The sequence below is a fragment of the Rhododendron vialii genome, chromosome 13a, assembly GCF_030253575.1.
Source record: "Rhododendron vialii isolate Sample 1 chromosome 13a, ASM3025357v1".
Lineage (NCBI taxonomy): Eukaryota > Viridiplantae > Streptophyta > Magnoliopsida > Ericales > Ericaceae > Rhododendron > Rhododendron vialii.
The window spans coordinates 21347670-21419598 of record NC_080569.1 but is presented as its reverse complement, the minus strand read 5'-3'; the positions used below and the strand labels follow the sequence as shown (position 1 = coordinate 21419598).

General features: G+C 38.5%; 6 protein-coding genes and 2 long non-coding RNA genes across 12 annotated transcripts; 3 read left to right on the top strand and 5 right to left on the bottom strand.

The window, feature by feature from the left end:
* Positions 1 to 5053: 5053 nt before the first annotated feature.
* On the bottom strand, positions 5054 to 6441 carry LOC131312903 (acyl-CoA--sterol O-acyltransferase 1-like). Its single transcript, XM_058340920.1, has one exon. The coding sequence runs from the start codon at positions 6380 to 6382 to the stop codon at positions 5255 to 5257; it is 1128 nt and encodes a 375-aa protein (XP_058196903.1). The 5' UTR covers positions 6383 to 6441; the 3' UTR covers positions 5054 to 5254.
* Positions 6442 to 13040: 6599 nt separating this feature from the next.
* On the top strand, positions 13041 to 14610 carry LOC131313984 (uncharacterized). Its single transcript, XM_058342479.1, has 2 exons — positions 13041 to 14188; positions 14485 to 14610. The coding sequence occupies exons 1-2, from the start codon at positions 13574 to 13576 to the stop codon at positions 14608 to 14610; spliced, it is 741 nt and encodes a 246-aa protein (XP_058198462.1). The 5' UTR covers positions 13041 to 13573.
* A 20941-nt stretch (positions 14611 to 35551) lies between these two features.
* Positions 35552 to 37727, top strand: LOC131312906 (fruit protein pKIWI501-like). Its single transcript, XM_058340923.1, has 2 exons — positions 35552 to 35614; positions 36817 to 37727. Exons 1-2 carry the CDS (start codon positions 35600 to 35602, stop codon positions 37300 to 37302), a joined length of 501 nt encoding a protein of 166 aa, XP_058196906.1. The 5' UTR covers positions 35552 to 35599; the 3' UTR covers positions 37303 to 37727.
* Positions 37728 to 39712: 1985 nt separating this feature from the next.
* LOC131312907 (fruit protein pKIWI501-like) lies at positions 39713 to 41974 on the top strand. Its single transcript, XM_058340924.1, has 2 exons — positions 39713 to 39827; positions 41188 to 41974. The coding sequence occupies exons 1-2, from the start codon at positions 39813 to 39815 to the stop codon at positions 41653 to 41655; spliced, it is 483 nt and encodes a 160-aa protein (XP_058196907.1). The 5' UTR covers positions 39713 to 39812; the 3' UTR covers positions 41656 to 41974.
* Positions 41975 to 43444: 1470 nt separating this feature from the next.
* On the bottom strand, positions 43445 to 52594 carry LOC131312900 (E3 ubiquitin-protein ligase UPL5-like). Its single transcript, XM_058340917.1, has 3 exons — positions 50627 to 52594; positions 45788 to 46377; positions 43445 to 43996 (listed from the first exon to the last, which is right to left on the bottom strand). The coding sequence occupies exons 1-3, from the start codon at positions 52413 to 52415 to the stop codon at positions 43733 to 43735; spliced, it is 2643 nt and encodes an 880-aa protein (XP_058196900.1). The 5' UTR covers positions 52416 to 52594; the 3' UTR covers positions 43445 to 43732.
* Positions 44636 to 45781, bottom strand: LOC131312901 (uncharacterized). The gene is made up of 2 exons (XR_009196011.1): positions 45344 to 45781; positions 44636 to 45301 (listed from the first exon to the last, which is right to left on the bottom strand). It is a non-coding gene; the product is annotated as an uncharacterized LOC131312901 (long non-coding RNA).
* A 6257-nt stretch (positions 52595 to 58851) lies between the features above and the next one.
* On the bottom strand, positions 58852 to 65063 carry LOC131312898 (F-box protein CPR1). 4 transcript variants are annotated; one of them, XM_058340915.1, is made up of 3 exons: positions 63854 to 65063; positions 62800 to 62880; positions 58852 to 59155 (listed from the first exon to the last, which is right to left on the bottom strand). In XM_058340915.1, the coding sequence occupies exons 1-2, from the start codon at positions 64978 to 64980 to the stop codon at positions 62841 to 62843; spliced, it is 1167 nt and encodes a 388-aa protein (XP_058196898.1). In that variant the 5' UTR covers positions 64981 to 65063; the 3' UTR covers positions 58852 to 59155; positions 62800 to 62840. The 4 variants fall into 4 exon arrangements, with proteins under 4 accessions (XP_058196898.1, XP_058196897.1, XP_058196896.1 ...); XM_058340914.1 differs by having other exon boundaries at positions 58852 to 59152; XM_058340913.1 differs by having other exon boundaries at positions 58852 to 59137.
* Positions 65064 to 67771: 2708 nt separating this feature from the next.
* LOC131312899 (uncharacterized) lies at positions 67772 to 69988 on the bottom strand. 2 transcript variants are annotated; one of them, XR_009196010.1, is made up of 3 exons: positions 69221 to 69988; positions 68379 to 68468; positions 67772 to 68000 (listed from the first exon to the last, which is right to left on the bottom strand). It is a non-coding gene; the product is annotated as an uncharacterized LOC131312899 (long non-coding RNA). The 2 variants fall into 2 exon arrangements; XR_009196009.1 differs by having other exon boundaries at positions 67772 to 68468.
* Between the last annotated feature and the right edge of the window lie 1941 nt (positions 69989 to 71929).

Below are 71929 nucleotides of genomic sequence, written 5' to 3'. Positions count from 1 at the left end.
GACTTGATATCATAAATCTCATCTAACTAAGTCCAAGCTTTCGGCCACTGAACCATCTCTCGATGGTAACTAGCCAATCATTCACACTTTCATACGGATATAGATGTCACAATATATAGCAGCTAATTAAAGTGTTCCGTTGAATTTATATTTGCTCGTGTTCGGTGATTTGTTTCTTAATATGGTTTTGTAATATTTTACATCTTCAACATTCAATATTTTTCACGACAAATTCTATATATATCAGCATGTTTTCCACAACAAATATCCAAGAATTTAAAAGCGAAATAATTTGGGTTCTTCGTCTGACAGTCAAACTATGTCCAACGTACTATGAAGACACAATGGAGCAAGGGTAAAAGTCTATGCCTACCCTTCCTTTTCACACCTCCTCAATCTCACCATTTAAAAGTATTTTGGAGGGTCCAGATGGACGAACGGTGAGATTGGGGGATCGGTGAAAATGAGCAGTAAAGGTAGCATTGCTGAGCTATATTCACCCATCAAAAATTTCACAGAGCGTACTACACAATTTAAGTAGAAAACGATGTGTGCCAAAAATATTGGCCCATGTATGTTTTTAGGAGAAAACAAACCTCTAGGTGTTCCAAAATAATTTCCTAGACATTCTCACCACATCCATTTTAATTATGAAGCACTTTTTCAATGTTATTTGAGGAATGTCTTTAGCACCGATCTAGGACAGTCAGGCAGAGTCTTTTCTTTTTTGTAGATAATTTAGGTGTTCTGATTGGATTACATCCACCCGTTTCTTTTCTATTACGCTCTTTTTGTGTTCTTCCCTTTTTAATACTCCTATTTCATTTTGATTCTCACCCTTTACCTTTAATTTCTACACCATTCATATTAAAGCTGGCCATTATCCATCTGCCGATGGAAGTAAAAGAACATGAAATCCAAAGACAACTGATCCCGACTTATTCAATGAAGCCTTTTAATTTGATACATGCTCGCATTCCTTAGGGGTAAATCCAGTCAATTCCCATATTTTTAGAAGATTAATTACCAAACTAATTTCCCAGACTTTTGTCTCGGGTTAGGGATATGATGCAATCATTATTTATTCCTATTAATCCTTGTAACAATTTCAGAGATTAATAAAAAAAATTTGCCTTTCAAAAAATAAATTCCCAAACTTTTGATGGTTTCCTTAATTTCTGTCATTTTTTGGTGTTTGCCGTTGGTTTTCTTTGTCTTCTATTATGGGGTTATTTAGGCTACTAAATGGTTTTCAAATTTATGGGACGGTGACACATTTGGCAAAGATTTTGGAGAAATGCTAAGTACAAAGAAAATGGGCAAAGAATTGACCCTGAAAGTGTACATGAACGGTTCAGATGCACTGCACACTGAATCTAAACCGTTCATGTACACTTTAAGGATCAATTCTTTGCCCATTTTCTTTATCCCTAGCACTCCTCAAGATTTTGGTCTCTTGCATGCTCTTTGCTGTTGCATTAAATTAAATGTAACCACACCGTTTGTGTGTTTCGTTTGTATTCACAGGTCGATACCCTGCCGAGCGGCACCCCTGCCGAGCGGGTGCCGAGCGGCCAATCCGGCCGTTCATCTCGGAATCAACGGCCCGAATCGAAACATCTTTTTCCTTTTCTTTTTCTTTTTTTTTAAATCCGTTCGGTACCTTTACATCCGGGCCATCCAAAACACTTTTGGACGGCCGAGATGCGCGGCACCGCTGCCAAGCACCTCTGCTTGGCAGCATCTCCCAATCCGATTTTTTATTGGGGAGAGAGGTACGTAGCTGGATGGGGACTGTATTTAAGACGTGTTGATATATGGGAGAGTCGGAGAGAGAGGGATAGTTGGATAGAGACCTGCTTTGACAAATTTCCTCACAGCTCTAGTGATATTCCAATGGGAGGACCATCAAGAAGGTGAAATCCAAGGCAAGGGTTTCACTAAAAAAATCTGAGTTACGAAGGTGGCTTCTCTTCGAGTAGTGCTATAGGTACCGACGGGGTCGGTACCGAAATAGTAGGGACGGCCGCGCCGGGCCGTCTCCGGCCACCGGACGGCCGATCCGAGCCTTCCAAAAATTTAAAAAAAAAAAAACGAGGGGGTCGCGAGAATCAACGGCATCCGAGGTGTGTAAGGTGCTTGATCCGAGCACCCTTTTTTCGTGTATATATGTATATCGCGGAATATACATATATACACGAAAAAAGGGTGCTCGGATCAAGCACCTTACACACCTCGGATGCCGTTGATTCCCGCGTAAGCCCCCTCGCTTTTTTTTTTTAAATTTTTGGGCGGCCGTCCCTACGATATCGGTACCGACCCGGTCGGTACCAATATCATTTCTGCCTTCTTGAATTGTTGTCTTCAGGAGTTTTCTTTTTTTTTTTTTTTTTTTGATTTTGATAGCCGTCCTGAGGAGTTTCGGTGCCTCATTTCCAAATGGGTGGAACCAGTATAGGGCCAGCGGGGTCACTTGACCTCACTAAGTTCTAAAATACCTATAGAGCAGGTATAGTTTTAAGGAATATTTTGTAATTTTGTCCCAAAAGATAATAATTTTGCCCAAAAAATCCCACAAAATTACATATGTTATAGATATTTGACCCACTGCAATTAAATTTTGGATCCGCCAATTCCAATGAGCTTATAAGAGACTCCAATGGTCAGGTTAGTTTCCGTATACAATATATGTTCCTTTCGTTATTACTTGGTTGTAGTTTTCTGTCAAACATGTTTTTCAGGGCCAGAAAGTCTACGGCCACCGAAGGCAAAATGCGATAGCTGGCCACCACGGACCATGAGGGCCCATTCTACTCTGCAAGGATGATGAGCTGTTTAATAATTAAAAAAAAAAAACCGAGTGGGCTGCGTGAAAAATCAGTTCGATCCGATATGCGTACGTGCTTCGATCAAGCTTTTCATCTTTGAAAAATCGGAAAACCAATCTTTCCATTTTTTCCGATTTTCCAAAGATTAGAAGTTTGATCCGAGCACCTACACATATCGGATCGAGCTGATTATTCGCGCAACCCACTTGGATTTTTTTTTAATTATTAAACGACGTGAGTTATCTGTGTGGGACCTGAAGTAGATCGCAAACGGCGTGCGGTGACCGGCCATCACATTTTTACTTCGGTGGCTGTAGTCTCTCTCTTTTCAGGGCCTCCTCTAACAAGGGAATTTTGACTTCGTCCTTGACTAATGCAATCTTTAATTCTTATGATATGTGATACTCCGTACCATTTTACTTCTCATCCTAAAAAATTGGAGAGTAAAACCCAAATTTGTAGTTCATAAGTTTCAAGTAATCGGTTACGTGGTTCTGCTTCCTACACGTACAATTCATTAATTAGGGCGACAAGAGGTACTCCGGAGTAGCTAGTAATTAAGGTATTTGCTGTGGAAAGCAGTTGTCACATCCATGGCTGGTTCATTGTTGGGTCTAGTAAAAAAGAAAACGAAAGAAGAATAAATAAATAAAAAATTACAGGTGTTCGGGTCAGCTTAATTACATGCACCTCGATAAATTTTGGAAGACAATAAACTTACTGTCCACTAACGGAGGCCTCACTAGAAGCCAGAGCTCTATATGACTTGACCCTAAAAGAATTGATAACACTTAAGAGATTTCAAACTTAAAATTTTAGAAAAGAGCTAATAAAATGAATGTACTGTTGTCATCAGGTAGATCATTAAACTCACCTATTTCTTTTGGCTGAAAATTAAAAGCACCTTATTTTTTGGTAATGCAAGGTATTCTGGATTAGCTTGTGCGCACTTCGGACTAATTCTTACAACCCCTTTTCACAGCCGTTTCACTCGCATACATGTGGGGGTGAGATAACCCAAAGAGTTGTTGGCAGGGAGAATCAAACTTGGCGGTCTGCGCGACGGTGGTGGCGTTTCGAATCCCGATCGTTTGTCCGGCAGGGTGGTGGTCGGGGCAATGGGGTTTACAGTTTTTGGGTGTTTAGGGTTTTTGTTGATCTCGGACCATCGTTTGGATCTCGGGTATTGTTGGAGATTAAAGTAATTTTAATTTTTTTTCTATCCTTGTCCGTTTAATCTGTGTACTATTGCAGAGATTAATTAAATTTGTTTGCCTATAAAAAAAGAAGAAGAATAAAACTTTAAACCTTAAAATAGAGCAAATACCTAAGGTTGACCACTTGGCCATCCATCCCCTTGGGGTCGCCTATTCTTTTTTGGTTGAACATAATTAATTTAAATTAAATGGAGCAATTAATTCAGTTTTTTTTTTTTTGGGTGAGAAAGTTGAATGGACCTAGTCAATGACTCAATATGGTACTTTAGCGTGGAGAAACACGAGTAAAGGTTATTGACAATCAAAAAGTCACTCAATTTGTTTTGCTGACGAGTTTGTTCATGTGTTTCAAAATTGCCAACTACGTACTTTCTTGCATAGACTCGTAGACTGCCTTTTTGTCTCAACTAATTTTTCTGAAATAAAAAATATGTTTATCACTTGAAATTTGGACATGAAATTTTATATAGAAACTTGAAATTAAATTCTGGTGAATTTCATATCCAGATTTGAACATGAAATTAAACTTTATAAAGAAACTCAAAATTAAAATTTGAACATGAAATTTTGTTCAGATGTGAGAGTATTGTTCGCTTTTCCCTCCATATTTGCCCTAGGTCCTGACTCTTAGTGAGAGTTTCCACCCACCCACTTTATATAAAGGTTTGTGAAATTAATTTGGAAAAATAATTCACTGAGAGTATTCTTGAAATCCATATATCAAAAAGTGGAAAAATAAAAATAAAAGTGTCAATTATTTATACTTTGTTGGAAACGTTTCTCTTATTTATACAATGAGTAGAACGATGTTTTGTAGTGATCAAAATTAGAGGTATGTCAAACCGAGCCAAATTGAGTTTTGAAGAATTTGAACTCGGATCGTCTAAATAGTTGAGCTAGAGTCAAGTCCAAATAATCGAGTTCCAATTCGGCTCATTCAATATCAAAGTGTTCTAGTTTTGTTCGTTTATTAAACGAGTCTCTATATACTAGTTGAGCCTTTATGAATGAGCCACGCGATTGTAAGTCACTATTGAACCAATGTGAGCTTGTTTTCTAAAACAAGCAAACAATTGAGCTAAAACTCGACTCATTTGCAAACGAACTGAGCCGAACATCAAACTCAATCCGGTGCGACACTAATCAAAATGGTCTCGCACGAATTAAATACATGCAATGTGACATGTGAACTACTTCCCCAAGCCATCATCATTTCTGAACTTTACGTACAGCCCCACCAACAATGTCCTTCACAAACGCAGCTACCAGCATGTACTCATCAAACGCTCTGACAAACCCTTTGCACCTCCGCAACTCCGGGAAGAACAGCCAAAAGCCGGTCACCACCACGAACCCAATCGTGAGCGGCCTCGATACAGCCGGAGGCAGCCGGCACCTGCCCTTCAATACCTTCTTCATCCCAATCTCCACAACCAAACACACCCCGTGGAGAATAAAAAACCCCGTGATCTTCCCCGTGGGCCGCCCCCGGCCCAAGTAGTAGAATATCAGCTCGTGCATTACGGCCGACACCATGAACGTGACGAACGTGGCCGGAAGCGGGGCCCACTTCCGGCCCAAGACCCGCGTCCAGACACGGAGGGCGGGACTGTATATGGTGGGGCGCAGGATGCTTGTGACCATGATGTTCCACCTCCGTCCCCAGAAGTCTTGGAGCGAGGTGGAGAGGTAGGGCTCGTCGAACTGTGGCTCGAGCTTGGAACCCACCGTGGCTCGAGCAAGGGCTGCCACCATGGCGAACATGATTTCCAGCATAAAGTATATGTGGAAGCAGTAAAGGACCAAAATGACCTTGGGATGAATGTGCTCGCTGTAGTTATAAATACGTACAAAGGCGGCTACGAGGAGAACCTTTATGGCGTAATTCCAAAGCGATTTGTGGCCATTTTGGGGATTTTGAGGAGATGGGTTTTGTTTGGTTTGGGATTTTGGAGGTGGGTTGTGTTGGATTTTGATGGGGAAACAACCGACGGCGAGGAATTGGGGGAGAGAGAGAGAGGGGTCAGAGAGAGGGCCTTTGTTGAAGGCGAGGAGGAGGATTTTGAAATTGGAAAGCCAGGCGATGAAGAAGGAGGTGGTGCCACAGAGATGCATAGAGTGGAGATTAAGAGGGAGGTATAAGAAGAGGCAAATAACAGGGAAGAATGTGAGGAGTCTAGGTAGGCCTTTTGGGACTAATTTACTTGTGAATTTGCAGTAGGATAGAGATGTAGCCACTGCAATCCATACTTTGATGAAGTTGCTGATCTCCCACTCTAAGCTGTAGTTTGGGTAGATCTCACCCAAGGTGTAGTTTTGAAAGTTCTCAGCTTCCATATCTCTCTCTCTCTTTCTCTCTCTCTCTCGCAATATAGATGGAGACTTTTGAGTTTGAATGGAGTAAAAATCCAACAGGAAGAAGTATACTCATAAAGTAGTAGTATTAATTACTTTTTAGGAGTGTGCCATTATATCGCTACATTTTTTGTATGAATCTAATACAAAATTAGTGTTTTCCATGCACCTAAAAAATACTCCTTTCGTCCCAATTCAAATGTCTCATACAGTTTTTCGTATATTTTCAAATGCCTAAAAAATATATTTCAACAAATTATTTTATGGTAAGATTACATGGAGACCCTCTCATCTATACGTACGAACACCCCCTCATGTATTACCGTTACCCAAGTTAATCCCTTCCGTTGGATTGCCGTTTGTTTCAATGGCACGTGCTAGTGCTTTTGGCCTTTTGAGACAAAAATACCCTTAAAACCCCATCATTCTTTAGAATTCTCAACAAAACTTCCAAAGACCGACCCTTCTCTCCGGCATGCATTCGCTGCGTTATCAACTCCTTTGGCACCATGATCGCCGACGAGATGATGTTACCCATGGCGCCGGCGGTAGGAGGGATCAACACGGATGGGTAATTTGGACAACGGTATTTTTGTCTCTCCGAACCGGATAACAGGCCTCCGCCGTGGCAAGGTCGACGTCTCCGAGGAGTGGACGGCGGCGAGGACGTCAGGGTGGCGGAACACCAACAAAGAAGATCCCGACCGTTCCCTTGACCACCGGATCTGTATCAAAAGGTATCAAACCCCCAACCAAAACCTCAACCAAATAAACCACATCATGAACCACTTCCAATCCGTCAAGCACAAGCGTAGCATTAACATACGACGAACCCCTAGCCCTAATCTCCCCACCATCCGACGTCATAAAACCCAACTCTCGGCCGCTATAGCCGATGGACACAACGAGGGACGAGTATCAGAGGGAGAAAAAGTCGCGGTTGAAGACTCATAGGGTTAGAGAGAGAGAGGCGAGGGGAGGGGAGGATTGGATGAAATTGACTCGGCAACCCTCCCAAATCATCAACGAGGTACCTCTTCCCCGAATCATCAGTCTCTTCCCCGTTTGCTAGGTATTGTAGCACTCGCCTCTCTCTCCCTCTCTCTCTCTCTCTCTGTATATGTGTGGAGTGTCAAAATTTGAAGGGTTTGTCTCAGATTTGTGATTGTATGGGTTTTGCGATTTTCCGGCGAGAATGTGCGAAGGCATGGGTTGAATTGGCAGTTTTTGTATGTGATTGTATGGATGTCAATTTGTGATTGTATGTCAATTTGTAAGGGTTTACCAAGATTAAAAAAAATTGTAAGGGTTTGATGTGCTTGGCTTGCACCAGTGGTTTTGATGGGTTCAATTTTTGGGTTTGGTTTTTTGAGTTGATTCTGGTTTGCAATTTTTTTATCTGTGAGTGTTATTATAACAAGGGTATATTTGTGTGAGTGTTATTATGACAAGGGTATCTTTGTCATTTCAGCCATTCCGTTAACAGAATTTGTGATTTTTTAGTTTCAAGTAGACGAGGAGGTGTCTGTGGGCATTTTTAAAGGTTAGGGGGTGTTCGTGTTCAAAACGTATAGATGAGGGGGTCTTTGTGTAATTTCACCTTATTATTTTTAATTTTTTTACACCAAATTAATGCTAAGTGCAAAGAAAATGTCAAGAGCATGCAACAACGCCAATAGTAGAGAACCGAGGGCATACTATTTGGAACATGTGGAAAGGAACTGATGGATCTGCTATTGGGTTTGAGGCTCGTTTAGGTTTTTGGTTGCTTTTAGGTCGGGTTTCTGTGGGTTTTAGGTGTTCGGTTGGCATCTTGCCTTTCTTTAAGTCTTGGGTAGCTTATTGTCAGTGTATCCTTTATCTTTTTAATCTTTATAATTCGTATAATGATTAATAAATTGTTTTGCTTGGCAAAAATAAAAACTTGTGGAAAGGGAGAGAATATGATTATGAAAGAAGGCGAGATGAAAATATAAGAAGTTAATGTATTCAAAATTTTGTTTTTTTGTTTTCCTATTTTATTCCCAATTTCTTTCCAAACTAAGCCACGGAGACCAAGAGAATTTATTGTAATTGTCCCCTCTTTTTTGTGGATGATGCTATGGTGTCTCAGGTCATTTTGGAGATATCGTAATTTTTGGTATAACAGAACCCTTACAAGCACAACAAAAATCATTACAAGCATAATAGAACCATAACAAGGCATAACCAAAAATCAATCAAGGCATAACCAAAAATCAACCAAGGCATAACCAATCAAGTTATGCCTTGTTATGGTTTTGGTTATGCTTGTAATGGTTTTGGTTATGCTCATAATAGTTTTGTTATGCCAAAAGTTACGGTGTCCTCAAAATGACCGGAGACACCGAAGTCATTCCTCTCTTCTTTTCCTTTCTTTTCCGGTAACTACTTCGGTGTCTCCCTTCGTTTTAGAGACACCATAACTTTTGGCACAACAAAACCATTATGAATATAACCAAAACTCATTACAAGCATAACAGAACCATAATAAGGCATAACTTGTTGGATAATGCTATGGTGTCCCCGGTCATTTTGGGAACACCGTAATTTTTGGTATAACTTTACCATTATGAGTATAACTAAAATCCATTACAAGCATAACAGAACCCAAATAAGGCATAACTAAAGAATATCCAAAAAACCAACCAAGGCATAACCAAACCCAACTAAGGCATAACAAACAAGTTATGTCTTACTGTGGTTTTGGTTATGCTTTGTTATGGTTCTGTTATACTTATAATGGATTTTGGTTATTCTCATAATGGTTTTGTTATGCCAAAAGTTACGGTGTCCCCAAAATGACCGGGGACACCGAAGTCATTCCCTAACTTGTTTGTTATGCATTGGTTGGGTTTGGTTATGCCTTAGTTGATTTTTTTGGATATTCCTTGATTATGTCTTGTTTGGATTTTGTTATGCTTGTAATGGATTTTGGCATAACAAAACCATTATGAGCATAATCAAAATCCATTACAAGTATAATAGAACCATAACAAGGCATAACTTGTTTGTTATGCCTTTGTTGAATTTGGTTATGTATTGGTTGATTTTTTGGATATTCCTTGGTTATGTCTTGTTTGAGTTCGGTTATGATTGCAATGAATTTTAATTATGCTCATAATGATTTTGTTATGCTAAAAGTTACAGTGTCTTTAATACGGAGGGAGACACCGAAGCGCTTCCCTTCTTTTCCCCTTAGAACCAAGCAAACCCTTAAATTCAATTTTCTGGTCTGAATACATTAATCCCAAGGGCACTACCATGTAGGATTCCAAGTCCTCTACCACAACAAATTGATGTGGATATATATCAAGATTAATCGTATGGATTCCACGTCAATATATAATATAGAATGACTGAACTTCATGTTGCGGCTCTGTAGGGGCACCTAAAAAAATCTTTCATTTTCTCGGTAACGCTTGCAGAGCAATTTAGTTTGACTTTTGTACGGCATAAATATTGTTTGTGTAACAAAGATTGCACAGCTGTACGTATCAAATTAACAAATTAAAGGGTGGGTCTAGAGAAATATATTGAGTAGAAATAAACTTGACACGGCCGGCGTATTGATTTATTTTTACCATTTATTTACCTTCTCATTGTTAGAAGACACATAATTTTAGCATTTGATAAACAAACATAACATTTTAACATGATATTAAAATCTTTCAATACAAATTATTAAACCAAATCAAATCGAATCGAGTATTGAGGTCTAATCAAATAGGAGAATGGATTTTATTAAGGAGAGTGTGAAAATCAGTTTCTTATAATTTATTAAAACGACTATTAAATTGTTAAGATTTACAATAGGAATAATGGCAACGGGGTCAAGCATCTATAACACATAATTTTTTATTCGCACATAATAAATCGGAAAAAATAAATACTATAGAACAATAACCAAAATGAGATATCTTTTTCTACTATATTACCAAAATGGATATCCATTCATTAGATATCATTTCATCTATAACTGACTCGTCGATTTTTCGCACAATAATGCTAGGGGTACAGCAAACCTTCAAATCAATTTTGTGTCCGTCTCGGATGCAACAAAGATCATCAGAGTAGCTCATTTTGTTCAAAATATTTTACTTAGGGCCCTGATAAAAAATCATCTTAATCCGATATCGATAAGGGCGTTTACGAATCATACAACTTTACTTCAAAATTTGGCCTGAATTTAAAGCCCTAACATAGTTATATATAAAAAATTTAGTCTTACATAAAAAATATACAAAAACTCAACAACAATACAAGAGCTTATGAGAAAAAAATTCACAAAAATAGTAAATAGAGTTCGTATAAAAGCAATCACAACCTAAAAAATTAGTGAAAACCTTCCTTTAGTGGGTTTAGTTCTCCATTGTTTAATTTTTTATTTATTTTGAGAGAGAGATTAACCGATAGGAGTGAGAGTCTAAGAGATACTAGTACATATGGAATAAATTGGTTAAGGGCAAATTTTGTAATTTTGTTGAGGTATTGGGGCAAGATATTCCATGGGGCAAATTTACAAGAGTACCCAAAAAGATGTACTACTCCCTCTAAAAAATTTGACTTGAGTGGGGTGAGTGAACCCCCCGTGCCTCCATTTGAGACCGCCCATGAATATTGCACAGATGAAGTAAATGGGAGATTTAGTAGAAGGTCCACTGTAAGGATTTCTTAAAGCCTCGGGTCCACACTGTAATTTTATAACATAAACAGTCCATACTGTAATTTTATAACATAACATAGTCAAAAATACCCCCGTTTTTACTCCGTAGAAAAGACGTTTCCAAAACCTATACGCTACTGTTACCCAACCTATACGCTACTGTTACCTTCCCAAACCGATCGATCGGAGAAGATGGGAATCCTTCGACTACGGACATCGGAGAAGCTCAACGGAGAAGACAAGACTACTCTGACTTCTCTATATCTGCCATTCTCTCTCTATTGTTCTTCAGAAATCGTGCTTCTTGAGAAATAGAGACAAGACGTATCAGGTAACAATTAGTTTACCTTTTGGCGGATTTGAAGCTGAAAAATTCATCAGAAATCGAGTTTGTTAAGAAATCGAGTTTTGTACAAAACATTTACATTACCTTTTGGCGGATTTGAGTCCCTTGCTTAGGGTTTTACTCAGCAACTGCTATTGTCAATAATGTAAGGGACAGAAGGCGATCAAGGAAGACGATCGAGGACGACGATCGACAAGACGATCAAGGAAAACAATCGAAATATATTTTCTAACCGCTGGTGGATTGCGATCCTGTCTTTGGAAGACCGCTGGTGGATTGCAAGCACAATGCCCCGGTTTAAAAGTACGTATTTCAAAACATATTTTCTGTAATTTTACCAAGTTGCATTGTTCTTTGAGTGCTTGTCATTCGCCAATTAGATTTGTGCAATGTCGTCATTTTCTGTAATTTTAGCAAATTGCATAATTCTTTGAGTATGTATTTCATTTTTGTAAGGATTTGTTACAGTATTGACATCTTTTCAAATTTTTTCTCTAATTTGAAAAAATGAGGAACGAGTGATTTTTGCAAGTACGTATTTCAAGGCTTGTGGTCAAGAACAAAATCTGGATTTAGGGAGGGATGTTCATAAGTCTATTGATGAGAGCCGTCCTGATTTAGGGAAGGATGTTCATAAGTCTATTGATGAGAGCCGTCCTGATTGGTGTGGGGAAGTGGATGATGCTCGGAAATTTTGAACTATGGACCAAGTTTTACACATCACAATTTCTGTCGTGTCCTCCATATGTGCCTAGAGCGTTCTCAAATCCAAGTAATTTGGCGTGTTTGACGTGTGTCAAGAGAGTGTCGTGTCCATATCCGACACGTGTTAATAATTGAACACTGTTAATTAAAGGAGAAAGTTATATTATAATATTAATTAACAGTGTTGAATGATCAGCCTGAATTGATAGCCATTTTTTTAGATGATCTGATCTTCTCATTTGCCAAAAGACTTCTGCAATGTCGTTAATTTTAGGGGGTTTGCATAAGACATGGCGAAGATCATAGGCTTGTGAGGGTTTGTAACAGTGTTAATTAAGTTTCATTCATAAAATGAGTTATATGCTATTTTGTTGTTCTATTTTCTCTGAACTCCAAATTGGAAAAGATTTTCTCTCCTTCATTCTCATCTATAAGAATAGGGATTTGCCTATGATCTCAGGTTCCTATCAAACTTAAGAATTTCCCATTCAGTCTGTAACTTGACCTAAGGACTCTTGTTATGATCTCGGGTTTTTGTGTAGTCATGGCAATTTTTTTTTTTACGTACTATCGTTCATCGCATGGATCCCATTGATGGGCTATCCACATTTTTTTTTTCCACAATGTGGCCCTGTTAATTGAAGTGATGGGAGAGGTAAGATTGGAGCTATTAAGCGTTGAGAAAGGTAAGCTTCTTTGTAAAGGCATACGACTAGTGATCAAACTTATTTAAAATTGAGAGGATTTGAAAGACATAGAAATGGCTATGAAATGGTTATCAGTATCACAGACTTGAATTTGATGTTTTAGTTTGGAATCTGTCTCATATGTTGAGTTATTAATTTGCACCTTGTGTTATTTGTAGCACTGTCATGCACACATACCTGAAATTCGATAGGGCATGGGATCAATTCATTGATTTTTTTAACTGAGTTATGTTATGTTTCACCACTGATTTTATTTTGTGCGTGTAGACTTTTTATTATACTCTCACAAAATCTCCTTTAAAACTATGCAGAGCGGGCAAGGAGAGATCTACATTCAGACAGTAAAAAACCAGCAGAAGCATCAGATTCACAACAATATGACTCGAACTTAGATACACCTGATGTGATCAAAACCCCAACAACACAAGCACATGTGTACGAGTTGAGGCAAAGAAGGGGTACGCAGCAAGGCACACCAGTTGAAGCTCAAGCAAACCAGCCCAAGTTAGTTCCATCCGTTACCATCAAAATTTCAGAAAAGTCTAGAGCAAGAGGAGCAACACAAACTCAGTATGAACTTAGACCAAGATTAGAAAAACAATTAGGAACAAACATCGAAGAAGAAGGATTGATAAGCCGGTCACAACCGGTGAAAAAAAAGGTCAAGAAATGTGGCTGAAAAAGAGAGCACACAACAACGAGTAAGCTTGAATAGGTCCAACTTGCAGGGTATGATTAGATTGATTGGAGATACTGAATTCAGTCCCAAACATATAGCTTGCTTCAAAAAAACACCTTTTTGGTTATTAATTGAAGCAATTGTGAGCAAGAAGTTGGTAAGTAATCATTGTAGAAAGTTTGATGAAGTTGTTGTGAAAGTTATAAAGTCCTATGATGAACGTACAAAAAGTTTTCGATTGGGTGACAAGAAAGTGAAGCTCAAGGATAATAATGTGAAGTTGATTTTGGGAATATGCTGTGGAAATGAAGAGATGGTAGAAACAAACATCAGCAAAGGAGACACTGCATTAGCTAAGAGGTTGTGCATCAAAGAACCAAGGTTAACAACTACAACAATGAAGGAAAAGATAAAAGAACTAAAGAGTAGCAACAAGCCAGAAGATATTGAAGACGTTGTCAGATTGTTCTGTCTTTTCCTTTGTGTCACATTGCTCTTTTCGACGAGTGGAACAACAGTGAATTGGTCGTTTGTTCATTACATGGAAGACCTAGCAAAGGTAAAACAGTACAATTGGGCTAGAGCTATTACAGATTATTTGATGAAGTCCATTCACAAAAATCATAAGAAGGTCAATGAATTGCATGGATGTTCTTTGCTTTTAATGGTATGTGCTGATCTTTTTACGATTTCATTATTATTATGGATGGTGCTATGTGATATCTTAACATGCATTACTAAATAATTTTCTATTTGTAAAGTGTACTAGAATATATCTGAATATGCATTACTCAATGAATTGCCTAATGTACTTTGATTATTGGAGCACCTCTATTTGTAAAGTGTATTAGAATATATTTTTTTAAGCTCATTTCTGTGATTCTGAGTAATGCAGTTTTAAAATTCAGAACTTTCAGCTATTATGGATTTCTCAGTGCTAAACTATGGCATTTCTTTTTGCAGTTTTGGCTTTGTGAGCAGACTAAAGTTCTACAACAAATGAATGCAGATGCAGTTTCAAGATTACTTAAATGGAACATTTCAGAGCTTCGGGACGTACTTAGGGATTTTGATCAAACTTTCGGTTGATCAAGTAATACTTAGTTATTAATCATTATGTTATCTGCATTCATTATGTTAATTTTCAGTATTAACTCCTTTTCTGTCTGAAAACACTTAAAATTCTCTTTGACACAAGTTAGAATGCCAAATTGTGTTTCACAGGTAAGTGATACCAATTTACAAGAAACAGATAAAGAACAAAAGATCTACAGCGATCTTGGAAGTGAACAAGAATGTGGAGAAATAGAACCTGTTGAACTGGAGGTTGAAAAAGTAAGAATAAGTGTTGATGGTGAATCTCCTCAACAAGCTAAAGGTTCTAGAGAAGCAAGGGATGAAAAAGGGGCAGATGAAGGAAATGGACAAGGGCTAGATGATTTTAACACTCCCTCCAACCCGTCATTGGAAGTTGATTCTCCAAGGTACAAGTCCACTATGGTGCATGACAGCATTGGCCTTGAATCACGAGAAGAAGCAAGGGTTGAAAAAGGGGCAGCACAACTCAAACAAGATGTCACATCAGAAAATGGACAAAGGCTAGATGATTTTAACACTCCCTCCAACCCTTCATTGGAAGTTGATTCGCCAAGGTACAAGTCCACTATGGTGCATGACAGCATTAGCCTTGAATCACGAGAGGATCATTTGTCACGAACAGATTCCGGTTCAACATTAGTTCCAAATACCTATAATGAGATATCGTTGGATAATATTTGTGGAACAATATTGCACCAATCAAAAAAGGATGCAATTGCAGTTATTGATGAACTCAACAAAAGAATTGAACTCTTGGAGAAGGAAAAGAAGAGCATGGAGAATGAAATCTTGGAACTTCATGAAGAAAAGCAAAAAACTCTTCAACATCAAAAGGAGGAAATTGAAATTCTGAAGCGAAAACTTGAAGAGAAGGATTTGTACATCTCCAAATTATGCAAGAAAAACGAAGCCCTTGAAAAACTCTACAAGCAGTATGAGGAACAAGTTGAACATTATGAAACACATGAGTTAACACAAGGATATAATGTTGAAACGGAAAGACAAGTGCATCAAGTGACACAGAAGGCCACATTTGACACTATAAAGGAACTGCGGGAAGAGAGAAATCAGTTGGAGGGGGAATTGATAAACATTAAAGTTCATGAAGTGACACAACAAGTAAGGGCTGAAAAAGTGCTTCAAATTTCAAAGAAGAAAAGTCCACCATCAAAGTTTAAGAGAGTGAAAGAAAGAGATGATATGAAGACAAATTTCTGCGAGAACTATGTGTATGGAAAGTTAAAGAGGAAAAGTCCGCAAGTAGAGTTTGTTGATGTAGACGACTTGCAAGAAACTTCTTTGGCAAATCAAGTGCAAAAGCCAAAAAAGAAACTGAAGGACTTGAAGAAGTGCAATACTGAGATGTCAAAACTCATTCGTACAGATACTTGGTTAGCAATTGAACAACTTTGGAAGATAGGAAATTCTAGATAAATTTATCTTTAAAACTATTGCATGTTTTTAATTTGAACTGTTTATATTATGTTAATTGACAACATGACTAAGGCAAAGCTAAGTTGGTACCTTTTGTATTCTATATCTATTGCTTGTGTGTTGTGTGTCCTATGTCCTATTCTACCTTTTGCTCGAGCTGCTCTGATGAAGTATACACCAAATGACAAAGTTAGTGTGTCTTGTATGTGTTCTGTTTCTTGTCCTATTATTAACAGTGTTAATAATTGAACAAAATTGTTGAACCTCATTTCAATCCTCCTCCTTTGTTGGTTAACAGTGTTAAATGATCAGTTTTCCTTTCGAAAGAAAGAGTTAAAAAGGTGCGGTGTTCGATTGGAGTTCCAATCATCGTCCTTTGCGCTTTGCAAGTAACAATCAATATTGATTAACAGTGTTAAATGACTGGTTTTCTTTTTGAAAGAATGGGTTAACGTTGTTAATCAAACCAAGAATGGTATATGACCATGTTGATTACCAGTGTTAAATGACCAACTTTCTTTTCGAAAGAAAGGGTTAGAATTAACACTGTTAATTAAAGGAGAAAGTTATATCACAATATTGATTAACAGTGTTAAATGACCGGCTTTCTTTTCGAAAGAAAGCGTTAAAAAGCGTTTGGTGTGTAAGGAAGAATAAATTAAGAGTGCAATGCAACTAACATTGTTAATTATTTGAGAAAGTTCTATCATAATATTGATTAACAGTGTTAAATGACCGGTTTTCTTTTTGAAAGAATGGATTAACACTGTTAATAAAACAAAGAATAGTATATGACCATGTTGATTACCAGTGTTAAATGACCAACTTTCTTTTCGAAAGAAAGGGTTAGATTTAACACTGTTAATTAAAGGAGAAAGTTGTATCACAATATTGATTAACAGTGTTAAATGACCGGCTTTTTTTTCGAAAGAAAGCGTTAAAAGTGTTTGGTGTGTAAGGAAGAATAAATTAAGAGTGCAATGCAACTAACATTAAATTAAAAGAGAAAGTTATATCACAATATTGATTAACAGTGTTAAATGACCGGCTTTCTTTTCGAAAGAAAGCGTTAAAAAGTGTTTGGTGTGTAAGGAAGAATAAATTAAGAGTGCAATGCAACTAACATTGTTAATTGATGGAGAAAGTTATATCATAATATTGATTAACAGTGTTAAATGACCGGTTTTCTTTTTGAAAGAATGAGTTAACACTGTTAATCAAACAGAGAATGGTATATGACCATGTTGATTACCAGTGTTAAATGCCAAACTTCCTTTTCGAAAGAAAGGGAAGAATAACTGAAGAATGCAATGCAATTAACACTGTTAATTAAAGGAGAAAGTTATATCATAATATTGATATAACTTAACAAAGAAAAGGGGCATGACTGGTGTGTGAGGAAGAATAACTGAAGAATGCAATGCAATTAACACTGTTAATTAAAGGAGAAAGTTATATCACAATATTGATTAACAGTGTTAAATGACCCAGAACGAATAATTGCACATCATTTGCACCAGAATAAATAATTGAAGTAACATCCACCATACCAATTTATATGAAGATAGCATAACCAAAATATACAGAGATGACCAACATAAAGTTTCATAAAACTGAAGACACTCATAAACTGCATAAAATTGAAGATACTCATAAACTGCATAGTACTAAAAATCTTCTCAACCAGTATCGCAATACTCAACTTATTGGAAACGCAATGTAAAACTAAACAAACTCCCAGTTTATAAACTTTTGTGAAGAAGAATGCAGAAAGACTTTAATGTGTCATTCTAAGAATCAACTAAGAAGAGGTTCCTTGCAAGTCCTTTTGTTGTGCCTCGCAATGGTCCCGCACCTAAGAACAATTAAGTAGTCTCTTTACTTGTATGGATATGAATTCCAACAAAACAATGTACTATTTAAAATATAAAGAATCAATCATCCGTAGCCCCTTTGCATGTCCTGTGGTTGTGGTGAGAAAGCTTATGGCACCTCACACATTTCATTGGCCTAGCAGAGGATTGTTCTTCACCCCTAGAACGAATGCGCTTTACGCAAGGTCTTCCAGCTTGCCTCCTATTTTTTGGAGCTTTGATAACCCGAGTACTTCCTTGTGTGAAGTCAGGAATATCCATAGCTAGAATTGGATGGATATTATCTTGATATGTGAGCCGATATGCCTCAACATGATAAAACGGATCAACGTAACCAGCCAAGGATCCCTCCGCTCCACAAGTCTTGACTAACACCGTTGCGGCATGAGCACATAAGAAACCATTGTATTGCCAGGCTCCACAAGAACATGTCCCTTTCTCAAGATTTACTAGAACAGCAGGTACAAATTTCACCTCATACAAGCCGGTTTTTGATTTATAAACCCTCCACGATCTCCCCTTGTCAATCCTCTTAGCTAACTTTGCATCCATGTCTGGACAAATCTGAAAAACCCAACGCGATGCTTCTTCTCTTCTACGCGACATTTGAATCATAATTTTCGACCTCAACTATTCAACTAAATTCATTATCGGCATAAGCCGTGCATCAAGTATCCAGTTATTGAAGGACTCAATAGCACTAGAACTCATCTCTCCGTATCGATGCCCTTGAAAATAAGCATTAGTCCAATGTTGTTTTGGAACACTTGCAATAAACGTCTTGGCCTTATCTCCCCCATGCTCGTAGAACTTAGCCTCACATATCATATAAGCTGATACCGATGGAGCATAAGCGATAGCATTAAACAATTTAACCAACCTATTTCGATAACCCTTTCAAAACCGTCCAGGGAAGTGATCCTTCAAATTGAATTGAAGATGATACAAACAGTAAGCATGATGACAATTAGGAAAAACAGTTGGTATGTTACTCACGAGACCATGGTTGCGATCACTAATGAAAGTAATAGGCCGTGTAAACAAGATAGTCTTTAAAATCCGAAAAAACCACAACCAATTACAATCATTTTCTGCATTCACAATAGCAAACGCCAAGGAAAATAAACCTATAACACAAAAAAGAATCCCAAAACAAACAAAAATAAGATGGAACTCCACTTAGATGTAGTTCTAGTTAAAGAAACATTAATCTACTTAATAAAAATAAATACTGATATGTCACACAAAGTGCCTGTCTAGAGACAAGGTGCTCACTTCTCAGGCCAACCATTACTAGAATAAAACAAAAACCGAGACCTTTTAAAACTATGGAAAGCTGACTGATATGTATGAAAACAAATAAATATGGATATATATGGAAACCTAGGTTCTGTCTTATACCAATCATAGAACAAGCAGATAAATAGATATGAATATCTTAGGAATACATTCAAAATAAAAAATAACACAAAAAAGTACCTTGATCTGCATCTTTTCCTGTGGCAGCAAGAAGACACCCCTTGAATCTGCCTTTGAGATGTGTCCCATCAAGGCAAAGGAATGGTCGACAATGATTAAACCCTGTGATACATGCATTGAACGACACAAAGAGCCTCGAGAATTCCTTGCTGACAGGATCAACTTCAAGCTTTAATAAGCTCCCTGGATTTGCAATTTTGACAGCTTCAACGTACCACCTCAACTTATCAAATGAACTTTCATAGTCTCCAAATATTTCCCCCCTAGCCTTTTCCACTCCTAACCATGCATGGTGGTATGATAAATCCAAACCGTACTTGTCCAGAAACAAATCCAACAGATCCATAGGTGATGTGTTATTCTTTTTCTGAACCATACTAGTAACCTCACTAGCAACTAAACTAGATGTCACCCGTTTATGTTTATTCGTTCGATAGGTTGAACCACAACTATGCTCGTTTACCAGTTTCTTAATCCAAAACTCTCTGCTTGAGCGATCCAAAATGGCATGCACATACCATCCACAGCTAGAAATCGAACATTTTGCAGTCACACGATACTTGTCATTTTTAACAAAATCATACATAAAACCATTTTCAATAGCATATTGCTGCAAAGTTGCCCTAAACTCCTTCACACCACCAGTAAATACTTACCCAACCTCATATATCAAGTTGGCCCAACCCATTGTCAAGTACCTAGTTTCAGCATGACGACAAAATTCCTCCAAAGGTTCTTCTCTTTCAACAACAGCGACAGCACCACTAGAACTACCAACTTCTACTCCACTACTAACACTTCCAAGTATTCCTCCACTACTAATACTTCCAACCGTTTGTCCACTACAAGATTTAATCACCTCAACCTTAGCATCTATTCTATCAGTAGTAGGATACAAATACAACATATTATCAAAAGATTCTTCATTGTCAAGCTCACAATCACTCCCATCCAACACATATGACAATGAGAAACTACCAATGCATAAGTTGTTCCATCTATCACAAATCTTTCTTAAAACATGCTCCAATCGAATGCCACCAGATATCCTCACAACAAGAACCTGCGATACATACCTACACAGCAATATTTTGGTTGTATCCATCGCACAAAAAAACACACCTACAATGATATTTGTTTGATATAATCAGTCGAATTGTAAACTATCTAATGCCTCAAAAACACTATTTATACTCATAATATTCAAACAGATTTCATAAACAGTCTGGTGTGTGTTTAATAATCATTTACAGTCTAAATGCAAAAAGTGACCATGTCCAAAATCCTTAAAGCTGCAGTGTGAATTCTCCAATTTGCAGTCTAATTTTTTTTCAAAAGTGCGTAAGCCCTAGGTGCTTAAATTTGCAGTTTATATTCTCCTTTGTGTTTGTGATCATCTAATCTAAACTCTGTCAACATTGAAAGCACATACCGAACATTCAACTCAAAGGTGCAATAAAACTTACATTATCATCAAAGGCATAAAACAAACGTTATCATCAAAGTCACAATTGAACATTTAATTACAATCAAAACATTTTCTGTAATCGATTAGAACAAATTAGAACAAAAAAAAATCATCAAAAAACGAACCTTTTCTCAGATCGATTCAGTTCGAACTCGGATCAACGGAGAAAAGGATCCTGTGTCTTAATCTAGACTGCACGAAAGAGGTTGAACAAATTGGTGAGAAATCCTGATCGATCTACACTGCGCTCTCTCTCTCTCTCTCTCTCTCTCTCTCTCTCTCTCTCTCTCTCTCTCTCTCTCTCTCTCTCTCTCTCTCTCTCGTAATCGTCGTTTATGCACGTTCAATTTGAAGTTTATTAAAGAAGGGCCAATTTTGTCCCACTAAAAAATGAAGTTGGACCCAAGGAGTTAAAAAAAAGGATGGGCTGGACTAGAAGTATTGTAGAAAAATGAGATGGACTGGGCCTGTTACAAATTGGTATAATGGGCCTTACAACAATTTTTTATAAAATATTCCCTCCGTCAATTGTTCGTCCCCTACCAAAAGTCGTTCAATTTTAGATAAAAAATAAAGTACTTATAAGCATCATTTTTAAGTTTCTTTACATCAAATTAAAATACTGCATGAATTCTTTAATATAGTGCAAAAAAATTTAAAAATTGTGCACGATAGTATTTTATTTTTTGGTATCAAAATTACACGTCTTTTCATACGGGACCGGTAATTTAGGGTAGAGGGAATATATAATTCCTCCTTGGTCTGTCTCATGGGACTTTATTTAATATATTCAATGATATGACTCTCTACTATTGATTTTTTAACTAGTTACATAATTCAGTGTAAAAGCGTCTTTGAAACACATTTTAATCTTATAAAATTCATAATGACAATGATCGAGAGCGCAAGTATAGTACAAGGATTAAGAGCAAGAGTGTTTCAAAGGATTACATGACCAAGCTTGTTAATATATATAGAATTAGAGTGGTTTGTACACTTCTTTGTTTGAATGTGTGTTGGTAGCAAAAGTTTGTATAAAATCAAATTTCTTTTTTTTTTTTTTGGTGAACAGACAATATTATAAAAAATCAAATATAAATTGTTCTGGGGTATTTAACCCCTGCAGCGTCATCAGCTAATTGTTGCAACATAAACATAAGAGGTTCGATTAAGAAAACATAAACTTCATTACATAAATCAAAGGCCCGCTTTGCTAGCCCATCCGCACATTTGTTTGCTTCATGCCTCACATGACAAACTTCACGAACTCGGCATAACTCCATAAGATGCCTGCAATCACAAATAATAGAGCTAAGAGGATGCTGAGAAAAAAAAAAAAAAATAGAGCTAAGAGGATGCTGAGCAATTGGATTAGTATTCAACAGTGACATAGCTTGCAAAGCATCCACTTCCACTTCAGCCCCAAGCAATTAGTTGAGCTCCAGCAGCAACTTCAAACCATCCCTTAGAGCCCAGAATTCAGCCCCCAATACAGACCCGCATCCAATAACTCGTTGAAGGCCTTGCACCCATTTACCATTCGCATCCCGAATAAGTCCCCCAGCTGTCGAGAGACCATCCGAGTTGCGAGCCCCATCAACATTTAATTTAAAACACCCCGTAGATGGAGGAGACAACCCAATGTGCACAACCTGTGTTGGACCACAATGCATCGCAGAATTTTGGCAAAACAAAACCCACTCCCAGATTCGGAAGAAACTCTCCTTATTAAACAGCGAAGCGTTGTCATGATTGATAGAGTTGAAGTAACGCCGTTTTTGTTAACCCATAAACACCAACAAACAATTGGGAAAACTACATTCCATGGATGACCCGAGGGGTGGGACTGTTTCTGATGACAATGAGAGTGAATCCACTCTACAAAGTTACAACTGGTATCAAAGAAATTTGGAGACACTCCGACTTCTAGCCAAAAGGAACGAGCTATAGGGCACAAACGAAGGATATGCATGGGGTTTTCAACTGCATTCAGACACTCCGGACAGCAAAACTATATATCCTGGGAAATATGATGAGTATGGAGAAAATCTATAGTAGCTAAACGGTTTTGAAGAACAAGCCAGAAAAAATGGACCACCCTGGGATGGGCATTTATTCTCCAAACCCAAGCCCAATCCGACAACGGGCCAGTGGTTTAGGATTCGACGCAAGGCGGTAAGCTATAGAAGAGCAGAAAATTCCAGAGTTGGAGTTCCAAACCAAAAGGTCGTCATCTTCGCAGAACCAAGAGATAGGGATACCTCTAATTTGTTGGATGACCTTGGCAGGTAAACGAAAAGAAATCAAATTCAAGTCCCACTGATTATGATCCCACACATCACGGACTGTGAGCAAGAGATCATTACAGTCAAGGGGGCCTACCACCATACTTCTCAACGGACCCGGACCCGGACCCAACCAGTTATCAGTCCAAAAAAAGAGTGGATCGACCATTTCAAATGATTTTACGAGACCCAGTCATCATGAGCGGGTACCCCTTACACATACCACGCCACAAGAAGGAGGGACAGTATTGATGTCTAAGTGGGCTAGAATATTTCCCTCCTAACACCCAAGCCCACAAGGAATTTTTTTTCCCACAAAAAACGCCAATGGATCAGCTTAGCCATGGCAACCAGGTTAGAGTAGTGAGAACCCCCAAGGCCCAGACCGCCCAAATTTTTCTCTTTGGTAACATTACTCCATTTAACAGCGTGGGTTTTCCGTTTCTCCTCCGTAGAGCCCCAAATAAAATTCCTATTGATCCTATCCAATTGTTTTGAAACGGAAATGGGGAGAAGATTAGATTGCATAATATAAGCTCAGAAATGCTACTGGTACAGCATTTGCTGTACAGACAGCGCGCACAGCGCATTTTTGGGCCTGTTTCGGGTCCAGAAAAGATAATCGGAACCGCTCATCTTGTTCAAAATATTTTTTTTGAGGTCTCCGTAAAAAATCAGCTCCATCTGATATCATTAAGGGTGTTTACAAAACGTCCAATTTTGCTTCAAAATTTAGGCTAGCAATTTAGCAAATATGAACATTTCATAAACGCCTGTCACGATATTGGATGGAACTGATTTTTTATAGAAACCTTAAAAAGAATATTTTGAGCAACATGAATGGTTCCGATTATCTTTTTTGAACCCGAGACAGGTCCAAAAGAGCGTTGTGTGCGCTGTCTGTACAGCATGTACCAGTAGCACAGCTCATATAAGCTGGAATATATCGTCAAATTGACGGCTTTAACAAGAGTACCTCGACCGACTAGAGAAAGGCAATGACTCTTCCATCCCACCAATTTAGCACGAACTTTTTCAATAAGAAGTTGGAAAGTGTGTTTGTTCGGACGTGAGTGGTGGATTGGGCAACCCAGGTAAGTACCCAAGCTGCTGGTGGCAATGTGGCATCAATATTGAGAATAGAAGATAATTCCTGATAAAAAATTTAGAGTAAAAAAACCAAAGATTTGGAAAAGTTCACATTTTGACCAGAGATCTCACAAAAAATCCTTCAAAACCCGAGCAATAGTTTTACAAGTCTCAACATCCGCACGGCCAAAAAACAATCAAATCATCCGCGAAAAACAGGTGGGTTAAAGGCACATCCCTACGGGAACCATACACTGGTTTCCAATCTCCCCATGACACTTGTCATGAATTAAAACCGACAAGTACTCCATGCAAAGAATAAAAATATACGGGGACAGACGATCCCCTTGCCGAATCCCACAGGAAGGTGAGAAAAAATCGATGGTATTCCCATTAACAAGAACTGCCGAGGACGCAGAAGAAATGCAAGAGAGGATGAGGTCCACCCATAGACAAGGAAAATTAAACCAAAGTAGAACTTTTCTTACAAAACCCCACTCAAGACGGTCATAGGCTTTCTCAAGGTCAAGCTTAATGAGCATATTACCGATCTTTCCTTTTTTTCGGCCAAAGCTACGGCTAACTTCCTGAACTATCATTACGTGGTCCATGCCTTTCCTGCCCGGAATGAAACTGGCTTGGTACGGGTTGATAATCGTATCCAGCAAGGGTCGAAGTCTCTTGACCAAAAGTTTAGTGAAAATTTTGAAGACCGTATTGCACAGACTAATTGGCCGGAGTTGATGAACCGTCGACTCAGGATGGTGGACTTTGGGAATGAGACATATAAGAGTACGATTAAAATCAGCATCAATATGGCCAGCCTCAAACCACCCAACAAGAAGTTTAACCACAGAATCATGTTGCGGAAATAAACGATCAAACCAAGAACACAAACACACACATAAATACATAGACAGAGATTTACGTGGTTCTCCAAAATCGGGTACGTCCACGGAAGTGAGCCGACGAATTTCTATTATAGAGGAGGAAGAGGATTACAAAACCACTCAAACTCACACTCACTCACAGACTGATACAAATGCATACATATTGAGCTCTCAACCTCTCTTTGATTTTACGGTTCAAAAAAAAAAAAACCTCTCTCTGATTTTCAAATGCTCTCTCATTCTGTTTTTGACAGAGCCTCATAGGAGGAGCTCGTCTCCCTTCCGAAGGAGGAGCCCTCACACCATAGTTTTAAATCGCGGTATCGGTTGCCGTCGCGGTATCGGTCGCGGTATATCGGTATCGGGACGTATCGGTGATATGTCGTGGGAATCGGGTGTCCCGGTCGTGAATTTTTAAAAATCATCAGCAACATGTATAAAACTTAAAAAATATATTTTTGCGGCTTTTGCCCCCAACATTGGCTTAAATTATTACATTTTAATTAATTTAAGACATGTAATAGCTCATTCTCTTCATGTGAAATATCCGATAATTTATCAAAATCCGCAAGTCAATAAAATTTTACAAATATGAGAAAAATGCAACATTATGAGTTTCGATATAATTGACATAAACAGCAAAAGTAAGATGAAGACATTAAAATAAACATACCATAGAGGTTTTGCATTACATAATCGCTAGTCACAACTAGTTTCTGTTGGAATTTTAGTGTGTATTTGTAAAACATGGTGTTTTTCTCTAATCTCACATTGGCAAGTTACAAAATTTCTATCTACTTTAAATGAATTTGCACTTTAGTGGATTTGTGAATGAGGACTCAAGATGAGGTCTCACGCACTCAGAAAAATGAGCGGCAATTTGGAAAACTGATTCGTTAACCAGTTAACCGACTGCGCGTCACGAGTTATTCGTGCAGGGGGGGTGCAAATCCGGGATTTGAGCCTCGCGCAAACAGTACGATTAAGCCCACCACGTTTTGCTAAAATTCTGATTTTTTTTTTCTTTTTTTTTCTTCCTGAAATGTTTTTTTCCGAACCGTCCGAACCGGTACACAAAAATCCGTTACAGACCGATACGGCCGGTTCACCTGTGATTTCCAGTCTCCCCATTATACAGGCTTATATCCGAACCGAAACTCTCAAATTCCGGTACAAACTGGCCGATACGGTTCGTACCGGCCGATATTAAAAACTATGCCTCACACTTCTCTACTCTCTCTACACTTCCTCACTTTATGGTCTCTCACTCAAGATAGATGCAAAACCCAAAGCAGAGGACTCCAATTTATAGCCAAAACTTGGAGCCCTGTTCATGAGCCACAAGAGGCTCATTTACTGTAATCCCACGCCTGGGATTTTCTAGTTTTAGGCAAATCTTCAACAACACATGGCAGATACTCCCATTGTAGGCTAAAGGATATCTGGAGCGGAAAAGGAAGATCCTGGATTGGATTTTTCCAAATGAGCCAAAGCTTAATTAAGGATGGAGCCTACCAATTGCCTCAAAAGTCAACAAATCAGTGACGGTCGACCAACATTTTTGAAAAAAAGCAAGGTGAAGCCCATCAGGACCAGGGGCTTTCCAAGGTTTAAAGATCATTGTGACAGCTAGACTCCAACATGGGAAAATGAAAATTTCCTATGTCAACCGTACCCACGTCCAGATTGTCTGCTATAAGATTAGTGGTAAAAAAGAGATTGGAAATGGCTGACAATATGGTTGGCCAACAAATTAAACTAGGGTCCTCAATCCACAAACCCGACTGGTCCCTCAAGGTATGGATCCGATTAGAACTACGACGATGGACAGTGGAGAGATGAAAAAAACGAGTATTTCTGTCCCCCCCATTAAGCCAGTTGATCCTAGATTTCAACGCCCAAAAACTCTCCTCAAGTTTCAAAATATTATTGAGATCTTCAGAACGGGTTACCTCAAGAGACCAGAGGAAACTACTGGGTTTCGACTCAAAGGGCGAGTTGAATACCTCTAAGACGGGTAGTAAGATTTTTCTTACGGTAAAACAGGTTCCCAAAGCATTCCTTATTCCAAACATGGACCCTATTAGTAAAACACTTCAGGTTAGAGAGAAAAGAGGATGCTGGGTTACGCCAACAATCATCAATGAGAGAAAAAAAAAAAAGGAAGGATCGCTAAACCACATTGACTCAAACCTAAAAGGTTTATTAGACAAAGTGTGGCACGGTTCAGTGTTAAGAAGCACAGGACAGTGGTCTCAGTGCGTACGGGTAAGATGACATACACACGAGTTAGGGAACAATTGTGTTGTGCACGACCATTATTGATAGGATTCCCTCCAAACTCATAATATATCCTCAGATAGATGATAACTCTTGGTTACAATCCCCCAATAACAGCCATGGGTAAGAATATAATGGGTTTGGGAAAGAGTTTTTTTAATTTTCCCATAATAATTTCTTAAACTCAAAGCGAGGGCTCGCATATATATATATATAGCAGAAAGGAGCTAGCCAAGGAGGTGAAGAAGGGCTAACCTGGATGCAAGCATGGATCTCCTGTGCGGTAGAGTCAAGCACATGATCACACTGGATTTCGTTTACGACCACTACTATCCACTCGGGACCGAGAACTGGCCAAACGATTTCGTCCTCCGGTGTCAGCTGGACCATGTGAAGGAATCCCCACCGTTTGGTTTGATCGGAGAACTTTACGGACAGGAACATTGGCTATATTTGCTATCGGCAATGGAACCATGCAAATCGGTCGACGGAATCAATCCCTAAACTCGGATATCCGTTTCCTGCCAAATGGGAGGGTGGCACTTCAATAATATTAATTGTTGGATGGTCCACTTGTGTCCAAAATGTGGGATAAAACGGGTAGAAGTTCACCCAAACTGTTGCCATATACTATGTTGTTGTCGTACCAACCCCACACATGAGTTGGATTCCGCTGAATGTTCGGGATCGGATGAAGTAGTCCGTCAGTCACCGAGAGAGAAAAGATTTTCCTAATAACAAAACGGAATCTCCGCTTCCTGAAGAGGGGGAACAGCCACATTATTATTACTACTTACTATCATTACGAAGAGGACTAGTATATATCAAGGAATTAATGTAGCATGCAGCCACATTATTACTATATATATATATATATATATTGGTGTTGAATAATTGAAACCTGATCGAGGAACTGTACGTACGTTCCTCCCTCATTTAGCTTTGTTGATTCTGGTAATTACTAAGTCACACATAATGTATGTGCGGGCACGGGTATGGGAACGCAAACGCGAGCATGAAAACATCTTCCAAAAACAATTAGAATTTGAGAGTGTGGAGATTAATTAAGAGCACGAGTGCAGAGCGAGAATTGAGAGTACGCGAAATCTCATTTCTCAATTCAAACGAATGAAGGATACTAGGATAGTGTGACTTAAGGGTAAATGTATGACTAGCATCTGTGAACACCAATCACTTGATACCACACAACAAGTTGCAAGTACTACTCTACTGTTCCTTATACAAAGAGCTTTCTTTTTTTCGAAACGTACGGAACAAAGAGCTTAATTTCTCCTGCATGCATTTTCATATATAGACTTGTGTTTTACGTTCATTGATTAAAGTTCATGTCGTGTAGTATGTCATTCCATAGTGTACGTACGTCCTAGCTAGACTAGTAAATGCATGGAGCAGAAACTCATGTTCCTGACAACCAACAATTAAATATGTTGAGGGATTAATGTTTCGCAAATTTTCTTCAAAGAAAAAACATAAACACGCCCACTGCGACAATTTCCATTCTACCCATTACATACAAAGCTCAGAAAATCGGTGCAGAACAAAATGAGGTGACAAGTCGGATTACAGCAATAAATATGTGTTTGGATCACGGTGGCTAGATAGGGAAGGGGAAAACAAACGAAAAGGAATTGTCGTGAGCGCTTAGATTATTTATCTTTTTCCTCTACTTTTCCTTTCCCTTCACAAAATTCTACGCACGTAAATCCATGATCCTAACACAGCCTTGAGAGTCATTTACCGCAGCAAAGCTGAGAAATTTCTCACCATGAAAATAACGCCTAGGATGGCAAAGCGTGTTTACTGCCAAAAATGGTCACCATATGCATTGAACCCACCTCCATGGCTCCACCCCATCCAAACTAACCTCTACCACCACCTCTCCGCTTGCCTCTGGTCTCTTCTTAATTTCATCGTCCCGTTTTTCAAAAGTCGGCTTTCTTTCCATCAAGTAGTGCACTTTCTAATGCTTTATTGGTCTGTTCTTGCAACCAGAGGTATTGAAAGGGTAAACCCACAACAAAAGCAACGAAAAGAAAAAGGAATTAAGAAAGAAACAAAAGAAAGAGAGCTATCTATTGGCACCAAGCGGTAAGTGTGCTTGAAAAAAATAATTTGTTCCCCATCAAATATAAACTTTAAAAGCTCGACTCAAAACAACATTCTACCCATCAAGTCGGGGCACACGCGATGCATGCGCAGATCAAAAGTGGCATATTTTGTCGAAGTTTAATCCATATTGTGTCAAAATTCGACTTGAAAACATATCACGTGCGCTTGGCCTATAGTTAGCAATAAAGTGAATAAAATAAATCTGTTCCCGATAACTTCCAATGAGCGATGGGCTCAACCAAAAACTCCAATGCTGCCATGCCACTGCCTCAAAACACCTCAAATCAACCCCTAATTCAACCCCAAATCAACCACAAATATATATAACCTCGAGCAACACCAAGACCATCCCCTCAAAACTGCCCACACACACACATCCCCCTAAATCTGCCGCAAAAAGAGCCACAAATTAATACACCGCAAAAACACCCCAAATAAGTCCATATACCAGCCCCCAAAATGCACCCAAAATATCTCCTAAAAATAGCAGCAACACCTATTCAAACAACACCCCGACAGATCTGAAACTCTACAGGCCAAATCGACTCCTTCTCCTTATAGTAATGAGTAATCTCTCATTTCTTTCACTCGCTCTAACTCCGCAGCCTTATCACTGCCGATCTCCTTGTTTGTGATATTTAAAAAAAAAAAAAATGAACAATCAATGGCAGTCAATAGCAATAATCACCACTTTGATGGTGTGAAGTTTTAAAATTCTGAAAAACATGGTATCCCCACATGCAAAATAAGGACCAATACATGCCAACCATGACTTCCCCTGACCATTTTGCCCTTATGTCCTCTCTTCTTAAGATATATGCAACCTTCTTGGAGTGCAAGAGTGGATTAACTAATGAGAGAATCTCTATCTAATACAATTAATTATACAAATGACAAGTCAAAATAAGTTCAACCAAAGTGGGCCCATAAAGTCACCATTTTTTAAGAGATGTGATATTGGTCACCTAAAGTGGGCCCATAAAGTGGTTGTCTAAGGGTACTAGAAACTGGCCAATACATTGACTAATGAGAGCAAATCCATCCAGTACCAAGGGTAAAAATGTAACTTTTCAGGCCTCACCATGTTTTTGGCATTGTAAAACTTCATACCCTTAAGGTGGTTTTCACTGACTACGATCCTCATAAGTATTTCTTTGAGCAGGGAGAATGTGAAAAATGGAAAAAGTTACGTGGTTCCTTAGGCTTTTCACCACTACACATTCATGTGATTAGGTCCGACAACGATCCGTCAATTATTTAGCAAGTGGGCTACCCTAGTAGGCCTAACTAATGACCCATGGTTTAGTGAAACCATGTCCATCAATGATCTAAAACCAAACATCAAAGCCACTCGACTTTCTTTCTTTCTTTTTGTGCTTTTAACCTTTTATTATTAAAAGCCACCAGACTTTATTGCCCGGCCCTATAATCTATAGTACTATTAGACAGTACACGGGTCATGTCTCCTTTGTCCAATCTACTTGTTGTTGCACCACAAAATCCTGGCGGAACAAACTTGGTTTATGCCGTAGAATTGCTAAACGAATCAAACAATTCGAGCTCGGTTTGACTTTTGGCTTATTCAAATTCGTTTAAAAATATATATAAGTCAAGCTCAATCACGTTTTTTTGTTTATATATGAATTCAAGTCAAGTTTGAGCATATGAGTGTTTGAGTGATTGGCTCGATAGCCTAACAAAGAGGTTATTCCATAAATATTACAAATAGAAGGGTAGATTTAATAAATGTTCCAAAATATGAGATCTATGTTGGCCTTTCATATGGGCATTTTCACCTGTTTTACAGTACCATTACATCCAAATATGAAATATCCCATGTGAGATATGAAAATTTAAGAGTTTGAGGGTTTTAATTTAATGAATGTAGTTAGTAATTGAATTTTATGTTTATAAGTTTTTTTGGCTTGGATTAATGATGGCAGTTATTTTTTATGACTTTAAATTAGCCCATTTAATATTGGAACTTGATGAGTCTAGCTTGAAAGTTCAAGATTAATTTGCATATTTCACAAGCCAAGTTAAGCCTATCACGAACACAAAATTTCAAGCTCAAGCCGAGCTTGAACAATTAATCTCAAAAATATTCAAGCTCAAGCCAAGCCTGAACACATGTAATATGGAATCAAACCATGCCTGTACTTGGCTTGTTTGGCTCGATTAGCACCCCTAACATCCAATTTTGATTTTCAATGAACTTTTGACACTAGGAAGTACATACACGTCATGTTGCACCGAAAGGAAATGTATATACTCATAATGATCCACTCATCCACACGAGTATATTCTAATTAATCCAAACATATTATGAAGAAGAAGGGACAAATCATCAAACGTACTTCAATTTGGTTAAGTCCAAAATTCCAAATTATCAAGTTAACATGCGTTAAGTTAAGATGTGCTATAAAATTACTAAATTCATGACCTATGGACAAACATCATCCTTGGATCTCCAATTTTCCTTTATTAAATCCTGAAAATGCCTTTCGGTGTAATAGTATTCAAAAAAAGCACATCATGTAGAGTAGATTGTTTCATCACATTGTCTATATAAATGGTACTTTTTTTAAATAAGCAGGGATTCGCGTCAACTTACGTGCATCTCGATTTATCTCAAGGCGCTAATTTTATCAACCAAGTAAATCTCCGGTATCCTCAAAGTTTTTTTTTTTTTTGACAAAATACACTTTGTATGTCATCTTCTTCTCTCAACTGCCCAACGGAGCTGAGTACGTACTTATGATGTCTCATTCATAAAAATTGTTGGTCACCAAAATCAAAAGAATGAGCGTGAACAAATTACTTCAACGAGACGGCCCTAAGGGCTAGCGAGACTTGTCGATGCTCCTACGTAAGTCTTGTTGTGTCTCGGGTAGGTAAGGTTCAAATATTGTAGTAACGCTCTTTACATAATCGCAAAATGTTTATCATCTCAGATTCATAGCGATCGAATTAATAGTACCACACTCCAAATCCATTGCCAGCATGCGATGAATACATAATCCAATCTAATACTTATATCAAGAAGAATGCACTTGTTCTTGTAGACGGGTGGGCGATAATGGTTAGAGTAATGTTTTGAAAACCAGTCGATGAGCGAACCGGATCATGGGTTGATTGACGGTCGAACTGACCGATGATCCGGTTCAGATTATTAAACCATTGGGTCAGAGGTCATGACTGTGATCCAGCATGGCAATATAATTAAGACCGGCTGAAAAGTATAAGCGCCAGTTCACGAGCTCACACTGCCTGGAAATTGAAAAGCATAGACAAGTGGGGCCACGAGGGAGTGTACCGATACCATCTTTTTTGAGAAGGGCGGTTTGCCAACGTAAGGCGCAATGGGTAGCACAGTATGATAAAAAAGATGAAAAAGTTGATTGATAATATGACAGGGCTAGTGTCGGTCCTGATTTAAAATAAGTGTTGCAGACACTTTAGGCCTTCAAAAAATTTTGAATTGTAAGAATTCCTTTTTTTTTTTTTTTATCCCTTATTATATTCAACAAAAAAAGCTATATTCTTAATTTTCATTTTAAACCTTTGAAAAGTGCCGACTCTGGCCACAGGCACAGCAATTCTGATCTGTCCGTTTGTGCGGCTTTTGGATGGGCCATGATCTCAGCTGGCTGGTGATGTGTGGTGTCCCCACTCCGGCCACCGGCCTAAAAACCCCATTTCATTTCTTTGTTGGCTTTTTCGGCCATGTCCACATTTGAGTGACATGCAGTGCTCCAAAAAAATGAAGTGATTTTTTTTTTTTATCCGCAAAATTGAATTTTATTAAAAAATGGGGGAAGAAAAAGGGAATCCAACAAAGAGTTGGACAAAACACCACTAAGGCAAAGTCCGAACACCCAAAGGTCAACAAGGGTCAAAAAAATCAGCAAAACAGCCCAACCCTGAACCCAAATAAGAAACAAATACAGCTCAATACATCCAGATCCGGTCCAAACCATGAACCGGCCCTCCCAAACCAAACCCTCAAACCCTAATTAACTTCAACACTCACCTCCGCACAAACCACCGGAGCCCAACCTCGCCGTTAAAACGAGCCGGCCTCTCCCGGCGGCAGAGACCGGCGGCAGAGACCGGCCTACGAAAATGAACACCAAAGCAACCAGGGTTGAGAGGAACCCACCACCACCACTTCAAGCCCCTGCAAAGACCCTAGGAACAACGATCTTAATTTGCAACAGAAGACCCGGAAACAACGAACCGCTGACCCCTCGCCCTACTGAGCACTCAGAATGGCCACTAACCGGACTTCGGCACACAAAGCGACCTGAGCAGAACAGCCATGGGAGCCACAACCACCTCATCACCACCGGAAACAGCCATCACCGATCAACACCGCAACTTTACCAATCGATTTTTGAATAAGAGCAACCTGCAAAACAAAATTAAAAAAAACAGCCTAGGGAACATCCCCAACACTGCCATACCACCACCACCACCAAAATCACACCCATCACCAGATCGCCGCCTTCGCCACCCCTGCACCTCCGAAAGCACATCGAACCACCCAACACCGCTAGGCTCCCAGAGGGACCAAGAACCCTCCGACCGGAAGCGAAAAGAACCGCCTCACCCTCCCAAACCAGGAAGGGCGGAGGAAACGAGACCAAGAAGAAAACAGAGGGGCAGAGGGAGAACAAATCTGAGTGATGAAGGAAAGGTAGAAAGGGAAGAGGGAAGAGAGGAGGAAAAGGGCGGCCCAGGGGAGGAGGGAAGGAGAAGCGCCTCCCCCCAGGCGGCGGCTGCAGAAACTGAGAGAATCCTTAAAGAAGGAGGAGCGTCTTTCTTTCTAGAGAGAGAGCTAGTCTTAAAAAAAAAATTTTTAAAAAATGAAGTGATTGCATGTCCTATAATCAAATTACTCAACATTACAATTTTGACTAAAACTCTAAACTTGCTTTTCCCTGATTTTAATTGCCAAATTTGCCAACAGCTTTGTTCGAACTCCTTTTTTCTAAAGGCGAATTCGTATGTATGTATGTATGTATTTATATCTGTAAGAACAGAACGGTAGCAAAAAAATTTGAGAGCATGCAACCACTAAAATCAAAACCTATTTGATATGGTATATATCAACTTAAGAAATAGCTTCATAATGAGGAAAAAAATTACAAAAAAGATAATTAATTCTTAGCCTCAACAGAATTTGGCCCCTGACGTCTCAATAAAGCATGTATATTGGTATAAGGGGTCAATTAATGTTTATTCCAATTATTTCAGCTTTGTGTTGCTTTTATGATTCGTTGTACAAATTTTTAACTCTTTATTTTGAGAAGTAGTTGGATTAATTTACAACAGAACCTATGTGTTGAAAATTTGCATATGCATATGGTAACATATGATATATGTAAGAGTATGGCGATTACTAAGTTTTGACATCCTGATACATATATATCTGCTATTATGTGATCTATATGAGGAAAAAACATCCTAGACTACATATATAGCATTGTATCAATGTTGCATTGATGAAACTTGCTAGCTAGTATTTCCCAATTGAATTACACGATTGCACCTTTATTACCAAAAACAATTACCCAATTTAAAGTTGTGCATTGAAAGGTAGTATTTTTTATTTTTTATTTTAATAAGAGGGCATTGAATTTACATACAACCTGTAAATGACTCATCCAGAGCTAATCCTATGCATGCAGGCCAACACATAACACACCACATTATCATTTATGGAAAAACAAAAATACAAATGCCTAATATATCTCAAAATACTGTATTATTTTGGTAAGTACTTTATTAGTATTTTGTATTGGTAAAGTAAAAACATTTACAACTAGACCATGATGTGGTGTCCTCTTTATGTCAAAGATATGAGATGTCAAATTTGCAAAGAATCTTTTATCAAGCCCTCCCCACCCCATTGAATAATTTTTCCACCCCATCTCACCCATTAGACACTCTCTATAAATAGCTCTCCAACTGAACAAAGCTCTTCACCTCTCTCTCTCTCTCTCTCTCTCTCTCTCTCTCTCTGTATATCCAACTTTTGTTTTTCCAATGGCCACTGTTGAGGTAACTAGCTAGTACTAGTTTGATTGTTTCCATTATAAATATAAGCTTTAATTTTCACTGTATTTCTTGTTCTACTTTTCAAGGAATAAACCAAATGGATGTGATCAAATTGGGTTTTTCCTATTAGTTTTGATCACATCGATTGGGTCTTCCAATTTCCTCTGTTTCTTTCTTTATCTGTATATATATATATATATATATATATATATATATATCAGTATCTTGTTTAGTTGTTGTATTCATCCATAACAATAAAATGTTTCCTCCATTATTGTTGGTCTATCAAGTTCCATACAAAACACATGATTAACCGATCGGTTGAGCTAGACAGTGATTGATCGTAAAACCAGCCTATCGTTTAAGCGCGATCGATGACATCGGTTTTTTCATTTTTCGGAAAATGTTAACGGTGGAAGAATTAATATTTCAGCACTTCCAAATGAACATGGAATTTCTAGCCATATATTATACTTACTTTTGGTCGGCATACTGTATAACATACTTGGTATAGAAGTGGTTGGACAAAACAGTAGTTTTGATTCTAATTTTTTTGGCCCTTTACAGTTAAATCTGTGCAGAATCAGTCTGTCATTTTTATTACCTTTTCTTTGTCTTTTTTTTTTTTTTTCGTTTTTGCAAATTCATGATTGTCCAAACTCCATATTAATCAGATATCACTCTTAAAAGTAAAGATTAAGGTGTGAGATTTGTCTGAATCTGATATATATACTTTTCTATCAGACACTTCTCATACATTTGTCTTTGTGTCTGTAGGCTGTATATATATTTTTGAATTAGAGTATAAAATGACACTCTTATGTTATTTAAATGACCATTTTATCCAAACAGATAAATAGAAACTTAAATAGTGCTCTCTCTTTTGGATGAATCCAATTACCATTCAACTAGAGGTTGATGGTTCCAACTTTCGACTCCTAAAGGCTCACTCGACCAGACGCTTATGTTCAAGTCCATAAAATGAAAACTTTTCATTACAAGCTGTCGAAAGTTCACTCCCATCACCAGTGAAATATCTTTAGGGCCACAGATGCTGGTCAGGATACACGGTTATTAGAAAATCAAAATATTACTTACTCGTACAAAGCTCAGAAAAACTTGACTCGTTTTTCTTTCCAATTTTGTATAACTTCCTAATTAATCATTAGTTTTGCTAAAGATCAAAGACTGACCATTTCTCGCAGGTTTCACCTGTTCCCACCTCATGGCCAGAAAATGTCACAACTGAGGTGGTGACCAAGCCCTTGGAGGAGACACAGCCAGAAGAGTCAGTAGCCGTGGTTGCACCACCACCACCTGCTCCGGAGGAGCCAGTGACTGAACAACCAAAGGAGGTAGAAGCCGAAGCAGAACAACCACCAGTTGATGCCACAGAGGCCGAAGCTCCTCCGGTCGAGACTAATAAGGAGGAGGAAGTAGTTGATGTGGAAGAGGAACCCAAAGTTGATGTTGAAGAGCCAGCGGTAGTGGTGGAGAAAGCATTAGAAGAGGAGGTTCTAGAGGTGAAGGCAGAGGCTGTTGTTGGAGAAGAAACTACCAAAAAACCCGTCGATGCACCGGAAGCCCCGGCCGAGGAACCGGCAGAAGAGAAACCAAATGAAGCAGTGGAGGTGGAAGCTAAAGAAGAAGTTCTCGTTGAGAAGAGTGAAGAATATAGTCACAATGTCTGAAGTGGGACTACAGAAGAAGTTAGTACTGCGAGAAAGTATTTTGCGAAACAGTTATATAGACCTTCCATCTCACCAAAAACATGTGGGTGTGAGCCTTGGGGGAGGACCAACATGTTTCGTGAGAGGATGGCCAGATATCCGTTTCGTGTAGTACGTAATACTTTCCCAGTGGAATGGTGCGTGGTTTCACTAGCTAGGATTGTATGTCGGTTTTAAGTTTTTAATCTCGTTTAGTTTATTTGGATTATCATTGTTGTTGTTGCTATATATTATGATTGGTATTGGTATGATTATTAGGGTAATGTTGTTTATGGATGGGGATGGGGTTGGGGATGGGGTTGGGGATGGGGTTGGGAAGCAAGCAAGCACAATGTTGTACTTTTGATTTCCAATGAATAAATACTCCTAGTAGTATATTTTGTTAATTCATTTCACCCACATCTCTCACATATATATCCTTGAGGAAATTAAATGCTTCTACTTGGTGTTAAACTTTTCTGCTTTCATTCTTTCCCATGCTTATCTCAGTATTTGTCATTATACATCAGTAGCTAGCTAGCTAGCTAGACGCTGCTTTAGAATTTAGACAACTGCTGACTTCCATGATCCAGCCCCGCCATACTTAATTTCATCACTTTTGTCATTCATCATGTTTATCGGGACAGTTAAGATGCTCGTATAACAAGAATATAGATGGTGCAAACTCAAAGGAATGGCGCATAATTAAGGGACTGACACTCCATTTGTTTCAGGCAACAAACAGTTTATGGAAAATATTTTTCTCAGAAAATGCTTTCGTGAAAATGACTTGTTTTCCCGTGTTTGGTCGGGAGAATATTATTTATTATTTTGTAGACATGAAAAATCACTACTATGATAAAAATGACCAATAGTTTGTTTTAAATAGAAGTGAACAAATGTTTGTGATTCAATCAAACTCAAACCAAAGTCTTGAATCCCCAAAATAGCTAGACGATTGAACTGAAAAAACAGCGATTTGCTCACGTCAAAGCAAGCCTCTCAATTTCATCAGAAGAGTCCATCGTTGAACAAAATTCCGTCCAATATACTCTCTAAACCCACAAACAAATTATTAAACAGGGTAAACATACATACAGAGATTATTAGAATCCAAAATCTTTAAACGAACGGGGTCGTGCTCCAAAAAAATGAAGTGATTGCATGTACTATAATCAAATTACTCAACATTACAATTTTGACTAAAACTCTAAACCTGCTTTTCCTTGATTTTAATTGCCAAATTTGCCATCAGCTTTGTTCGAACTCTTTTTTTCTTACGGCGAATTCGTATGTATGTATATTTGTGTTTATATCTGTAAGAACGGAACGGTAGCATCAAAATTTGAGAGCATGCAACCACTAAAATCAAAACCCATTTGATATGGTATATATCAACTTAAGAAATAGCTTTCATAATGAGAAAAAAATTTGCAAAAAAAAGATAATTAATTCTTAGCCTCAACAGGATTTGGCCCCCGACGTCTCAATAAAGCATGTATATTGGTATGAGGGGTCGGTGCTTATTCTAGTTATTTCAGCTTTGTGTTGCTCTTATGATTCTTTGTACACCATTTAACTCTTTGTTTTGAGAAGTACTTGTATTTACTATTTACAACAGAACCCATGTGTTGAAAATTAGCATATGAGAACATATAATATATGTAGGAGTATGGTGATTACTAAGATTTGACATTGTGATGCATATATCTGCTATTATGTGGTCTATCTTGGGGGGGGGGGGGGGTGGGGGGAATTCCTAGTCTATATGGCCTTGTATAAGCATTGATGAAACTTGCAAGCTAGTACGTATTTCCCAATTGAATTACACGATTGCACCTTTATTACCAAAAACAATTACCCAATTTAAAGTTGGGCATTGAAAGGTAGTAATTTTTTTTAAATCAGAGGGCATTGAATTTACAATTTTACATATAATCTGTAAATGACTCATCTAGAACTAGACATAATGGCTTCACTAATGTCTTTGGTAATTAAGGTGGAATATACTTTTTTTGAATTAGATGGCATTGAATTTACATACAACCTGGAAATGACTCATCCAGAGTTAGTCCTATGCATGTGGGCCAACACATAACACACCACACTATCATTTATGGAAAAACAAAAATACAAATGCCTAATATTTCTCAAAATACTTTATTATTTTGGTAAGTACTTTATTACTAGTATTTTGTTTTGGTAAAGTAAAAACATTTACAACTAGACCATGATGTGGTGTGCTCTTTATGTCAGAGATATGAGATGTCAAATTCGCAAAGAATCTTTTTATCAAGCCCTCCCCACCCCCATTGAATAATGTTTCCACCCCATCTCACCCATTAGACTCTCTCTATAAATAGCTCTACCAATTGAACAAAGCTCTTCACCTCACTCACTCACAATTCCTGATTCCCCTCTCTCTCTCTCTCTCTCTCTCTCTCTCTCTCTCTCTCTCTCTCTCTCCAATTTTTGATCCCTTTGTTTTTGCAATGGCCATTGTTGAGGTAACTAGCTAGTACTAGTTTGATTGTTTCCATTATAAATATAAGCTTTAATTTTCACTGTATTTCTTGTCCTACTTTCAAGGAATAAACCAAATGGATGTGATCAGATTGGTTTTTCCTATTAGTTTTGTGCAGGTCTTCCAATTTCCTCTGTTTCTTTCTTTATCTTTATATTAGCAGATTGTTTAGTTGTTGTATTCATTCATAACATAAATGTTTCCTCCACTATTCTTGGTCTATCAAGTTTCATACAAAACAGATGATTAACCGATTGAGCTGGACAACGATTGATAGCAAATTCAAAAAAACCAGCCTATCGTTTAAGCTCAATCGATGACATCGGTTTTTCTTTTCGTTTTTCGGGAAAATGTTGATGGTGGTCGAGTCCATATTTCAGCACTTCCAAATGACATGGAATTTCTAACCATATGATATACTTACTTTTGATCGGCCTACTGTATAATATACTTGGTATAGAAGTGGTTGGACATAACAGTAGTTTTGGGACCTGGAGACCCTGCCAAGCAGGGGTGCTTGGCAGGGGTGCCGAGCACATCTCAGCCGTCCAAAAGTGTTTTGGACGGCCGAGATGTAAAGGTACCGAACGGATTTTAAAAAAAAAAAAGGAAAAGGAAAAAGATGTTTCAATCCGGGCCGTTGATTCCGAGATGAACGGCCGGATTGGCCGCTCTGCAGGGTCCCCGGGTCCGTAGTTTTGTACATGTTTTTTTACAATTAAAGCTGTGCAGAAATCAGTCTGTCATTTTTATTAACTTTTCTTTGCCTTTTTTTATTTCTTTTCGTTTTTGCAAATTCATGATTGTTCAAACTCCATATTTATCTGATATCACTCTCAAAAGTAAAGATTAAAGTGTGAGATATGTTTGAATCTGATATATATTTTCTATCAGACACTTCTCATACATTCGTCATTGTATCTTTAGTCCGTATATATTTTTTGCGCTATAGTACGCTATAGTATGAAACAGGACACTCTTAGTGTTATTTTTTTTGGATGAATCCAATTACCATTCAACTAGAAGTTTGATGGTTCCAACTTTCGACTCCTAAAGGCTCACTCAACCAGACACTTCTGTCCAAGTCCCTAAAATGAAAACTTTTCATTATAAGTTGTCGAAAGTTCAACTCCCATCACCGGTGAAAAAATTTTGGGGCCACTGATGCTGGTCAGGATACACGATTATTAGAAAATGCTGGTCAGGATACACGATTATTAGAAAATCAAAGTATTAACTCACACAAAGCTCAGAAAAACTTGACTCGTTTTTCTTTCCAATTTTGTATTATTTACTAATTAATCATTAGCTTTGCTAAAGATCAAAGACTGGATTTCTCGCAGGTTTCACCTGCTGCCACCACATTGCCAGAAAATGTCACAACTGAGGTGGTGACCAAGCCCTTGGAGGAGACACAACCAGAAGAGTCAGTAGCCGTGGTTGCACCACCACCACCTGCTCCGGAGGAGCCAGTGACTGAACAACCAAAGGAGGTAGAAGCCGAAGCAGAACAACCACTAGCTTCTGCCACAGAGGCCGAAGCTCCTCCAGTCGAAAATAATAAGGAGGAGGAAGTGGTTGATGTGGAAGAGGAACCCAAAGTTGATGTTGAAGAGCCAGTGGTAGTGGTGGAGAAAGCACTAGAAGAGGAGGTTCTAGAGGTGAAGGCAGAGGCTGTTGTTGGAGAAGAAACTACCGAAAAAGCCGTCGATGCACTGGAAGCCCCGGCTGAGGAACCGGCCGTGGCTGCAGAAGAGAAACCTAATGAAGCAGTGGAGGTGGAGGTGGAAGCTAAAGAAGAAGGTGAATAGAGTCACAATGTCTGAGGTGGATGGCTAGATATCCGTTTCGTGTAGTAATACTTTCCCAGTGGAATGGTGCGTGGTTTCACTAGCTAGGATTGTATGTCGGTTTTAAGTTTTTAATCTCGTTTAGTTTATTTGGATTATCATTGTTGTTGTTGCTATATATTATGATTGGTATTGGTATGATGATTAGGGTAATGTTGTTTATAGATGGGGATGGGGTTGGGGTTGGGGTTGGGGTTGGGGTTGGGGAGCAAGCAAGCACAATGTTGTACTTTTGATTTCCAATGAATAAATACTCCTAGTAGTATATTTTGTTAATTCATTTCACCCACATCTCTTACATCCTTGAGGAAATGCTTCTACTTGGTGTTAACTTTTCTGCTTTCATTCTTTCCCATGCTTATCTCAGTATTTGTCATTAAACATCAGTAGCTAGCTAGACGCTGCTTTAGAATTTAGACAACTGCCAACTTCCATGGTCCAGCCCGTTACTTTCTTCACTTTTGTCATTCATCCCGTTTATCGGGACAGTTAAGATACTCGTATAACAAGAACGTCAATGGTGAAAACTCGAAGGAATGGCGCAAAAGGGACGGACACTCTGGTTGTTTCGGGCAAAAAACGGTTTATCAGAATATGTTTTCTTGAAAATGATGTCTTTGTTCCAGTGTTTGGTGTAACGGTAAAATGTTTTCAGAAAAATATTATCAATTGTTTTGTAGACACGAAAAATCAACACTATGATAAAATGACCAATATTTTGTTTTAAATAGAAGTGAACAAAAGTTTGTGGCTTTTATGTAACTGAAATCCAGAGCCACACACACAATTCCTAGTCTCCCCCCTCCTCTCCCCCCCCCCCCCCCCAATTCAATCAAACTCAAACCAAAGTCTTGAATACCCAAAATAGCTAGACGATTGTACTAAAAAAACAGCAACTTGCTCACGTCAAAGCAAGCCTCACAATTTCATCAGAAGAGTCCAACATTGAAACAAAATTGTGACCAATATACTCTGTAAACCCACGAACAAATCTATAAAAAGGGTAAACATACATACATAGATGTAGATATTCAGCGATGCATGAATACATACATACATGAACGATACGTACAAAGAGAGAGTGAGCGAGTTTGGCTGAGAGAATATGTTTAGTCGAGATTCAAGAGGTACCTGGTCTATGGTTTGAAAAGGCACGATACTGACGGAAGGTGTCATCCCCCTGTAAAATCTTGAAATCATTTTCCAGCTGAATTGGTTCATTTTTTGTTAGACTTTGAAATATGTTTTCCTCAGTTTTTCTTTTCTTTGTTGGATTGAAGAAAATGTTTTCCGCCCGAAACAAACGGAGCATAATCCCAATCCCATGTAGACTTCTTCGTGAGCCATACACAATTACATACTCCTAGAAAAACACTTCAATGGTACAAAATGGACTGAATCTCAATCTCATATCAGCTTCTACATGAGCCCTACACTATTGCGTAGAAAGACACAAATAATAGTGCAAAAAGGACTACACGATTGTACAGAAACACACTTACAATGGTGCAAATGGACTAAATTTCAATCACCTATTGACTTCTTTATGGGCCATACACATAATTGTATAGAAAGACGCTTAGCAAAGACGAGACTGCTGCTTAGAGAAGCTCCCTGATAGGTTCTTCACATTATGTAGGTAATTCGTCTAAGACTTTAACGAAAAAGTTTCGCCTTCCAGAAAGGAAAATCTTCGAGGGATAATTTCATCAAACTTCATACAGCAACAAAGGATAGATGGACAAATAGGGGCCCATCAAAGCAGGGGAACTTTTCCCCCTCCTCAGCTTTTCTATTTAAACTATACCCAACAAACAGTCAAGGAGGAAAAGAGATGAGAAATTACAAATATCATATGAGAAACAAGATACTGACAGCAAATTCTTACATATTACAATAAATAACAACACAGCTGACACTAGCCTATACTTTGTACACAAGCTGCATACAAATGTTTTATGTGCAACCATCAGTTTACCCTTTTATCTTCTTTTTTTTAAATCTTTTTTGTCCAAAAATTGTTGATCTTGTCCATACTTTACCAAGTACCAAAGCTGCAGCCAACATGTTCCTGGGTTATAACACGAAGACGATCTTCCATAACCACCATAGATGGATATGGTGGGAAACAAAGTCGATAAAAGCACGTGTGAGACGAAGGGAGGCGATTATAGGACTCGGCAGATCTGTATATGTGTAGTCGAGAAGCCAAACCACCAAAACCCTCTATCGGTAGGTATTTAACTGAAGTCCAGAAAAAGAGGAGGACCTTTTTCTGCTCTGCTGACATTTCCTCGACAATCTGCAAGATTTATTTAAGGTTAATATGATCCTATGATGGATGTATTATCAAACATGGAATTGGATCCCATAAGTCATACATAGTTCACCCAGGAGGCTTTGGGCATGACAAAATGAACTGATGTCAACGTAAGCTTCTCAAACTGTTAACCAGAGATCAGACGTAATCTGAGCTTTTGTTTACTTTTCAAAACTATATTCCAAAATCAAAGCATGCAGAAAAGGGAGTTGACCTTGTACTTAACCGACATTGACTATGAATAGTCATATTTTGAAATTCTAACCTTTTCACAGTTCAAAAACATTGCATATTCAGCTATTGCTGTCTATTTTTAATCCCTTCAAGGAGTATTACCAGCTAAGACCCTAAACGGACAATTATTTAGAACTTCAGGCCATCATAAAGTCAACGTAGCCTACGTAGGTAGCATCATTTTGCAATCATTAACGTCCTTCATCAGTCGGTATTTGAACACATCGATAAGGTTGCTCACGTAGTCGTCCTATGTCACAGTCCATGGTGTGCATGTGATGCTACACTGTTGTAATGAAAGATAAAAAAGCAATCAATTCAAACAAAAGCTAGACAACTCTAACCTTTCCAAGCAGCAAGCAGTGTTCTAAAAGTCGGTGCCTAGGCGCTAGGTGGTGATCCGCTAGGCGACGGCTGGGCAGGATTAGGTGGGATTAAAAGGAGAATTAGGCAGCTAGGCAGGATTAATTGGAGAATTAGGCGGCTAGGCATGATTAATTGTGAGTTAAATATGTAATTTTGCAAATCAAAGGGGTTAATGTTGTAGTAATATACTATAGGGGTTGTAGTGTAGTTTAGATCTAATATATACGTCTACAATACCATATAAATGACGTATATCTAAACCTAAATCGTTATTAATGTATGCATCTACACTATACAGAATAAAGTAAATTTATGTGTACAAGACTCTGTTTCTTGTGAAATTATATGGATGTTGTTTAATGTATTGTTCAACTTGGATAAGCCTACTTACTCAGAAGAATAGTTTTAAAAAATTAGAAAGAAAGAAAAAAAAAAGAAGAAAAACTGACTAATCTCTAGTTGCCGATTAATTGGCTTGCCTAGCTACTTTTAGAACATTGGCTACAAGTCACTTGGGGCTAAAAACTAAGTACTTATCCGCCTAGGCAATAACATATTTACAAGAAAGGGCCACAGACAAAAGAAACACCAAATGATATAGAATTTGACTTGTGGTACCTCAAATCCCGAATTTCAACTCTAAGGAGGATGACCACATATTGGCCAACACTTCGCAAATATGATGGTCTGAACTAGGGGTGTATAAGATATTAATGCAGTTAAAACAACATTACACAATCAGCGTTCCCTCTGGTGCCAAAGCAAATTATTCATGAAGCAACCATAGCCATGCATTTTTACCCACCAAGGAGGGAAAACAAAAGATATCTATCAACAGAAGAATCCAAGTTTGCACTTTCTGAATACTTCGGGACGGGGGTGAGGGGAACACAAGCGAAAAGAAATCCCATTTGGCTTGAGAGATTTGGTGAGAAATGATGAGGAATGGATGGATAAGAAACCCTCACTTGTTTGTTTTGTGAGAAATGAAGTTATGAAGAGCAATGATACACATAAAAGCCCCATTCCATTTCTCACCAAAAGTGGTGAGCTTTGGTGAGAAACACTAATCATTTCGTTTCTTTTCTCCCCTACATTCCAAATGGACCCTAAATGTGCTTCAAAAGTTAAACATTGCAGATTTAGTAAAACAACCATCGTGCAGGCACATACCTTCCAGAACCAGAGTATCTGTGGATCAGTGTCTTTGTAGCCATTATATTCGGTATGCGCCTTCCAGTCCTCAACTGAAATAGGACTTTCACTCCCATGCAGCATCCAATCCAGATCTTCTAGCACTAAACTTTGGAAAAATAATTTCCGGAGCCTCACGTTGCAAAGAATATCAGAAAACCCTTGAGCAAAAAGGGCTACCTGATCAAGAATCGATGTTACAAATCGATGCTGAATCAGAAGAGAAACATACTCGTACCTATTTTGGCTATTTACAGCAAGGGTTCTCCCACCAGGGCAAAGCTCCACAATTTTCCTGCTTCCTAACTCTTCGACTTCTTGAACAAATGTCAGTCCCAGGGCATCAGAATCTACCATCTCAGCATCCATCTCCAAAAGCTTCTTGCAACTATTGTACAAGCATGGATCTGCATCATGAATGTCTTCCAAAGAAACTGACTCTCCAGCCAATTGCAAAAAGAACACACGATCGAAGACGATGCCAACTTGCACCTTATGCATCAAGGCTAGGGCAATTACCCTGCCAGAGAACCTAAAATATTCGAGGTGCATGGGATCTACCTTGGATGCTGCAAAAGAACACAATGTATTACGTGTAGAACAGTGGGTGCAACCATGCAAGTTTTTGAACAGAGAGAGAATCCCTAAATTGATAACACTTGTGTTGAATGTGCATAACTTGCATTTTCTCTAACATAATTTAGGAGCAACTTTTACCTTTAGATGATAAAAACTGCATATACTGAATGAAAACATATCCTTGTTACTTAAAGAAGCAAGAAAGTAAGTACAAGCTTAGGAAGGCTAATTTAAGACATGGTGCTTGTAGTTGCGTAATAAGGCCGGGACAGGAGGGTTTTTGCAAAGGTCCTAGTGTTGTCAACGAGAAAACGAAGGTACAAACATCTCAAACCAAACCAAGCCTTAAGTCCCAATCAATAAAAACTATTTTTAGGTTTCAATAGAGTTCAAATTATCTTTTTTTTCCACAAAACAAACCAAATAACTGAAAAGGAAGTCAAATACAAAATTCACGGGTTCCTCCTCTTTTCTCTCCTACCAAAGGAGCCATTGGTTGCCACTGCAAAGATTAGAGCAGCCAAGCAAGGTGGAAATGATAACAGCTTACCTAACTTCAGATGTTGTGCTCAGATGGATAGGGTAGTTCCAGACTGGGGCCGTAGAATTACAGTCATACGCACTTGAACCAATGGTACTAATAAAATCAAATGGAAACTAATAAAATCCATGTTACATCCTGAAAATACACACTCGAGAACCAATGATAATGGTGCAACTTGATGCTGAACAGCTAGAGGGAGATAGCTGCATATTTGGAAATTAACAGAGGTCAGTGTCAATTCTTGCTTAGTTGGAAACTAACAAAATCCGAAGTAAACCTTACTTCTTTTTTCCCCTTCTCGGCATATTTAACATGGGGCTCGTAGCTAGGTGAGTGAAGGCTTAGAAGAGAAGCTCTTCTCTATGGAGTTTATTAGGGTTTCATCATTCTTTTATCTTGATTTTCCTCCCTTTCTTTGTTTTCAATGGGGAAAAAAATAGGTTAAGAGAAGCCCATCTACCAAATAGCTCTCGAGGTATTCCATGAAGCGTACTACCAACATGAGGAAACCTTGGGGGTCTCACTCTGTAGAGTAATCTTGAACTTGAACTTGTCTAGAACTAGAATATGCCCCAAACTTGAACTTGTCTAGACTATACCCTTAATGTCGAAAAAATACTTGTCAAGACAAGAGAGTAGATAATACACTTCAATGCACGCCCTCACAATAGAATTTGGTTATCTGCTACTTTTCATATCATCAAGGACAAAAGATGAACAAACCACCCACAATAATGCTAGTTTTCTTTTTTCTCTTCCATTTTAGATCAAAGGTAGAATATATACATACAAGCATACCTACAAACATATGTCTGTATGTATGAAACATCGCAGATGCAAACTGTATACAGAAATAGGCCATAAACCATTAGCTGTATACACCGCCATGTGAACATAAGCTCTACAAAATCCAAAAATTGCTCAAGAGAGGGATTCCTTCCCTGGACTCCCAATTCAAAAGGACTAGCAAAAATGCTCCTTAAACATCTACATAGGAGTATGTAGGAATGACAATGGGTCGGTTCAGCCCAGGTTTTTGACAAGACCGATCTGAAACCCAAATTTTGCAACTACTACCAAACCCGACAGGTTTCTTTTCTCCTAGACCGTAACCAACGGAAATTGGATAGGTTCAGTTTTTCCCGTACCTAGTGCAGGCTATTTGAATCCCCGTGAACTACTGAACTTAACCCTCGGTGCATCATGTGTTGGTGTATACACATACAAGGGCATTTATGCACATATATAACACGGTTTTTGTTCGGGTTTGCATAAAACTGAATCAGTACAGTAACCACTGAATTTTTCAAATTAAAAAACCAAAACTGAATCCACGGTCAAAAGATCTAGTAAAAATTGCCATGATCGATGCGGATAGTTTCAGGGATCCATCGGTTTCGGGTGAGATTTGTCATTCCTACGCATGGCACTCACCATACCATTAAAAAGACATCGACTATGAACAATGGAGAAGATGTAAATGCTGACTCCCAATTTTCCTTAAACATCCAACGCCTATTTTGGCATTTCAAAAAGTTGGGAGCAAAGTGCAGAATGTCGCAATTGAGGAATGTACTCTTGGTCATTAGCTCTCTACCTGGATCACGTGATCACACTTTTGCACAACCATTTGTATTGGGCTGCACACCGCATGAAAAAGAACAACATTTCGAGGGGCATGAGTCCCCACAATGGCCTTCCAAGGAACTAAAGGCTTATGATCCCTACAAAGACCCAAGTAGAACACGGAATAACCAGTAAGCATCCAAACCCCAATTCACCAGATGCTCTCCTTGCTCAAACTAGGCAAACCATAGAGCCCATCCAAAAGGTCCACCAACTATCCCGTCCCTCAATCCTAGGCTTCGTTCCAAAGACAAATATACAACACTATTATTCCCCCTAAACGGAGTCCTCCAACGTAGCCTCCCCACCAATGGTCAATCTGTGAATATCTTAGACCATATTCCCATCAAAGGCCACACTTGTGACAAAAATCTTGGTCGGAATTGCCACAAAGCTCAAAGAATACCCACCCCCCTCCCGCCCTTCCGAATTTCTGTCCATTTGGCTGCCCCATAAGACAAAGAGACTTCTAGTGGGGTCCAATCTACCACCTTCCACATACTTAAACTTTCCCTACTTCCTAACATTCTAGTATGCATTTTACTTTTGGTGGTTCATCTCCAGTCTCTAACTCCAAGGGTTTACTTTGTTACTCATAATCTCTAACTAACTATAGATCTTCAACTACCAACCAGATGTGTTACATCATCCTAGGTTTTTTACAATGCTCTCATCAGTGATTTTAAAAGCGCATGAAGCACGCGCTATAGCGCGAGGCACAGCGCAGTGCAAGGTTTGCGCTTCGGAACTGTGGGCTATAGCGCAGAACACAAAGGCGCAAGAAAGGCGCTGAGGCACGCGCCTTTTGCTCTGAGGTAAAAATTGATCTCACGTTCGCGCTGTACTGAATAATTTCTTCCTTTAAATCGATGGGAGCCCTATTCAATCGACAAACCAGATCGAGCAGCAGCCTCTTCAACGATTCAGAGTCTCAGACGAGCAGCAGCAGCAGCAGCAGCTGCTTCTTCTTCTCCGGTCTCCCTCTCCCTCTCTGATCGTCTACTCTAGTCTCCAGGTAACAGTTACTACTTCTTCTTCCTCCTCCTCCTCCTCCTCTCACCATCCCATGTCTGCTGCTTCTTCTCTTCTTTTTCTTCCTTCTCTTCCTCCTCTCACCTTCTCCTTCCTCCTTTTCTTTCTATTTTCACCGACTGTCCAGGACGGCAGGACCCCCCTTTTCTTTTTTCTTTTTTCTTTTTTTTCCGGTCACAACCCCCCTTTTCTTTTTCTTTTTCTTTTTTTTTCAAGTAAGAGGACCCCCCCTTTCTTTTTTTCTTTTTCCAGTCACGCTCACCTGCTTCTTCTTTTTTGTTTTGTTTCCAGCTCTATTTAAAGTATTTGTGCAATTTGTTGTATTTATTTGTACTTGTTATTTGTAGATGACATCTGAAAATTCTAATAAAAAGGACTCTGGTTGGAAGTATTGCAAAAAGGTTGATCCACACAATAACCATTGACATGTTATGTTTTATGACATTTGAAAGTTTTACAAGTGTCTGTTTGTGTTGAAAACTTGTTCTAATAAAATTTGCCTCATTGCGAAGATTTTTTTTTTTTTTTGCGCTTCACATCAATAAAGCACGCGCCGCGCGCTAAAGCCCCAGAGGACCGGTGCGCCTTTCGCCATTTAAAACACTAGCTCTCATCATTTCCAATCTTCGAATAACCTAAACCAGTTTATCTTAAACATGTGATCGCCTATGCTTTGTAAGCCAAAAAATATGCCCTATCACATAAAGCATGCACCTTTTCTAGAGACATAACATCCAACATAAAGCTCCATTGAACATATTATCACAACATCTGTATGCTCAGCTAAACAGAATAGAATGTCGCACTCATCATTTTCAGAAAATTATAGCGTTGCTCATTCATTATTGATAAAAAGTCGTAAAATCTGTGCTTGTATCATGGTCCAGTAACAAGAGAACAAATCAACGCAACATGGGGTATCATGACCATTTTTTAACACTCTCCAGAATAATACTTTAGAACAAGCAAGGTTTTATATGTAATATAATATAAATATGTTATAAAGAAAGCATGGATTATTCACAGCAAACACATACCAGGATTGGGGAAAAATCTTCTCCGATCATTTGGGCAAGCTGCGAAAAGGGCATTCTGTGGATTGAATATTGCTTGGCATACCAAGAAAAACCACTCTCGCAATACACCAGGCCCTGTAGCTTCTTCGTTTTTGAACTCCATGAATAAACCACTACGTAACGTCTCAGGGTCTGCATGTGCAATGTACTCAAATGATTCTGTCAACAGTTGTGACCTATCAATCAGCATCTCATGAAGCTCGTCGTACTCATCCTTCACTTCGGGAAGCATCATCAAAGCTAAATGCCTCCTAGATTCAAAATCTGTCACATCCTTGTGCTGAAGAAGCCATTCGTGATCCTCAGTTCTCTTGGCATATCTAACAATGAGATAACACATGGAAACTTTTCTATGCCTCAAATTTGTCCAGAACTGTTCTTTCGTATCTTCATAAAGTTCCGAGATACTATTCAATTCCTTCAAAATAGCAAGACACTGGCACCATCTTTGACCAATGGATTCAACTTCCCCTTTCTCTTTCATAACCAAGAACTCCTCCATTTTCACCAGACACGTTTCCACTTTTCCAAATAAGTCTGTAAAAATAGCATGAAGAAACTTACTCTCTTCACCGTAACAGGGAAGGCTATAGTCACCTTCACCAGGACTCAATACTGAATGCCGAAAACCCACCTGCTCCTTAATTGCAGTACGCAGGGGGGCCAAGAATGCTGTGAAATCACGGACATCACTCGCCAATGGCCCCGAACTCGTTGATGATTCCATACTTGACACCAGATCCTTAGACAACTTAGCTGCAAGCTCTAAAACAAACGGGTAAATCTCTTGCACAACAATCAATGCCTCCTCCTCACTGCTCTTACCGTTATTCGACCCCCGACCAATCCCAATGCATTCCACCATTGACCCAAGACTACTCCTACACAAGGAATACAAAGGATCATTATCCGCAGCTCTACCAAGTAACTTACAAAACTCCAACACCACAGGTGCACAGAGCGAGTGTACATTTTTCGGCAACCCATTCTCACTCGAATCGACAAACTGCCGAATCAATTCCTCAGCACAGTCCTTATTACCCTCGTACGGCGACATATACAGCATAACCAGCACAGCCGGCACGCTCGCAGACAAAAACACCTGGAAATGCTTGACAGCCTTTTCGCTGTCGTTCCTAGGCGTCATGTTTAAAAACTCCGTTATCCTAGACTTGACCTGCTCTACAGAAAGCAAGCCTTGACCCTTACACAGCCGGCAAATTAACGAAACGGTTTCGTCGATTACCTGCCAAGCTTGCGGGTGATGAGTGCTACGCATTCGCCCAACCAATTGGAGTTCGGCATCGTTCTGGACCGAGCACTCGCCCAGGGTTTTCTCCCACTGGAGCTGCTTACCCCGGTAAATCAAACGCTGCTCGATTACCGGTATCCCCGTAACCGATTGAATCCGTTCGTGGATCGACTTGACGGTGTCTTTGGAGTTGGCGTGTAGGACTAGGGTGCCTTCGGAGATCATCCTGACGAAGAATTGGAGTGGCGATTCGGCGTAGGAAACCCTAGGTTCGAAGTGGTGAGGTGGAGTGATGACGTGATTGGCCGATGACGTGGAGTTGACGGCGTAGGGTTCGTCCTTGCGCATCCTGACGGAGATTAGGTCGGACGGGAAGAAGTCTTGGTCGTCGTCGTCGTCGTCGTCGTCGGTGGAGCCATAGTCGTCCAACTTGCGCTTGGAGGAGAGGCGATCGAGGCCTTGTTGTTGTTGGTGTACGCCTTCGATCACGAGAGACATTGAAGGGAGGTGGATTAGGGATGGAGTGAGTCCATCGATGAAAACGGAACCCGAGGTTGAGTCGAGGAGGTGAATTTGAGGACTGAATCTTTAGAGAGAGAGAGAGAGAGAGGAGGAGGAGGAGGAAGAGGAGGAGGAGGGAGGGGAGTGACAGAGACGGCGAAGAGAGAGAGAGAGAGGAACAAATGTTGCGAAGATGAGCTAGAAATAGTCGGGAAAGCTACGCTATGTCAAATTACTAAAATGCACCTGCTGCCGTCTTGAAATTCAACTGTTAAAGAATGCGAATGCATCTAACGTGAATTTAATTTTCTTCACCTTCTACTTAATTAACGTGAACTGTGAAAAGAGAAATATTGGAGTGGTAAGAGATACTATATCGGAGGGCGGTCATCAAAAGTTGAAGTGTGAAAAGAGAAATATTTTTTGTCCATTTTTGGGTATGCGTGTTATTTTAAAATTACATACTATATGTTTTCAATCTACGAAGTTGAAAACTTCATTTAAGAGGAATAATTAAAATTCATACTATTGCATATAAGAAATGTTATATAGTTAAACGGGACAATTCAAGGGACATCCAAAAAAGTACCTAAAAAAATACTTCAAATCTCAATCTCATAGTTTCCGATCAAATTTTTATCATCCGAACCGTTCAATGTGTGCAGAATGTAATTTTAAGGGTGCTCGAGAGAAATTAGCAAAAAATATGACCGGAAACTGTTTATTTTGAGCAGTTTTTAATTGAACCGTTCATCAAATCTAAGCTAAAAACTGCTCAGATCAAGCATTTTCTGATCTTTTTTTTTGGCTAATTTTTCGCGCGTACCTGTAAAATCACGTTCTGATCACATTAAGCGGGTCGAATTATCAAAATTTGATCGGAAACTATGAGGTATTTTTTTATGTGTCTAATTAGTTATTTTCGGAACCGTTCCGATATTTAAATATATAAATAAATTTTTGAGATGTCCGAAATAGTAAATGTGGACAAAATTTGAGATAGAGTATCTTTCTGGTGTTTTGTTTGGGAATAGTCTTCGAGGAAGGGATGTTTAATTTTATAGTTGAAATATCGAAACATCACTTCTTATTATCAAAACAAATATTATAGGGCGCTGCAGCCCTTTATTTTCTCTCATAACCCACTACATTTCGGTAAATGTTTGTTGAAAATCATACATAACATTTCGGTACATAGCTGTTGAAAACAAGATTATATTTCGGTAACTACATGTCGAAAATATGTTCAACTTTCGGTAAACAACTGCCGAACATACATTTTCGGTAAATAGCTGTTGAAAAAAATATTATATTTCGGTAATTGGATGCTGAAAATATATCTCAATTTCGGTAACTAACTGTCAAGTATAATTAGAAATTTTTAACGAGTTATGGGAGAAAATAAATGGCTACGAATAGCAGCGCTCATATTCTATTTTGTTCAAAAAGTTTGAAAATAACAATCAGGTCCTACATATTTCTAAGGGTTGCTATTTATCAACAATCTTACACGGACGGACACACACAAAACATGTGTGTAAAAGAGCACATGATCCCACAAAAATATGCGAGCATGTGTGCAATAGTGTGTATATTAAAGGGTCTTTGGGTTTAATTCATAATCTGATAAAAACTCAATTTATAAAAGAATTAAATCCATTAACTCTCAATGAAGGATTTGAGATAAAAATACACAATCTCCTAATTTGTATCCAAAGGTGGAATGGAGATTGAAAATTTGGATGATGAAATTGCGGAACAAAATTATTGAATTGGACTAATACTTCCAATTGAATAACTATGGTCAAGGAAACAATGGATAAAGAGAGAAGTAAATTTCCAATAGTAACTGAATTTTCAATTTTTAATTACTTGGGTAGCAGTATACTTCTATGGAGGTCGAAGTGGTCAAAATACCCACCAAACTCTTTTGGTCCGTTGACTTTGTCGAAAAATATTAATAATACTTGCGTAGACTAGAAGATCATCATCTTACTTATTAGGAATTTTCCTTACTCCATTGTTTTCTCTTCTCTCCTCCACCCCAAAGATCATGGATCTCTCTCTCCTCACTGCCCTTACCAAGGGAAGGGTGGAGCCTCATCACTACGCACTAGTTTTGTCCTCGTGCAGTACCGTAGCAGCAGTGGTAGTTTTTTCCACTGCACATCGCTGTCTTTTTTGGCATTTTTCAAGGGTCATGGTGGTGATGGCATTTGAGTGGCTGCGGTTCTGATAGTGGTGGCTTGCTCAACGGCTTGGTGGCTTTTGCACGAAGATGGTGGTCTTGTGGTGTGACGGCGATGGTGAAGGTTGCTCCTAGGGTTAGGGTTTTGTCCTTCTCCCCAGCGCAGGACTTTCTCATTCCGTTTGTGGGTGTTTTCCGTTGGTGGTTTGGTATGTTGGTTTCTGTGTGCATGAGTTTTGTGTTGTCAAGCGCATTGGGTTTGTCCGCTTCAGTGTGTGGCCCGTTAGGGTTTGGTTTTGGAGGTGTAGGGGTCTCTATTTGGAAAGCCTACTTGCCCAAACGGCTGTCCAACCCTCTCTTTGAGGATGACAGCTTCTTTTGATTTGTATGGTTTTATCTCTATCAATAAAACTTCAATCATTTTGACAAAAAAAATTTAAAAAAAATTAGGTCTTCATTTATAACATAAATCTCACCATAGATCTTATGGAAACCCAATAAAAAAATCAAAAAGAGTTGATAAGGGTGGCACAACTACAATGTAATATGGAGGAATGAATCTTCATACTCTCCAGCATTGAAAAATGCTACTCCTATCATCGTTTGATAGGAATAAAACTTTTTGCTTAACTAATTGACCTCATTGGTTAAGAGGGTTTTCTGAACACAATGGCAACAACTATCTAGTTAGCCCCGTTTTGCTAAGGTAAAAGTACTTATTTTTTGAATTAAAGGAAATGTATTGTGAGTGAATGACATATTTCGTAAAGCAAAATAAGTACTTAGAAAAATATTAATAACCTTAGCTGAACGGGTTAAGCATGTCCTTTCTAGAGAACAAAATTATAATGGGGAGATAATTCAACATTGCTACCACCTAAGAGACCAAGATATGCGCAAAGTCTTTTTTAGTCAGGAGGAACTGGGATGTTCACACTAATAAATAATCCATTTATAATCACAAATTGTTTACACTAATGAATAAGTTGTGAATATGAAAAAATGGTGATGCACAACTTATTCATTAGTGTGAACAATATGCAAATTTGGCACAATTTGTTAAACAAAAATATTAGTGAAAACACCACATTATTCATCCATAATCACAAGTTGTTCACACTAATGAATAAATTGTAAATGGAAAAAATGGGGATGCATAACATATCAATTAGTGTGAACAACATGCAAATTTGGCCCAATTTGTTACCAAAAACATTAGTGGAAACAAGTATTAGAATATACAAAATATCAATTATTTACTTCCTAAACAAACATTCTAAAAATAGATGGAAAATAAATTACAGGATACATTTTGTAATTAGTCCAGTTTTGGGCCTTTGTGCCTCTTGGGCCCCTCTCAGGCCCATAACAACGATCGGTATCATTCATTTGTAAAGCTCGTTGAGTATGTCATTCAAACAAAAAATTAGCTTTCAATAAGTATATAAACAGACAATTATGAGTTTCAACTTAATTTTCGTCCTCTCATTTTTCTTGTACATATGTGTTTCGTTTATGTATCTATCAATGTTCGATCAAGCTAATTTTTTGTAGCTGGTCACATACTCAACAAGCTCTACAAAATGAACGATTCCGATCATTGTTGTCGGCCCGGGAGGAGCCCCCAAAGGCCCAAAACTGGACGAAACTGGACATTTAGAAAACTAGATTGTACCTCCCGTTAGGGAGCCTCCATTTTTTGGATTGAACCTGGGTAAAATGTTTGTATTATTGAACTTGAAATGGTGTTTGGAAGGTATTTGCAGAATGCGTTTTGCAACAGAAAAAGTGTTTTAGAGGTACATGCACGCTCATCTCCCCCTACTTTTGCATTTTGCTCTCTAACATTAAAAACCAAAAATGCATTTTAGCCTCTACCTGTAAAGAAAAGGTCACTGCCCAAAAATTTTGGCAAACCCATGTTATGCCATGGGAGGAAGGGTCGTATTATAGGAAACTTTTTAGTAAACAAAGCTGAATCTTTACTGGAAAATAGTATGCAACAAAAATGCTGGCACCAAAGTGCCAATTTTGGTGATGTGGAGGCCACATCGTTAACGATTGGTTGCTCCAGTTTGTTTTCCGAGAATTATTTTTTAGTATATAGCATTTCTACTGTGGGTATACCTCTTCTTCTTTTCTCTTCTTCTTTTTCTTCTTCCCTTCTGGAATTAGTTTGGCCTCCTCCCTCGCAATCATTTTCCTCTTGGAGATCTCCATTTCAGAATGAAAAGGATGATTGGGGAATTAGACCACAATGTCGATATTCTTAACTATTTTATGCTCAACATCATACCAAGTCGAACAATCAGGACGAAAGGGGACCAATGGTCATAATAATCGAGTCAAAATCGGAGTTGAAATGTACACTCAATTGTTGTTTTGGCACGCCAAAGGCGCCCTAAGCTTCGACTGTCTTCCAAGTGCCAGTACACAGCCAACAAATTGTTGACCAGAGCTGAAGCCGTGTTGACAAAGCTGTCGACCGGAGCAAAGCCTCATTGATTATGTTACAACCCCATCGTCCTCGATATAAGGACTGAATAAGGTTTTTTTGCCAAGTCACTCCGTAATGAGCATTCCCAACCAGTTCATGGAACTTTTCAAAAACAAAGGAGAATCCAAGAGTAGTAGTTGATAAGCACCTAAGATTGCTTGATCGTGGTGCTTAAGTCCGTTAGTTAAAAGTCTTTTTAGCTATTATTTGTCGTTTTTATTCAATATTGCTCGTAAGGTAGTTTGTTAAGTGTTTCAGGCAAAATGCCCTTAAAAGGCGTATTTTGAGTGCAAAGCCAACCCCCGAGTTAGTTCAAGAATCATCGCCCGGTGGAACTTGTGCCAAAGTGACCAAAGAACGAAGGCAAGAGGCATCGGGCAAGCCAACGGTCGTCGGGTGCCAAGTCTGGGATCTGGCCTGAAGAATTGGAGATAAGCTCCCCGTATCGATACGGATTTTGGACCGTATCGATACGCGTTGGTTATCTTTCCAAGCAGAGAGTCCCGTATCGATACGGCCATAATCTGTATCGATACGGGATTGTTACGGGAAATTGGTCTTGTCAGCTTAACGATGTGGTATCGATACTTTGCATAATTTGTATCGATACGGGGAGCTCTCGGCCAGATATTTTGTTACTTTTTGGGCTTTCTATTTATGGAATACTTGCCTTTAATAGTATGTTTTTAGATATTTGAGGAGAGAGAAACCCATTGTGTATAAATAGGGGTCTCTTCTCTCTCTTTTGTATCTAGTTATTTATTAACTTTAGTTTTTTCCTCCATTAATGCTCTTTTAAGCTTTTCAAGCGTAATCTCTTAGAACTCAAGTAAGTAATTCTCGTTTGTTAATTTCTCGTTTATTAAAGTTGTTCCTACGGACTAGATTTTTTATAATATCAAGTTTGTTTTCGTTTTTATCGGTTAAAAGTCATGTCTCGTTGTTATGCTTTCTTTTATGCTTTAGCTATGTGTGAGTAGTCGTTAGGCCAAGTCTCGGGATAATCTTTCCCGAGTACTTAGGTGGTTATTTTGTTCTCAAACTTTCGGACTTAAAATCATGGTTTTCGAAATTTCATTAACCTAGCCATTTTGGTCTAAGCGAGGGGTGTTAACTCCTTAGTATGTCGTTTAGTCAAGCGGTCTTGGCAAACGGCATATTGAGGGCTCGTGGCCTCCTACGTGTTAGATACATTAGCAAAAATAGGTTGATTTAATTCCGATTAATCACATCTTTCTATAAACGTAGTCTTTTAAAGCTAAATCTTCCGGGCGTGAGCACGCGGTCGTGGCTCCCGCCTGAGTTAAATTGAGAACCGGTAACATCCTTTGTCAAGGGTTAGACGATTCCTAGACTTGCCTCCTTTAAGTTAATTAAGCGTTTTCCTAGTCTTTTGCCTTGACAATTTTCACCTTTCAAAGCAAAACCAAGTTGGCCGTCTTAAACGCCACAATCCATCATATAAAACCTACAATCCAATTAAGCTATATTCAAATTCTCTGTGGGTACGATCCCGGATTTACCGGTTTATTATGCTACCGACGATCTAGCCCTACGCTTGGGGTTTTTCTCAACCTTATTTGAAGGCGAGGTTTGAAGGCTAAGCAGTAGTATGCAACGAAGGTAGATACTGTTCCGAAACGGCTCCTAGTAAACGCACTCTTTAAAAACGACCATTCAAAACTAGTGATGCTGAAAGGGAAAAAATAGCACCCGTACCTATCATTAAACAAGAAAGGGGCCACCCGTCAACTGCAAAAGCTGACTGCTTATATTTTCAAAGCAAAATTATGCAAAGTATTAATAGCTCATCGCCTTCGCCAAACAAGAACAGAATATGTTAACTTCTGCAGTTGTCCACTGTACTTCTAATACAACACATGCATAAAAAAAAATTACTGATAGAAACATATTTATGATATTGGAGAACCCTTCATTAGTCTTCTTTCTTTCCCCAAAATCTCCGATTGTCAGTACTCTGCAACATGCCCGATTATATACTCGCCCCATTGATCCATTGTTCCAACAAAAAACCTGACATGGATAAGGCTACTACTGATGTTATATATAAATGAATGAACGGGCCTACGATACACTTAAGGCGGCTATTGATAAGTAAGCAGTCCAATATGCATCAATGTTTTCCCACCACTCTATCTTCAATGCAGATAACTAGTCTCTAATAATATAGCTACAGCTAGAAAAATTAGACAGCAATAGCTTGCCATATTTTCGTACCAGCCAATATAGCCAAGCCAGTGTTCTAAAAGGGGCTCGGCGCTAGTCAGGCAGCGACCCACAGCCAAGCGCTTAGCTCGCCTAGGCAGCCGCCGAGAGATTCTATGTTTTTTTTTAAATATGTTTCAATTTTTTTCTATGAATTTCTTGTGGAATAAATTCTGGATGTGATAAAATGAGTTGGTCAATAAACAAGTAAAAGAGGCAGGGAAAGCAGGGGGCTTGCTTTCGAATCCAACCTTTCACCTCCGCCTAATCTCCCTGGTCACCTAATGAACCGCCGAGGGGTATAATCATGGCGGCAGGCCGCCATTTAGAACACTGAGCCAAGCCCCCCTCTTACAATTGGCAACAAAAAGCACAAAAGAAAAAGAGAAAAAAAACGAAAGCAGAAAGAAAGCCACACCCAATGTCGAGAAGATGACTTGAATATATGCAGTATGCTAATAGCACTATAGCAGCGTAACGGATAATTTAGCACAATACACAGTAATACTACTTCACTACCACTATAACTTCTTTACTCCATTTCCAGTTCCCTTCAATTACCTAAAGCACCAGTTTGAAGCCCTTCGATAGAAAATTATCTCTAAAACAAACCAATAAATTTGAAGCAAGAATCTGAATATAAAAGGTAACTAATGCTGAAGCAAATAACAAAATAATTCAGTGCGCAGAAACAGTGCAAGCCATAAGAAAGCCAAATACTTGAGTCATAATCCTCGATTCCTCATACTATCAGGGTAATAGTGGTTATTTAGCAAGGTCTAGCGATAATACCCACAACCACAAGCGCTTTTGTACATAGGACAATCTTAAGAATGCGTAAGGTTAATGTCGTCGTTATGCCAAAATGCCAAAACTTGTTTTTTGCTTACAATTTGTGTAAGGAATATTATCATAGAAAATCTAGGGAATTGATTTTGGCACTCCCCAAATTGATAACAACACTCCTTAAGGGAGTGCCAAAATCAATTCCATATCAATTTGGGGAGTGCCAAAATCAATTCCATATCAATTTGAGGAGTGCCAAAATCTAACAAGGAGGAAAGGATATTGGGTTTAACCACCATAATGAGCTAGCATAATTCCCACAACCAAACCAAACCGAACCTTATGTCCCAATCACTTGGGGTCGGCTAGCATAATTCCCATGGCAACTTAAAGTTTTTCTTGATCAAATGCATTGATTAACATATAGAAAGATGAAGCTTGTATACGTTACATTGGACAGTAAAATATTTCTCACTTCATTTACTTGTGCTTATTAGTTGAAGGCTATCTTATGGAACAATGGCAAGGAATCTAAGGAAACAAGAACCAAAATACTACTAATTCTCCTGATACATTGACAATACATTAGCAGGCAAATCTAATAGAAATACAGAAAACACCAGATGTCATATTCAAATATCGACGGCCGTGAATATGACAACTGTTAGGATCGTCACACACACGCACGATATACGAGTATAAACAGTAAAAAAATCAACACAGAGATATATACGTGGTTCCCCAAAACTGGATATGTCCACGGGAGCGAGAGCGGCTGCTGTTCTTTATTATCACAGTATGGAGTAGGGTTTACAACATAAAGTATTTATACCTACTCTATTCTAACCCTAACCAGATTTGGCCTGTATCCTAAAAATACCCTTGTACGATACCGTACCATACCGCAGGGGGCGTAGCCCCCCGCACCCCCCAATTACGCAATGCCTGGGCCTTCGGCCCAATCTACTTCCACTGGATCATCGGCGATGGGCCAGATGCCGTCGCTCCGCTCCAGCATCTGGCCTTCTTTCTAGAACTCCCTAGTATCTCTTCATACTTAATATATGAGCCACAGTTCTAATAGCAATAGTGAATCAAAGATGATACCATTTGAAAAGAACAATGGCTTATAATATTTACCTCTCTTCCTTTCAAATTCCTAATTATTCCCATAAGTTTCACCACCTCCATTGAATGGAACAAGGCATTCCACACATGCTGATAATTCAAATTTCATTCAGCATTCCACGAACGTTTGTCTTCTTAATTGTTTTATGGTCGAGATCATACCAAACAAGCGTGTTATCTCCTTGAACCAATAGGACTTCATGACCACTCTTTGCGTAAGCTAAAGGAACTACAAATTCAAATGACCTAATCGGCTGTGCTACAAAAAACAGTTGACTCCATGATTCCATCACTCCATAATCTTTTATCACCCACACATCCACTTGAACTTGGTTATGATTGCAAATTCATAGACACCCTCCCCACTTCACTATATTCATATTAAATTCTTGTTAGAAAATTCAGGTTGCAGCACTAATCGATTGTCTTGTCTCTAAGATCAAATGAAGCAATCAAATTAGCAGTATGTAACTCAGGCCTCTCTCTCATGACCCAATGTAAGGAACTACCAACAAGCACCCACAACACCACTTAAAAAGGATGATAATAATTGAAATCTTGAATCCTTCGCCATGAATTAAAATTCATACTATAGACCTTAACGAAAGAACCAAAAGAGCCTGCACCATCTCCAACATTTTTATTATAAGTAAAAAGCTTTATTGAAAAGGCATCCAAGGGGATGCCACCCATGTACAAAAGAAAGCAAGGAGTAAAAACAAAAGTTCAAAATATACAAGGATCTAAACACCCCTCTATATCCCAAAAATATCTAACAAGTCAAAAATTGACTCAAAGTAGGGTTGCACACCCTTGACTCCCAACTAAACCAAGTAGAAATCAAAAGACTCATTTTAAATAAAGACCTCTCCTCCCCATCAAAATATCTACGATTCCTATGAACTCGAAAAACAGTACCATAGCCCAATAAATTGATCTCCAAAAATGGTAACTCGTGGCACCTTCGGGTCGATGGGTTCCAAATAAGCCATATCTGAGCAATTATTCAAACAAATAAAACCATCACAGGATCCCAAAACTTCAGCAGTCAGCGCAGTAATCCCTAGACATCAAAGGGTGGTCAAGCTCTATGGCATTATCCAGTGAAGCAAAGTCTACAGAATATAGGCTACAATTACCAAGTATGAGGCTAAGATGTATTTTCATTTTCATCGATTACTTCAGATGCGATTTTGATAAAATCGTGACTGTCTGTAAGAGGACAAAACAGTTTGGAAAAGTGCCTGGAAACGTAAAAATGATTCCAAAGAATAGATTCAATATAGGGACTCTCCCTCGACTCCCAATTAACCAAGGTATTAACCAAAAGACTCTTAATTTAAAACAATGGCCTCTCCTCCCCATCAAAATATCTACGCTTTCTCTCTCGATATTATTGTACCAGCCAATATGGCCAAGCCCCTCTTACCAATTGGAAACAAAAGAACGAAAGCAAAAAATTGGGAAAAAGCAAAAAGAAAACAGGAAGAAAGCCACACCAATTGTAGATGATATGTTCTAATAGCAATGTTACGACACACTAAATAGATACTTACCACTATAATTTCTGGCTTCACTTATAGTTCCCTTCACTTGCCTAAAGCACTAGTTTGAACCCCTTTGACAGGAAATCGTCCCTAAATCAAACCAAAGAGAATTTGTGAGGCACGAAATCAAAAGATAAGAAATCAAGAAGCAAAAAAAAAAAAAAAAAGACAAGACTTTGGTGCCCAATGCATGTACAGATATACCTATACTTTATAGAAGACAATAAAGAAACAGGTCAAACCAAAAGAAAGCCAGATACTTGAGTCATAAACCTCATACTATCAGGGTAATCAAAATTTCATGGCGTAATCTAGCAAGGTCTTCCGATACAACCCAAATGCACACACATTTATGCATAGGGCAATCTAAGAATGAATAAGGATGAGGGTTGTTGTCTATGGCACAATTCCTAAACTTTTTTTCTTTTGCTTACAAACAGGTATAGGGGGCCACTATTTCAGTAGTATTCTGAGAGCAACCACTTTGTGCATATTGCCAAAGGTTAGGTATGTCTTCAATCCTCCCCCGCCCATATCCCCAATGATTGGGGACTACATGGGTTTTGTTATTATTGTTACAATTCAAATAAGGAATAATATCATAGAACAAATTATAGGAATGAGAAAAGGATTGGGGGAGACCACTGGGGAGTATGGGATAGACCACCTTAATGAGCTAACATAGTTCCGTGCCAACTAAAATTTTTCCTTGATATCATGTATTGATTGAGAGCATATTCAAACACAAGGCTCGTACATTGTACATTGGACACTAAAATCTTTCTCTCTTCATTTATTTGTACTTGTTAGAGGAACACTATCTTATGGTATTTACCCAAAAAAAAACACTAACTTATGGAATAATGGCAAGGTATTGAAGGGAACATGAAGCAAAGTACTAAACCACTAATTCTCCTGATACATTGGCAACACATTAGCAGTCTAATCAAATAGAAATACAAAGAAGTCCAGATGTTATATACTCGTATTGTAATCACAACAGCCACGAATATGACAACATTGATGATAGCATTTGAAAAGAACAATGTCTTGTACTAGTTACCTCTTCTTCTTCTTCTTCTCCCTTTCATGTCCCTGATTCTTCCCATAAGTTTTACCTCCTCCATTGAGTGGAACAAGGCTTTCCACACATACTGCTAAGTCAAACTCATTCGGTATTCCAAGAATGTTAATCTTCTTAATTGTTTTATGCTCGAGATCATACGAAACAAGTTTGTAATGCTCTTGAACCAACAGGACTTCACAACCACTCTTTGAATAAGCTACAGGAACCACAAAATCTAATGACCTAATCTCTTCTGGTTGTGCTATAGAAAACAGTTTAATCCACGATTCCTTGACTCCGTAATCTTTCATCACCCAGACCTCAAATCGGGCTGGGTCATAATTGCAAAGTATGCATAGACACCCTCCCAACTCCGCTATATACATGTGAAAAGTATTGTCAGAAAATTCAGGTTGCGGCACTAATTTATAGTCCTCGTTTGTAAGATCAAATGCAGCAATCAGATTAGCAGTATCCTCGGGCATTCGTCTCACAATCCAATGTAAGGCACTACCAACAAACACGCCACAACGCCACTTATAAGGATGACAATATGGGAAATCTTGGATCCTTCCCCATGAATTAGACTTCATACTGTAGACCTTCACAAAAGAGACAAAAGAGTCCTTACGATCTCCGATCATCTGAAAAATGCTCACTACCTTATAATCATCATTAACTGAATCATATCCAAAACCGTAAATCATATCATCTTCAGCGGTAACCTGGCCCAGTGACTCTAATTCTAAAATTGGTAACTTGTGGCACCTTCTGGTCGATGGGTTCCAAATAGCCATAGGGCCCATATCTGGGCAATTAATCAAACAAATCAAACCATCAGAAGATCCCAGAACCTCGGTACGGTTATCCCTAGATATCAAAGGATGGTCAAGCTCTACGGCATTATCCAGTGAAGCGAAGTCCACAGAATACAGGCTACGACTCCAGAGTATGAGGCTGAGATGGTTTCTGGTTTCGTCCGAAAGCTTCAGGTGCGATCTGATGAAATCGTGACTGTCTATAAGAGCGCACAACGGTTTAGAAACGCACCTGAAACGCAAAAGCGGTTTCACTGGAAGTCGCGATAGTATCTCCACGATCACGTCTAAGGGAAAAACCGCCATGTCACTCTCTCAATCTCCCTCTCGATTTGGGTTTTCGGGAGTTCAACTTTTGAACAGAGAGCGAAACGTTGAGGGGCATATATATGGCAATATGGCATATATGACCAAGGCCGTTCCGGAACAAAAAATAAGTTTTTTTTTTAAAAATGTAATTTTAAGCTAAAAATAATGTGTTTATGCAAATTATTTTTCTAGCAATATGGATCTCGTTTGATAGATCTTATCGAGATCTCTTATGCAGTGCAAAAAAAAAAATAAAAAATATTTTTTTTATTTACATTATTTTTGAGTTTGAAAATGTGAAATAAGTATTTATTTTTTAAAAAGGTGTTCTAGAACGGGGCCCAAGTGTGTGACCCCGAGTTGAAAATGACTTCATTATTGACCGGATAAAAAGAAGTGGGTTGATTTTTTTCGGATTGGGAGATGCTGCCAAGCAGAGGTGCTTGGCAACGGTGCCGAGCGCATCTCGGCCGTCCAAAAGTGTTTTGGATGGCCCGGATGTAAAGGTACCGAACGGATTTAAAAAAAAAGAAAAAGAAAAGGAAAAAGATGTTTCGATTCGGGCCGTTGATTCCGAGATGAACGGCCGGATTGGCCGCTCGGCAGGGGTGCCGCTCGGCAGGGTCCCCGGGTCCTTGATTTTCGTACTCTCTAAATTGTTGATCATACTCCTACCAGAAAATTTTTGCACTCTTCAAAGTTAGTAATAATTTGGAAAGTGTCAAAACAACATCCGTATTGATTTCCGCATTTTCTTTGAGGGTGCGATTAACAATTTGAAAAGAATGAAAACCCCCCCCCCCCAAAAAAAAAAAAAAAAAGACTTCATTAAGACACCGCAACTTGTTGGCTTGAATAGGCAAGTATTGAAACATTCTCCATCCTTTTTGTTTAGGTCCTTCTAGGAGTGAGCATGATCCGGATTGATTCGGTTTTATAGTAAACCAAGAACCAAACTAATACTTACGGATTATAAATTTACAGAATCAAACAACCCACAATAGGCATAGAACCAAACCAATCCAATCAATTAAACTACAGTTCGGTTTTGGTTTTAACCATGGTTTGCTTTGAACTAAGCTATCATCTTCAAAAACTATTTGAAGTACTTAAAATTTCGAAGATAAATTAAAAAAACTTATATTAAAATTAATTTCATTCAAATTACCAAAACAAACTAACATCAACCAACTAATTTAAGAGTAAAGTACCAACATTTGCCTCAAACTAATAAAATGAAATACTGGTAAGTCACTAAAATGAACCAACTAAGAATATCACCTACTAAACATCTTACGATAGTTTAACCAAATGAAAGGCCAAAGATAAATCCTAAAACTATAGAATTGAAATGAGGTAGCAAAATGGCAATAGCAGCATGGTAGCAACCAACTTATTTTATAAAGTATATATTATACGGTTCAGATCGGATCGGTTTGAAATCATAACTGAATCCACAAACCAAACCGTATAATGCGGTTTCTAATTTTTTTAAACCATGACCAAACCACACCACTAAAAAACCGAACCAAATCTTTCGGTTTGGATTAGTTTGGGCCAAAGATAATTCCTAAAACTATAGAATTGAAATGAGGTAGCAAAATAGCAATAGCAGCATGGTAGCAACCAACTTATTTTATATATATTATATATATATTATACGGTTCAGATCGGTTTGAAACCATAACCGTGAACATGAATCCACAAACCAAACCATATAATGCGGTTTCTAATTTTTTTAAACTATGACCAAACCACACTACTAAAAAACCGAACCAAATCTTTCGGTTGGGATTAGTTTGGACTGGATTCACGGTTTGACAGATTTTTTGCTCACCCCTAGGTCCTTTCCTCCAGCTTTGTTTGGAATTTGAGAAAAATGAAAGAAAGGAAGGGAAAATTAAAAAAAAATCTCTTCCATTATTTAGTTTGGAGAGAAACAGAAGACAAAATAGAAAAATTTAGAAGTGTGAATAGTACAATTTTCCTTTCAATTTTCTCCCATTTTCCTGTCTCTTATTTTCTCCCACTTTCCTAACCTCCAAACAAAACCTCAATGTTTAAACTTTAATTTAATTATCCGCTGGGGTTTTGTGAGATGGAAAACGCTAAAAAAAGAGTTCGGTAAGCTTTTGTTAATGTTGAAAAAATGTACTATTGAAATGTAATGAAAAGTGTATGAAAGTGTGAATATATTAGAAAAGTGTAAAAAGTGTTAGGAGTTTGTAACTGTTATCATTTTAGCTTAATGAAAGCCCAATGAACTTCCGATAGCAGGACTCTTGTGAAATTAAGTATGTACATCGGTGCTCGTAATGTGTGGTGAAACTTTAACGTTTTGAAAAGGGTAAGTCTACTTACACACCTCTCAATCGCACGCTAACCACCAAATTAGAGTGAGCTTTACTACACATGTAGACAATCAAAATCGTTAAATTTATAGGTCTTGGCACGATTACTATCCATGCCAAAAATTAGGTTTGATCAGACATAAAAATAATCGTTAAATTCTTCTTGTTATTAAAATAATTTGAATCAATTACTTATCGATATTCAATCAAACTAATTTTTTGCATGAAGGCTTTAGACATGTAAAGCTACACAATGAACTCGGGTTGTAAAAATTCAAGGAGAATCCGTTGCATGTAGAGGCTAGAGCCCTTAACACAGACTCCTTAGATACAACCATTCAATCACAAAACCTAGCAGACGGCAAGGGAAAAAAAAATACCACGCCTTTCAAACAAGAAAGGGATCCGTTAACTGCAAAAGATAGCCATGTAGATTTCAAAGTAAAATTAGGCAAAGTATTCATCGCTCATCGTTTTCACCAGATGAAAAAGGGATAGGTTACTTCTACAATTGTCCACTGTACTTCTAAGCAAATACTTACACGACAATACAAGGATAGAAACATAAATGTGATCTTCGGAGAAACCTTCATTAGTTTTCTTTCTTTCCCTTGAAACTCTAATCCTCAGTTACATGTCACATGCTCGATTATCTACTCGTAACATCTCTCCAATGTTCCAACTTAACCTGACATGGATACAATTAGTGATGTTATTATCAATAAAAGAATGAAAGGGCATAGGATACACTCAAGGTTAGTACTAAGGAGTAAGGAAGAAAGAAGTTCAAGATGCATCAATAATTCAATATTGTCCCACCACTCCATCTTCAAATTGGTTCTGCTTATATACCTACAGCTCAAAAAATCAGACTGCAATAGCTTGTGATATAGATGCACCAGCCAATATAGCCAAGGCCCTCCCACCAATAGCAAACAAAAATAACAAATACAAAAAATAGAAACAGAAAGAAAGCCACGCCCAATGTAGGTAAGATGACTTGGATATATGATGATAGCAGTGTACGACACACAAAGCAGATACTTTACTTACCAATATAACTTCTCGCTTCATTTCCAGTTCCCTTCACTTGCCTTAAGCACCAGTTTGAACCCCTTCGACAGGAAATCATCTCTAAAACCAAAAAGAGAGAGAGAAAATTTGAGGCAAAAAGTTAAAATGTAAGTAACGCAGAAGCAAATAAACAAAATACTTCAATACCCAATGCAGATTGCTACTTTACAAAAGACAATCTATCTCTCTACTACAGAAACATTGCAAGTCAGAAGACAGCCAAATACTTAAGATCATAATCCTCATAATGTCATGGTAACAAATAAATAAAACCCACAAGCAAGGTCTACAAATACTTATGGTGTGTCATCTAGCAAGGTCTACAAATAAAACCCACAAGCATTTATGCATACGACAATTTTAGAATGTAAAAGGCCAAGTATGAATGCCGTTATATAGGCCATAACTCCTCAACTTGATTTTGCTAACGATTTAAAGAACATGAAAAATAGTACAGGAGGAAGGAAACGAAATCAGGTAGGATATGGAATAAACCACCTATGAACCAGCAAAAAATTCCCACGCAAGTTACGATAGATTGGAGGATTGTGTATGTATCACTATATAGTCTATACTACATAGTTGAAGACTATCTTTTGTGATGATATCAGTATATATGTAAGGAAACAGGAAGCAAAGTAACTCCTGATACGTTGACAACACCTTAGCACATTTTCACGTTAGCAGTCTAATCCACTCAAAAGAAATTGAGGAATCCTAATATCAAAATAAAACAATAGTCAATTCACGACTGCCACACACAACAATATTTAAGAAATCAGTTGAAAACAAGAATGACTTGTGTTATTTACCTCTTCTTCTCATTCTTCTTTGGTGTATTCTTCTTCTTCTTCCCTTTAATGTCATGACTCTTCCCACAAGTTTCACCTCCCCCACTGAGTGGAACAAGGCTTTCCACACAGACAAATGATTCAAAATACTTTGGTATACCAGGAGCCTTGATGTTCTTAATTTTTTTACGTTCGACATCATACCAAACAAGCTTCTTATTGTCTTGAACCAATAGGACGTCACAACCACCCTTTGAATAAGCTAAGGGAATACAAATTCAAAAGATCTAATCACTGCTGGTTGTGCAACAGAAAACAGTTTCGTCCACGACTCCTTCACTCCATAATCCTTCATCACCCACACATCAACTCGTTTTTGAATATAATTGCAGAGTATGCACAGACACCCTTCCAACTCCCCTATATTCATATGAAAATCCTTGCTAGAAAATTCAGGTTGCGGCACTAACAGGTACTCCTCAGTGGTGAGATCAAACGCAGCAATCAAATTAGCAGTATCTGACTCAGGGTTTCGACTCACAACCCAATGTAAAGCGCTCCCAACAAGCACACCATAACATCGCTTGTAACGAAGATAATATGGGAAATCCTGGATCCTTCGCCACGAGTTAGACTTCATGCTATAGACCTTAACTTCCGAGTCAAAAGAGTCCCAAACATCTTGACCATAAAACTGAATAAACCTCACTACCTTATAATCAACAGTAACCGGATCATACCCCAAACCGTAAATTATATACTGGCAACTGGTAAAGAAATCAGGGAATTCAATCTCTTCTACCGGTAACTTCTGGTACCTTCGGTCGATGGGTTCCAAATAGAAATATCTTCTTCACCGTTATACAAACAAACCAAACCATCACAAGAGCCCAAAACCTCAGTACCAAAGTCCCTAGACTTCAAAGGGTGGTCAAGTTCAACGGCATGATCGATGTTAAAGCATCCAACTCCAAACCAATTGGCAAAGAGTAGAGAGGCTGCCCAAGCTCATATACTAGTATTGGAGGAGATGATTAACCAATGTGGGACAAATCCCAACACTCCCCCGCACGTGCAACCCCTGACTCGCACGTGGAGAGGTAAACAAAGGACCCGGAACACACGGATCACAATGAAAGAAAGTGCAACTATGGCACAGACAAAGGGGAAAAGCCTCCGAAACTTTAGCTATGATACCATGTTAAAGCATCCAACTCCAAACCAATTGGCAAAGAGTGGAGAGGCTGCCCAAGCTCATATACTAGTATTGGAGGAGATGATTAACCAATGTGGGACAAATCCCAACAAGGGAATCGAGGTCCAGGGAGTAAAGGTAAGAGTCCCTGAGGATGAGGCTGAGATGGGTTTTGGTATCGATGGATCGCTTGAGGTGCGATTTGATGAAGTCATGACTGTCTATGAGAGCACAAAAGGGTTTAGAAACGCACCTGAAACGTAGAAGTGATTTTACGGGAAGCCGCGAGAGTATGCCGACGATCACGTCGATCGGGAAATCCGGCATCTCTCTCTCTCTCTCTCTCTCTCTGTGAGTTTGTGTGTATGTGGAATTAGGGTTTTAAGGTTTTTTATAAGAACATCTCTCTATGGATTTTCAGCAGATTGTGGCACATGTATCGATCGAATGGAGTTTGCCAATTATACCCTTGTTTTTTAACAGTAACGGGGGAAATGATGGGGCATTTGTTGTTGGAATATGATAGTGCATGTCAAAAGGACTTCTTGCTTCTTTTTCTTTTTTTATATAACTCAAGTGTTCAGACCAATTTTCACACACCTCAATTAATTTAAGGACACCAATTCGCAACCCCACTTGTGAGAGTTCTATTAAAGAGCCTCTGTATGGACAAGTTCCAAAGGAGTTGACAGTATCTAAAAGATTTCGCTTTTTTCATGATAAAAAAAATCTAAAAGATTTCGAACTTGAGACATTAAAGGGAAAACAAACCTTTAAGACCAAAAAAGAGGACTTTTTGCTTTGCTCTGCATTTTTCATACCAATCTTTTTTGGGGGGGATAAAATCATACCAGTCTAATTGGAGAATGAGAGGTACGGTGTTGTTCTCGTGAATAAAGGCTTTAGGGACTTTTTGGTGTTTTGTTCTTATTCAATTTTTTTTTTTGCGTTTGTTAGTTTTGTGTTAAATTTTTACTTTTATCCAAATAATTTTTGGTGCTAATTTTTGATATTTCTAAAATTATTTTGACAAAAATAAAGAATTAAGAATTTTTCGATTCCTTACAATCAATAATCCGGAAAAGTAGCTTTTGGTGGGAATGTGTATGTGTACTGTTTTTGCCAGGATAGATTTATTGCAGGTTTATTAGCATAATGGTGGATTTTCAATTTTCAAATTCAAATATAATGAAAATGAAAAAAAATTTTTTGATTTTTTTTTTGCAGTGTATTAAAGATCTCAATGAGATCTATCAAATAAGATCCATATTGCTAGAAAAATTATTTGCATAAATACATAATTTTTAAACTTGAAATTACATTTTTTAAAAATAAGTACTTAAAATGGAAACCGGAACGGGCCGTAAAACAATGATTTTTGGTGTGTGAATGTAGTTGGTATATATGGCAACAAGATAGCCATGAATGTCAATGGGGTTGATCTTGTCCACAAAATGGACAATACTGGACAAACAAATACTGGATGGGAGCCAAACGTGGAAAGTCTATTTGATTGGGACTAATGAAAAAAAATT

Excerpts from the sequence above, each read along its gene's own strand:
- LOC131312898 (XM_058340915.1), bottom strand. The coding sequence starts at position 64,980 with ATGGCGGTTTTTCCCTTAGACGTGATCGTGGAGATACTATCGCGACTT. Across the intron at positions 62,881-63,853 it reads GAGAAGAAGAAGAAGAAGAG|GGACGATTTCCTGTCAAAGG; the intron begins GTAACTAGTACA and ends GGTTTGATTTAG.
- LOC131312903 (XM_058340920.1), bottom strand. The coding sequence starts at position 6,382 with ATGGAAGCTGAGAACTTTCAAAACTACACCTTGGGTGAGATCTACCCA.
- LOC131312900 (XM_058340917.1), bottom strand. The coding sequence starts at position 52,415 with ATGTCTCTCGTGATCGAAGGCGTACACCAACAACAACAAGGCCTCGAT. Across the intron at positions 46,378-50,626 it reads AAGATTTTTCCCCAATCCTG|CATCCAAGGTAGATCCCATG; the intron begins GTATGTGTTTGC and ends GTTCTTTTGCAG. Across the intron at positions 43,997-45,787 it reads AGATACTCTGGTTCTGGAAG|ATTGTCGAGGAAATGTCAGC; the intron begins GTATGTGCCTGC and ends TAAATCTTGCAG.
- LOC131313984 (XM_058342479.1), top strand. The coding sequence starts at position 13,574 with ATGATTAGATTGATTGGAGATACTGAATTCAGTCCCAAACATATAGCT. Across the intron at positions 14,189-14,484 it reads GATGTTCTTTGCTTTTAATG|TTTTGGCTTTGTGAGCAGAC; the intron begins GTATGTGCTGAT and ends TTCTTTTTGCAG.